Genomic DNA, 72,089 nt, shown 5'->3' on the forward strand with positions numbered 1-72,089 from the left:
AATCTAAAGTGCATTTTACCTTGTATGTAATTTGTTAAGGAAACTGTGTTATCTGAAATTATGTTTATTTTGTTCAAAACTATTTTTATTGAATGTTCAGTAGTACTAACAAAGTCTGATTGTTAGATAAAAGATAACAAAAAAAATTAAAGAGACAAGTGAAAAAAATCCTTTAAAAACATTTTCAGGGGTTTTCAGACTTATTCTTTGTGTAATACTGATTTCGGGAAGTTCAGGCTGTCCTGAACTCACTTTATAGACCAGACTGGGCTCAAACTCACAGAGGTTTACCTGCCTCTGCTTCCCATGTTCTGTGATTAAAGATGTGCGCCACCACCACAGCCGGAATACCAAACATTCTTTAAGAAACAATTCTGCAAAATGGATCCCTTCATAGGTAGAAGCCAAAAATTACCAGTGGAGGTGCAGATTTGGAAGAAGGCGGTGAGTTTTACAATCCTCTTATCCTGAGAAATCCTTGTACGTTTCTACGGCTTAGAACTTGGACCCAAACACCCCATTGCACTGGCCTGGGGCACAGAATCTCATCCAATATATCTGAGTCTTGAGACTGCTTTCTTCCCTTTCTTTCTTTATTCTCGCCCTCCCCTCCCCCCCAAATGGCGAGTTGTCAGCTAGGGAAGAAAGGGACCTGATGGGTCCATAACGCTGATGTACTCTAAACTTACCTCGTAGTGAAAATAGACACTTGAAAAGCATGTATTTCTTTTTTTTTTTTATTTTTTTATTTTTTTATTAATTTATTCTTGTTACATCTCAATGTTTATCCCATCCCTTGTATCCTCCCATTCCCTCCCCCCATTTTCCCATTATTCCCCTCCCCTATGACTGTTCCTGAGGGGGATTACGTCCCCCTATATATTCTCATAGGGTATCAAGTCTCTTCTTGGCTACTTGCTGTCCTTCCTCTGAGTGCCACCAGGTCTCCCCCTCCAGGGGACATGGTCAAATGTGAGGCACCAGAGTACGTGAGAAAGTCATATCACACTCTCCACTCAACTGTGGAGAATATTCTGACCATTGGCTAGATCTGGGAAGGGGTTTAAAGTTTACCTCCTGTATTGTCCTTGGCTGGTGCCTTAGTTTGAGCGACCCCTGGGCCCAAATCTGCCTATCATATTGTTCTACTTGTAGATTTCTAGGACCCTCTGTATCCTTTTATTTTGCTATTCTCCCATGCGTCTCTCATTTAGAGTTCCAATAGGATGCCTTCCCCTCTGTCCCAGTTTCCTGGTAAGTGAAGGCTTTTGTGGGACATGCCCCTTGGGCTAGTATGCAGGTATAAGTGAGTATATACCATTTGATTCTTTCTGCTTCTGGGTTAACTCACTCATTATGATCATTTCTAGCTCAATCCATTTATCCACAAATTTCGGGAATTCCTTGTTTTTAATAACTGAGTAGTATTCCATAGTGTGTATGTTTTTCCTCCCCAGTGAATAACCTTGCAAACTCTCTTCACTGACAATAATCGTAGTTTGAATTAACATAACTTTTTTTTCCATTTAAAACTTGTGCCGTTGCTATAGCGTGGGTACGGTTGTAACTGTTGGAGGTTGTTCCCCTGCAATACAGACAGCCCTGGCAATAATCCTTTCGGTCCGGGCATGAAAACGCAGAGATGTGGAATTCAGTCAAAGTGGATCCATCTACAGTAGAACTTCTGCATATGAGGCCCAGAGATTAATGAGGAAAAAAGGTCAGACAAATTATAAGAACAAAAGGACTATGGGGTTTTCCGGAAGATTGTGTCTCCTAGGAATATCAGAACCTACATCCTGAAGTCTCACCAACCAACATGACTGTCTAAGCATGAGGTGAGTCAAGTCGATAATAATAAACACAGGATATAGAGGAGGCAGCTAGGGAATGCAGGGAGGGAGAAATAGTCTTCCTCAGGAAAGAGCATACTGACTGGCTATTTTTTTTTTCTGACTGGCTATTGAATCACAAATTTTCAGCCCGGAAAACAGATACACACACACACACACACACACACACACATACTAAGTAACTTATACTTTTATAGTTAGGAATATTTTATACCTATACAAATGTAGCAACAATTAATAAAAAAGGTTATGAATTGTGGGAAGAAGTGAAATGAGTTACATGGAGAGTAAGGAGGGATGAAAGGGAGAAATAAAATTATATAATTATAATCTCAAATGATAATACAAATGTATTTTTAAAAGCTTGTGTGATAAAGTTAGGATGGTGGCTCATACCTTTAATCTCATCACTGCGAAAGCAGTGGTAGGCAGATCTTTGAGTTCAGGGCCAGCCTATCTACAGAGTGAGTTCTAGGAGAGCCAAGGCTATATAGAGAAACTGTGTCCTGAAAAGTAGATAGATAGATAGATAGATAGATAGATAGATAGATAGATAGATAGATATTAATTTAACAGTTTTTACAAATGTTTCTATCCAGGCCTGATAATAGTAAAGGACCCTATTAGGTAAGGTCTTACACATGGTGGTTCTCTTCTGCTCTGTATTAAAAGGAATGCTGTAAATATTACTGTTTCAAATTGATTTTTGAAATCCCAACACAAAGACTTCAGATATTCTGATTTATTTTGAAGTTGTCCTTGCAAAATACAATGCTCTCCATTTGAATGTCCATCTATCACAGACACTATTGATCACTTTTGTTAACGGCTTGTTCCATAATAAATATTTGGAATCAAAACACCTCTCTAAATCACAAAACAGGAGAAAAGGATGATATATGAAATAAAAGTCAATAAACTTTAAATAAAACACGTCAAAATGAAAATAGAAGGACCTGTGATATATAGAGATAATTGCTGCCTACATTAGGTATTAGAATACCTATACCACACAGTAAGCATTTTAACACAAAATGAGCCGCCTCTGAGAATATTTCTCGTATTTCTGTACACCACAGAGAAAAGAAACGCATTCATTTTTAGTCCATTATGTTTACAGTGGGGAAACCTAATTAAACTTTTTCCAAAAAGGGAGGAGAAGGAAAGGAGAATGGGACTGGAGGAGAGGAGGGAGGGGTCTGTGACCCTGATGTAAACCAAGTAAGTAAATATTTTTTTAAAAAATCCCAGGAAGATACTATGTAATTTCAGGTTGCTTTGTGCATTTGTAAAGATACAATATTTCTGGCCACAACATATTTGCTGTTTCATCTGAATTTACTTAGTATATTAGTTAGCCTGTTACGGTATGTATAATTATTTTATATGGCTATGTATTAGGTGATTAATTATTATTTTGTATGAATAGCATATAGATTATAATAAACATGTCACATTCTCAGTCTATTTTATAACACTAATCAATATGTTCTTGAAATTTACTAATTATTTATTATTATAAGCATTAGAGTACTCACTAAAGCATATTTCCTATTCCATGTAAAAACAGATGCCATCATTTTCAAATCAGCTTGATTTTGGTTCATTTTCAACAGCTGTATTTCTTATTGCATTTCTGCTTGTTTAAAAGACGGTAATACTGAAACATGTAGTATTTACTTCCTGCAGTAACCCATTATTTTCTACCAGACATGATGGATAATAAAGATGTTTATTAGTGAGATGATTTCCTAATGGGTAATGTAAATTGTGAAGAGATTCAACATTCTTCTGTGGTTAAAACCACAAAGTTATGACAGTGAAGCAATGGTCAATATTGCACAAGATGTGTGTCTCAGTAACTTGGCAGTGTTGTAGTTGTGCAGGAAAATCCTCAAATTTTTTTCCACAACAAACATGTTCTTCATGATATAAGTCATTGGCTTCATCTGCACAGGAAGTGTCTGAACCAGTGCATGCTGAGGTGCAGGAAAGATTCCCCCACAGGGCAGAGTTGACAATGACACTCTGGAGTTTTATTCAGTGAGAAGATGGCAAAGCTCAAAGAACTTGAGCAGTATCTGGGACAGCATGCCCACAAGTGGATCTTCTATGGCAACAGAGCATCCTATATAACAGCCTTGTAGGTGAAGAGACGTTTACAGCAAAGGTATGTGGATGGCCCTTTATTACCAATTTAGTTGTAGCGACAGGCAACTTCATTGTTTTTAATTTGACTTCCTGGAAGTGACGCTGAAGTGGAACATAAAAGCGGTGCACTGTATGATTTTCAGAGGTGCTATTTATCATTTCTGTCTTCATACAAACACAGAATATTGATCCTTAGAATTTTTATGTAATAATATTGTCTCCCTTATATACAAGATGAAGTTAGCTCTCCATGTTTATTTTCATACCCATTGCTTTTTCTTTCTGTATTCTACTATCACGTTCTTTTATATTATTTCTTTTTATTTTTATTTAGTTCTTATATTATTTTAGTATTTATATATTATATTGTGTAATACTTCACTATACTAATTTATATGTGCAAATATTAATAATATGTGTGATATATTGTATTTTATAATATTATTATGTCATTTATATTTGTTATCCAGCCTTAATCCACAAGCCTTAGTTCTACAAGGTGAAGAAGCTCTTGCCTCTGCTAAGCCGTATTCTCCCTACAGTACTTGCTTGCACTCTGCTGTCATCTTCCTCCATATGTGCAGTCTTGTTCAGGCCCAACGACTGATATTTCAGTCTGAGAGAAAATCAACATGGAGTCTCTTGTGATTAGCAGTTTGTGTTTGATAAATAAAGTCTGATGAAGCATACTCCTGGCAGTAATGTGGTCATTACAGACATTAGAAATTGATAGCAGAGTCTGTTAGGCACTGCTTCTTCAACAGGATAAACCACACAGGAGCCAAATCATCACAATGATTGCTTCCCCCTCTTGGCTGAGCAGTGAGATGCCTAGATAGATTTTACCTGGGTCTGATTTCCTACCTGTGTTTTTGATGATCCTGTTTGTATCACCTTCCCTCGGTTTTTTTTCACTTTCATGAAAATTTTTATGAATAAAATTATCCAGTACAGACTCTGTGTTATTGGCTATTTTCATTCAAAATAATTATTGTGAAGTTCATCTAGCTTGTTGGAGATATAAATTTCTTATCCTTGCTTTTGATGAAATTTACTACACAGTAACAACAATTCACAAATCATTTATCTGTCACCCATGCTTGGACTCTTGACACTTTTAGTTATTGCTTTATACCATTGGCTTCCTCTCCTCAGTAACCCACTGAGAAGACTGACTAGGCCCTCAATCAGATCAGTGCTTTTTAACATGGAGGCAGAAAAACTGCACTGTGCGTTCAATTTTTCTACATCTTTACACCTGATGGAATGGTTATTCTTTTCAATTTCTAATGAATCTCATATTTTAAATTTTAATAATGGTGTCCTCTCATATTACTTACCATATATTGCACAGAAAAATTTTTACTGTATTACTCCAGACTGAAGACTTTTTTTTTTAGTTCAAATGATTTTACTTTGAAATAACTTTAGAAAATGTATTTTTTTCACATCAGGAGTCATTTGTAGCTAGAGTCATGTGTTTGCAGCCATTACCAAAAGAGTTTCATCTACTTACATTTCTAATGTCATATATGTGTAGTTAATGTTTATTCCACTGGTTTGGTCCCAGTGCAATTTATATTTTCTATGATCTTTTATAAGTAGAATCACACAGTAGTTATGTCAAATTCTAGCAACATATAAAGTATAGGAATTTGTCTGGTAGTAAATTTCATTACTTTTAGAAGCATAATCCACAATAGATTAAAACACCATGTAGTGTTTTAAAACTGGAAATTATTTCCTCAATAAATGGTATTTTATGGAGGAAACTACCATTTTCTGGTAGATGTTTCCCACCAGGAAGTACATGAAAATTATAACTTCTGAACAGTGCCAGCAGTCATTTCCATGAGGAGGGGGGCCAGTATTAGGGACTTTTATGCCTTTGTGAATTGTTTTGCTTTTCATTGTCTGGTCATTTGTGGCTGTGCACACATATGTTGTTGAGGACATCTTTGCCTGGAAGTGAATCTGACACGATACATGCAGAATGAGTGTAAGTGTAGAAGGGTTGACCTGGGTTTAGAGTTCAAGCATATAATCTGTCATTGTAGACAAGGCATGGCGGCCTACGTATGAGGTGGCTTCTCACAGTGTATCTACCATTGGGAAGCAAAGAGTGAGGAATAGTGGTGCTTAGCTCACTTTCCCATTTTTATTTAGTCTAGAGTCTAGCTCTTTGGAATTTGTGCTGGCTATATTTTGGGTGCATCTTCCAATCGTAATTAAACCAATCTAAATACAGTACCAATATTCAAAATTCCAAAGTCCAAATTTCCTTGGACCCAAGACAATCACTTAACTATGAACTTCTATAATATCGAAGAAGCAAAATGCTTCTAATATACAATGGACAGAGTAAGCTCTTCAATTCAAAAGGAAGAATGTGGACACAGCAAGGAGAGGTTGGAACAAAAGCAAACAGCAGGGAAAATACAGTAAAAACTACAGAGTTCTGGAACTCTTGTGTGAATTGTTCGGGGAACTAAGGACTTTGATGGCTCTACTATTCCAGATCTTCCATCTGTAACACACATAGTCTCTTTCTAGGTGCAGCACAACTTTTTGAGTTCAGTTTTCTAGACAGATGTCCTGTAGTTATTCAGTATCCTAGAGTCTCTATTTCAATGTAGGAATTAATTTCACAGCTTCAATGTACTGTCTCTTAGGATCTCCTTGCATAGAATTCAATTCCGGAACGCCTAGTTTGAGCACCTCTCTGGAACAATGATACAAGACTGAGTGACCCTCTCAATCTTATATATTTCATACCTGAAAATAAGAACCATTTGGATGACATTGCTAAGTTAAATGGCAACTTGTGATGGAGCCTAGTCTCCTTGCATTAAAGATCTACCTGCTTTTGTGTGCTGACCCTAGGAAACTATTATGGGTTGAAATAATTTTTTTAGTATAGAACCCATACTAGAACCCTTATCAGTTTAATTTCCCTCCTTTCAAATGACAGCATTTTCTTGAGATGGAATTTTATTTGGATGAGGTCTTGCCTGAGGACCATCTTTTTCATTCATCTCATGAAGAACATGAATTATCTCTTTATTTTTTTTTTATTTTCTCTTTAATGGAGCTTAGCGTTTTTACAATCATAGCTAATTTCAATACCACCATGTTTGTGAGATCAAATTCAATCACGTCCCTTTCCTTATCAAATTTCCTCTGTGTTTCTCATTAAAGAACTGAATGAGAGCGATAAGGAATTGCCATGCCACACAGCCTGAGTGCTATCCTATCTTTAATTTTTTCCACAGACAAATTAGTCTATTGCCTCACTTATATTCTCAGGACATGAAAATAATTCAGCCAAAATCTTTGCTACAATGTCTCACAAATATCTATAGTCCAGTCTTTATAATCCTGTTCCTCTTTGAATATTTATCACCAGGTCCCTAATGCCTATATTTCTTCACCAGAATGATACATCAAGCTCTTGTGACGACATCCTAGGGATTTTTCCAGTTCAAAGTTCCAAATTCTTCCTTGCTCTCTACATGAACCAATTCTAAAATTCTAAATGTACACAATCAGGCTTACCAACAGAAATGGGCACAAGGCTTAATACCAGTTTTCTGAATTAGTCGCTTTTCTGGTTGCTGCAATCAAATGTCTGACAACAGCAGCTTAGGAAGAAAGAATTTATTTGGCTTACAGTCATACATGGAGAAATCTGTTTTCCACTTGTGACCCCTGATCATCATCATCATTGTACACTGATGGGAGTTAAAAGCACCATGGAAATACGCATCTGAGTGTTTCTGTAAAAGAATTTCTAGATAGAGGGAACATTAGAACTTGGATTTAATGTGTTGTGTTTTGTATTATTAGGTGATTATATGTGCATAACAAGAAGGACTGGATGGTTGTCTTAAAATAGATATTTTGGAGCATCAAGTTCCTAATGGGTTAAATTTGTAATGTGTTTACTGATTGTCACCTTGATGGGATTTAGAATCCTCTTCTATATAAACTTCTGGCCTTGCCTATGAGGATTCCTTTGAACTATCTTTCAGAATAAGAGCTGAGACAATAATCCTCCAGGCCACATCTTCCCTAGTGTTTTATTATGTATATTATTTCAGCTTGCCCAATTCTACTTTTTTGAACCTAGAGTTGTTATCACAGTTTTAGAGTCTGAGCCTAGGCCTTGATATCCTGACATGCTAGCTCAGTAATTCATTCCCTAAAGTTCCACTAAACGTCAAATAAAACTGCAAAGCAGAGAAAGTTGTCTGATTCAGTGTGGTCATATTGAGGATACAGTGATCATAAAGTCTGTCTTTAGGGTATTAATATAAACTGTTACTTTAAAAGGAGGGTAAGAGGTATACATAATAAAGCAATACTGGGCAAGGTGTGGTCCAGCCCATCATTGAGTAGTCTCCATTTTCTCTTCAAGATAGTTTGATAAGGCAAACAAATACCTGAGACACAAACTCTCCTTTGATACAATGGAACTTCCACCTTTCCCTTCTCTAAGTATGGATTCTTGGTCAACTTACAACTCCTTGGAGACAATTATTTAAAGGGTCTTATTGCCAAAGAGAAGGATGCAAGCATTTCTCTTTTTTTTTTTCTTTTTTTCTTTTTTCTTTTTTTTTTATTAATTTATTCTTGTTACATCTCAATGTTTATCCCATTCCTTGTATTCTCCCATTCCTCCCCCGCCCCCATTTTCCCATTATTCCCCTCCCCTATGACTGTTCCTGAGGGGGATTACCTCCCCCTGTATATTCTCATAGGGTATCAAGTCTCTTCTTGGCTACCTGCTGTCCTTCCTCTGAGTGCCACCAGGTCTCCCCCTCCAGGGGACGTGGTCAAATGTGAGGCACCAGAGTACGTGAGAAAGTCATATCACACTCTCCACTCAACTGTGGAGAATATTCTGACCATTGGCTAGATCTGGGAGTTACCCTAACTAAGCAAGTAAAGGACTTGTATGAAAAAAATTTCAAAACTCTGAAGAAAGAGATTGAAGATGACCTGAGAAGATGGCGTGATCTTCCTTGCTCATGGATCGGGAGAATTAACATAGTAAAAATGGCCATCCTGCCAAAAGCAATCTACAGATTCAATGCAATCCCTATCAAAATACCTACACAATTTTTTAAAGACATTGAAAGTTCAATTCTGAACTTCATATGGAAAAGCATTTCTCTTTAGAATATCTTTACTTTTACTAGGATGGTTGAAATATTACTGTCCCAAAGCACGTTTAGAGTCATTGGCCCCCTTTCTATGTTCATCCCAGGGCTTCATATTAGTTAAAATGTCTATCTATGCCTTTCAACAACTGTCACAATCTAATGAGCAGATTAGGATAGACTATGAAGCCTATTCTGTTGGGCCTCACAGGGCTAAGGCTTATGCCCTCAAACTCTTAAAATATGAGATCTAGAGCTGTGAGAAAACAAACTTCCTCTGAGCCAAAAAGTTTCTAGTGTCAACAACAATAAAAAGAAATACAGACTCCCAAGGGAACCAAATCTCCACTGTTTTATCCTGAAAAGTCATACCAGCTTTCCAAGTTATAATGATGCACATATTTTTATGTCTGCTGAAAAATTACTCTATATAAAGTATTTAGAAAACTGGCATAGAGAAAGATCTCTATGGATCATCAAAAAATTACATAAAAACTTCCTGAAACTTTGGAGCACTCTGTGGTTTTGTAATAGGTAGTCAAGGACTCAGATAAGAGGTAATCAAGAAGAATTATAGCCTGAACTTGGTTGCTGCCCATACTGGTTAGGCAGGGAGTTATATGCAAGGGACCAGGAAAATGTAGCTGTGTCTTAGTAGCTGTGTGTTCGCATGGTTGAGTGGTTTGTGTTTTTGTCCTGAAGTTGCCATAAAATTCTCCCTATTCTACCAGACATGGAGGCTCTAACAACTTCCAATTTGCCCAACATTCACAATAACCTAGGTTCTCCATCCTCAAAAGATGCTGCATTCACTAAGATATCATTTATATTGTGGATGTGATCCCTGTTGTGAGCTATTCTAGAAGATCATGGAAAGAATTACCCTAAAAAAAGGGTGCGACCATCCACAATTTAGGGGGAAAGAGGGGTAATTTTGCTCTAATGAATATTAATCTATCTCATAAATATATATGCAGATGTCGTTAAAACTCATAATGTGGAAGTGGTTGATATTATCCACTCCAAGGTTAGTTTGTCCACTGTTTTTATGGACTACAATATGTTTTGCTAAAAAAACAAAAACAAAAACAAAAACAAAAAAAAAACAACAACAACAACAACAACAAAAAACTTAAGTATGTTTCTTGACTAAATTCTTCTCTTAGAAGTTCTGAAGCAATGGTACAGGTACCTTGACTAGAAAGAGACTGGTCATGATAATTAAGATTCCTGAAGCTCTCTCATCATGGAAACTGGCTTCATTTTGGATTTCCATTGCTCAGCACCAAAATCTATGTTGTTGTTGTTGTTTTTTCTAGCATAGTCATAGATTGAAGGTCTGTTTATTATATCCAAAATGAAGTCAGTTCGCAAGATGAGAACTCCAGAAGTCTAATTATCATGACACGTCTCTTTCTGGACAAGGTACCTCTACGATTGCTTTAGAACTAATATTAAGTGCAAACAGTCACACACTTCTTTGCAGTGTCACTGCATTATAAGGAGACACTGTGTACAAAACCCTTCAATACAAGCAGCTTTCAGTGGCTGTGTGGACTACATTTTTACATTTCAGTTTTCAAATTTTGCCTGTTGTTTATTTGCTCTTTCCCTTATAGGAGCAGAGCCCCTTCCTATTGGTGAAAAGCTGTTAAGTCAGATATCAGGAACTACCTCACAGTTGTGTAGATTTCTAAGTTAATACTGATTTTTATGGAATCAGTGCTGATTATGAATGATATTAATGCTGAATAACTAAGCTTGAAGAAAACTAAAAAAAGAATGTGTCAAGCAGGAGGTAATATTCAATAAGAATTTGTCTAAATTCTGGAGAACTTTTACATCTCTAAACTAATTTGCAACCTTAATGTACTCACAAAACAAACATACCAAAGAGAAAACAAACTCTTGAGAACTAGATCTTAATATTTTGAAAACTTTTATTCTCTTTGCTATTTTTCTCTTTATTAATTTCTTTTTCATATGTGCATTGTGAAAATGTAATATTCCCATTTCCTCTGACCTACTAAATGAGCCTTGTGTATACTGTGTTGCATCGTGTTGGCTGCCTACTATGTTCTGTAAAATGCAAACTTTCTTAAGTTTGTTTTAAAGGAAGGGTATTTTTAAAATGCCCCATAGTCTCTTGAATAGCATGTTTTGAGTAGGTCAACCATTTTTCAGACTTTGCTCATTGCTGGTGTTTTTTTCTCAATGGATTGCAAATAACACTTCACTTTTCCCATGAGGCTTATGTGACGGTTTTGTTCTTTCTTTAACCTTCCTCAAGAGCATTTCTTCATTGGCAAAGTGCATGATGGAAATATTTCTATACTCTCTCCTAAAGACACTGTATGTAGTCTGTAATATATGAAGATGACATTATTTCATCAATTTGCTCTCTAAGTAGAAATAAATAAAAGGTTGATGTTCCAATATGACTTAATCAATTGCTTACAGGAAAGGCTTTTCTTCAAAGTGTTTTGAAATAAAATTTATAAGCATGTTGAAAGCTTCAAAATACTAAATAAATTATAAACTTTCATTTAAAGTCAATCTACGGCCTAGAAGTGTTCAGTTGTTGGATTGATTGCCTACCTTTCTATAAAATCGTGCTCTTCTATTGACAGCAACAGATAACAGCTACCTAGGCTACACAAGACCCCCACCCCATCTCAAAATACTCTCTGTCTCTCTCACATACCATATATTTTATATAAATATTAAATGTATGCATTAAGATCTTTGAATATTCTTAAAATATTCATGAGCAAAAATTAGTTTTCTAGAACTTTGAGGGTAGGTGAAGTAATTTTGTACTCATTGTGTTATTAAACTGGGATGTAGAAAATCCATTCAGATAGTCATCAGATTTCTAGTAGTGTAAGGGCAAATTGAAAGGAAAAGGAGAGGAAGAAATACAAAGTGCTCTGTGAATTCAGCTATACTGTGATTTGACTTATTAAGAGTAGCAATGTATCAGTGTTCTGTATCCTCAAAATCCATTAATTGGCAGGAAATCCCAAAGTGTTTTTATGTAATAATAAATATTGGTGACATATTTCATCAAGAGAGTGATGAGTCAAACATTTTTATTTATGTTATTTTAATATATTTCTGAGTGTTACCTAAAGTACAATTTATACTGTCAGTGATGTAGGCATGTATGAGGGCCATATAAAGTACTCTTCATCGATGTGTCTTATGGTCACTCAGTATAACCAAGCATTGCTCTTTGATGTCCCTTACATCTTTCTAGGCAAATGTTTAACATTTTGAATGAAATTAAGATAATAAAGATATATACTTAGAAATTTCAGCTAGAGCTAGGAGATAAAAATTTACATGAGATGTCAGCTCAAAAGTAAGATCTTAAACAAGAGAGAGATATGTACAGTTCTGAAATTCAGTCTACACATTAAATTGATTCTTGTATCAATCAGAGGTGGAAAAATGGATCGACAAGATTCAACATGAAAATAAATCATGTTAGTCCATATTCTTAGGTGAAGTCATGGGTTGAATGTCAAAATAATAAACATAAATCCACTCAATTTTGTGTTCTTCTTCCTTTGTTTTGTTTTAAACCTATCAAGTCCAATTCCTGTTAGCCTTATACTCTTTGATGTCTGAGAGTTCACTGGAGTGTGGTCTACCTGACCTCCAAGGGATCACACAGTAAAAGAAAACAGAATATCCTTCTCCCTGCAGCTTCTAGCTGCCAATAGCAAGTCAGCTAGGGGTGGACCTTGCTTCTCTCTCCATACTGGAACCTTGTCCAGATTGAGTTTTCAGAAAAGTGTCATTAAAACAACAACCACAGAAATAATGACAACAACAATAAGCAAATTTAAGTTGCAACATAATAGAAGAGAAAAAATGCCACTAATTAATCATTGAGTAATATTTTCACTGGTCAGTAGCCAAATCATACTGAGAAGAAACTGAAAGGAAGATGCAGGGTTCTGGTATCACAATATTTGTACAATCTATGTTGTCCAAGTGCTATGGGAAAATCAACCATGGAATACAGTTCCCACTCCAGTTCCTGAAAGCTTTGTTCATATAAAATTAGCATTAGGCATATTGTCAGTGTCTGTGGTAAAATGATTGGGGATAAAACAGGCTCTAAAATGACAGAGTTCTTCACAATGGGAGGAGTAGGAGTGGCTTGGCAGTTAAGAGCACTGAGCGTTCTTCCAGAGGACCTGGGTTCGATTACCAGCACCCAGATGTTGGTTCACAACTGTCTCTAAGTGTAGTCCAGGGACCTGAACCCTTCTTCTATAACACAGACACACAAACATACACACAGGAACACAAGACATGGATGGAAACATACATACATACATACATACATACATACATACATACATACATACACAAAGAAAAAACATCCATACAAACAAAAATAAATATTCGTCATATCACTGAAAGAATGAGCAGCTGCATACTATAGGTATCCTAGCATCTAAGTATAAAAAAGAAGATGTGAATCTATATCTCTTTCCATGGTGACTCACATTTTATCAGGGAAATGTTAGATCTATGTATACCTCTGACATTATTCAATATCAATACAAAAATCTCACTTTATTTTAAAATAAATAAAAAATTTAAATGTTAGAACTCTTTAATAACTTTTATTGTGTACTTTTTTTTCTTTGTTTTTGTTAAATAGTTGGAAGCCAAACAAATATGTACACATAGAAGCAAAACAATTTTAGGTTGATAGAATGGTTTCTTAAACATTGCCTCACATTTTACGCTAATAATATATAAAAATAAACCAAGTTAATATATCTCTCTCTCTTGGACAATTGCCTCCTCAGGACTGGAAAAGTGACTCAGTGGGAAAGAGCACTTGCTGCACAAGCAAGAGGGCCCCCTAGAGCCCACATAAAAAGCCAAGCATGATTGCACATGTATCTGTAACCTAAGCTGTGTGCACACACAGACAGGAAACAGACCCAGAATCTCTATGTCTTTCTGGCCTCCAGCTTAGCTCCAGGTTCAGTTAAGGTATCATTTCTAGGGAACTGATAGAGGGTGAAACAGTATGACATCTTTCCTCTGCTAGTCTCTGTGCATGTGTGCAAGTGCATGCACACTCACTCTCACGTACACACATTTATCACTTCCCATACACACAAAATAAAGGAAGAAACTGACTTATCAGCTAAAGTACACTAGATGTGATACTTGTTTTGCATTATAAATTTAGCTATATTGGAATTTGATTATTATTTCATTTCATGAGAAATATTATTTGAAGAGATGGTCCATTCCAACTAGTGTGAGTCAAATATAGAAGACTCAAGTAGAGGCTACAGAATCATTACTGAACTACTGAACAAAGTTTTGAAGAGATTTCTTCATGAACTAATAAATTCTAAGAGCACTTCAGTATTCATTTAATGCTCATTCAGCTTTTATACTCACATAATTTCTACTATAATTATAATAATGCATATGTATGAATTATGGATTTATTCATATTTATGATGATTTTAAATCTATACCACCAGCACACATCTAAAATCTCAATTATGCTATGTTGGGAGATTATGGAATCTTGAGGAAGTAAGACTAAGCTAGAAGAAGAAGGTCCCTTTGGTAGGTTCATGGTAGCATCTTGTCTTTAATACTGTTCTTGCTCTCTGTCTTCATTTGTGTCCACCTACAGGGCCACTGCTGTACATGATGAGGTCCTCTTAAGGCATGCAAGAACTAGTGATCACGCACTGACCTCCTGGAGCTACACAAATCCTTCTACACTTCAAGTTGTTTCTGCCTTCTATTTTGTTGCAGTACTGAGAGAAGTTAATGGATACTCCATCTGTTTGCACTTTTATCAATAAGCTTTGCCTCTCAACTACAGAAAGATTTGCAACTAGTTGGGGAACAAAACATAATTTTTAGTATTTGTTGTATTATCTTGTTCTATTCGATCTCTTACATAAAAGCAAAAGATTACTTTTTGGACATGAGTACTATATAAGGAAATGTTTTGTTTTGTATTGTACAATTACAGAAATAATAGCAATGTGACTGAGCAATGTGCTTTCCATGAGTGAAGGCAAAGATAATACAAAAAGACTTTGTAAAAAGTTTGATTACTGTTTTGAAATCTAAAAATTATGAAATTTACTGATAATTAGTTTTACAAATGAGAGGCAATTTCTTTCACTAATAAAAATACCAATTCTGATATATTTTATATTGTTTTAATTTATACCTAAGAAATATAAAGATACCTACTTTCTGCTAAAACTTTATTTCATTTTTTTAACATGGAAAGTTAAAGGGAAGTTCACCCAACACTAATTTTCATTTACAAACGTTTCAAATAATCTGTGAAGAAGTAAAAGTGAAAATTTGATCAAGTTGTATTCATTTGACTTGCAAAGAAAGTCTCTTGTTTTTATGTATTGTGACTCCTGACTGTAAACTATTGGTTATCACCTTAGAAGGACTGTCTTGATGCAATATTAGGTGTAAAAATTAGGAAGACATCTATGTTTTTTAAAAAGTCCCTTTAAGATGTTGCTTCTTGCAGTACACAGCAATGTGCACAAAGACCCACAATAGGACAATGCGTGCAGAATGTGAGAGGTTTTAGAGCACTTAGCCCTAAATGGAGAGTTTTATCATGCACCTCCTTTCAAGTCTCAGGAATTTAAGCAGAATTGGAAGTGGAAAGATTTTAAGAGCCAGCGCCTGGGGAAACTGTTATCTGCACTCAAAGGGCTAAGGTACATATAAATTCACAGAGGCTATGGCAGCATACACAAAATAAACACAATTCCAATCCCACAAAATCTCAGGGTGGAAAAGAGGAAGTCAACCACAAAATTCCACTTCTTACCAAAAATCTCGTTGCAATCAGCCTTAGGTACTGTTGTATTGCTGTGAAGGAACACCATAACTAGGACAAGTCTTATAAAAGAAAGCATTTAATTGGGGGCTGGTTTGCTTTAATTTTTACAGGTTCCATTATCATCATAGGAGAAGGCAGACAGGCGTGGTACTGGAGGAGGAGCTGAGGGCTTTACATCCTGACCATAGGTAGCAGACACGTGGGCTTTTAAAACCTCAAAGCCTTCCCCTAGTGGCACTTTTTCCCCCCATCAAGGTCACACCTCCTCCAACAAGGTCACACTCCTAAAACTTCTAATCTTTCTCAGTTGGATATTATCAGTCATACCACCATACAATTGGTACCTGGGAAATAGCAAATAATTTTCTTCAATAGGATGTGTATCAATCACACACCAGGGAAGGTCCTGTGCCCAAGGATAGTTAGCCAGAAAAAGAAGAAAAGAACCCTGAGCTTTTATTGTTGTTGTTGAAGTATCCTTTTTTATTTGTCAGGCTTTTTTTTTTTTAATGGGGAAAAAAACATGAAATTAGGTGAGTAGGGAGGGGGTAATCTGGGAGGAGACAGGAGAGGAAAATTATGATCAAATAAATTATATAAAATTTGGGAATCAAATTAAATTGATATAAAATTGTAGACACTAATCCCTTTTCTTCTCAGTAACTAATAATTATATTACTAAAGTAATTGAAATAATTTGCTAGTAATCAAGAATGTAATTAAGAATAAGTAATACAATACTTAATATAAAAAATATTTATAGGTATTTATTGATGTACTTATCTTCAAAAAAGTAAAATGATAATTAAAGCAAAAAAGCAAACAAACAAAAGTCTTTTATCAATAATATTCTACTGTATCAGACTGAGAAAACAAGCTATGAACTATGAGAATTTATTATTCAAAAAGCACATTATTTTCAAAGTAACATCAGATAATCTATCCATAGCTCTGTAGAGGAATTTTACTTTCAGAAACATTGCTGGTCCGACAGGGATCACATCCAAAGACCTGTGTCTGTGTGATCCAGCTGGAATACAGACATGCCCTTACTATTACACCCTTAATCCCTCTGGCTGGCTTTTAGCACACACCTTTATTCTCAACCAATGGCATCTATTTGAAGGACAGATGAGGTGATGAATCAGAGAATGATTTGTCATAATAAGTCAGAGGAAGGATACTCCAACTCTTATAAGAACAGACAGGAAAGAGAAAGAAGTTATTTAAGAGCCGTGCAGAGAGCAAGGCAATGAAGTAGAGTAGTGCCCAGGAATACAGTAGGGTCCATGCAGTCAGGTACACTGTGGTGGAGTTTCATGTAGGAAGTTCAGCTAGTTCAGTTTATGGAGTTCAAAGACAGTTTTTCCAAGCAAAGCAATTCAGTCAAAAGCCAAGAGAAGCCATTTTGAATCAGTTAGTTTGAAGAGGACTTTTAGCCAGAACAGCTGAGTTTGCCAGCCAGCCAGAGTTCAGAAAGAACTGGAAACATTAAGTATATTTAGCAGTAAGTCTTGAAGGCTGAAAACATTCTACGCCTAGGTTAACAGACAGAGTTTAGAATCTGAAGCCTTCACTGTCTGGGTTTGCAGAAGATTAGATTGTATGGAGGCTGAAAGCCTCCAACCTAGGCTTAGGGATAATTAGATAGAAAACATTCTGTACTCAACCCAAGCCATGTATTGGTAAAGCTTGGGTATGACTCTCAGCCTCAGCTCTTCATATGAGGAAATAAAAACTTTTACACAGTTTCAAGGTAAAAATATACAGAGTGAAGAATAAATTCATTAGGTAGATAATATACTTCAAGCTTGCAATGCCTTTTCATCCCAAGTACTAGAAAGGACAATAAGGATAAATGTTATCAATTAAGGTCAAATTATTCATTATATCTGTTGTGAGATTTTTACTTCATTGTATGAATACTATCCATTGAATTTTACTTACTATGTAGTAATTTGTATATATACATATATAGATTTATACTATGAATAAATATTATGATAACACAGACAAATACAACTTTCTAAAACATGTCTATAATATGTTTTATAGGGTATCTAGAAATCATGACTCATATGTAAATGTACCTTTGTTACACAAGAAGAAGACAAGGGTTAATGCAGTGAGAAGTTGTAGGAAAATTCAAATTAGTGATTAGGATGAAAACAAAGTAGAAATCTTGGAAATACTTCTTAGCCTCATGTGGATCTGTCGAGGATATAACTGCTGAGATTCCTTCTCCCTACTCAATGACTAAAGCCTAGTAATGATCTTCCACACCAGAGTAACAAAAAAACTATGATAGAGAAAGTGAACTGTACATTATGTATCCCCTGAAGAGAAAATGACAGTTGATATGGGACTCAAAGGAAAGTGAATTCCTGGAACAGAAAGTAGAGATAGAGTAGGAGGAGGAGCCATAGCACTGACTCCTTACCCGCTGGACAAGCAGCAACTCCTCCACACAGTTGGAAGAGAGCAGTACCTCTTTCTGTGCAGAGACAGATTTACAAGATCAGCCAACTTCCTGTTAGGTTCTCTTGAAAATCTTTTCTAAGGCCTCTGAGACAGTCCACTTCAATACTATTTAGTCCACTATAAACAGCTAAAAGAGGTTTAAGACAGAGAAGTTTTACAGTTGATACTGAAGAAAAAATTTGAGTAAGAGCATTTCTGGAAAAATCATTAGATGAAAATAATTTATAATTTTGTAACTTCTGTTGTAATATATTACAATATGCCTTGGAATATACCCAGAAGATGCTCCAGCACACAACAAGAAACTTTGCTCAACCATGTTCATAGCAGCCTTATTCATAATAGCCAGAACATGGAAACAGCCTAAGTGTCCCTCAGTAGAAGAGTGGATAAAGAAACTGTGGTACATATACACTATGGAATACTACTCAGCTATTAAAAACAAGGAATTCTCAAAATTTGTGAACAAATGGATTGAGCTAGAAATGGTCATAATGAATGAGTCAACCCAGAAGCAGAAAGACTCAAATGGTATATACTCACTTATATCTGCATACTAGCCCAAGGGGCATGTCCCATGAAAGCCTTCACTTACCAGGAAACTGGGACAGAGGGGAGGGCATCCTACTGGGACTCTAGATGAGAGACGCATGGGAGAATAGCAAAGTAGAAGGATCCAGAGGGTCCTAGAAACCTACAAGTAGAACATTATGATAGGCAGATTTGGGCCCAGGAGTCCCGCTCAAACTAAGGCACCAGCCAAGGACAATACAGGTGGTAAACTTTAAGCCCCTACCCAGATCTAGCCAATAGTTCTCTCCAGTTGAGTGGAGAGTGGGATATGACTTTCTCACATACTCTGGTGCCTCACATTTGATCATGTCCCCTGGAGGGGGAGACCCGGTGGCACTCAGAGGAAGGACAGCAGGTTACCAAGAAGAGACTTGATACCCTCTGAGCAATTAACAGGGGGAGGTAATCCCCCTCAGGAACGGTCATAGGGGAGGGGAATAAGGGGAAAATGGGAGAGAGGGAAGAATGGGAGGATACAAGGGATGGGATAACCATTGAGATGTAACAAGAATACATTAATAAAAAATTTAAAAAACCTTTCTCTCCCCCCCCCAAAATAGAGTTATGTCGTTATAAAGATAAGATCTGTACCACATCTTTTCCATACTGTTCGTTTGTCTCTTACATGCTTATTGCACTTATATTCACAAGCATGCACACAGCAGACACATATATTTACTTGTGAAATCAGTATAAGAGTGATATAACTAACTAAAGTGCATGTACTACATCCTCAGAATCGGAAGATGGCTGAGTAATATTCAAATCATGAAGCTCATTAACCTTTACTCAAATACAGCAGCATAAAGACTTGTTTGACACATGTCTGCAAGATGATATTTTTTTCCATAGCTGTAAAAGGTCGCCTAACTACATGTCATTAATGTTGCTTCAAATTATTTTATTTTTATGCTTCTATATCAATTCAACGAAGAGACTATTGGCATTTCTATTAGTTGAGCTTAGAGTATATTGGCATCAGTGTGAGCTCTGAATGAACACTAGTAGCTCATGTGCAGATGGAGGCATGGGCTTATTGCAATAATAAAGTTTTTACTTAGTGGAGGGGGTTGCCCTTGGCAACTAATGAGTACATTTATAAAAATTTTGTGGTGAATCATAACTTTTCAAAATGCTCTGCATTCATAAACTTACCACCAAAATGCTTACAAGAAACAATTCTCATCTTTATGTTCAGAGAAGGGTATGTGATTATGGCCACATTTTGAAGAATGGATTTTCAAAACATGCCTTTTGATACCAGGCACAGCTTTGGATAGAAACATCATGACGACACATTTTTTTTTTTTTTATTTCAAGCATTAATAATAGTGGAGATCCTATTCATAAAAGTTTGCCTGATGTGTTTCCCTGTGTTTTCTTTCAGCACTTTGATAATTTATACTTTTACGCTTGATTGTGTGTGTGTGTGTGTGTGTGTGTGTGTGTGTGTGTGTGTGTGTACATTCATTCTTCTGCAGGTGGATTTCCTGTTTGCCAGTGTCGCTCTATGTCCTCCACTGTTAGTTCTCATATTTGTTTTGTTCCAAGTACATATTCTTCCTAGTAGTGGCCTTGGAGTATAATTTAAGGTCAGATAATATGTTATCTTTGGCTGCTGCATTTTTGCTGTGTAAAATTGCTTTGTCCATTCACGGTCTATTGGACTTCAGTGTGAATGTTGGGCTTGTTTTTGATGGTTCTGTGAAGAAGCATGTTAGAATTTTTATTTGGATTGTATGGACTTTGTTGATTACTTCTGGTTGCATGAACATCTTCATAAAGTCCGCACATCACTCTAGGAATCCCTAGCACCTAGCATATTCTTCTTTTTGCATATTTTAAAAACATTCTTCATACAGATTTTTCACCTTATTTGGCTGGCTTTGTTTTCATAAGTTTTATTTTTATCTTTTGGACATGTCACAAATGGAGTACTTTTCCAATTTCTTTTTCAGCAAGTTTGTTATTGGTGCATATAAAAGCATTAACTTTTGTATGTTGGCTTTGAATCCTATTATTTCCACTGGAATATTATGGGTAGACCCTCTTTGAACTTCTGGTACGATTGAAGAGTAAATATGTGTGAAGGTTAAATTTCTGTAGTGAAGTGGAAATAAATGTGTAGTGAAGCCAAGAGACCAGAAAGGGGCCAAGAAACAGAGTAAGAGACAGCTTAAGGGAGGAGGTACAAAGAAGGTAGCCGAACACTTGTGATATAAAAAAGGCAAAGAATAATGGAAGGAGGAAAGATGCCATAAGGAAAGGGATGAGTGGGAGAGGAAGGTAGAATGAGATGGCATCTGTACTGTATACAGACCTTTTTTTCTGTCACTATTTCCTCAATACAGCAATTAAATTGTATTAGATATTGTCAGTTAAAAAATTAGTATGATGAAAGCATGGACATTAAACATACCAATGAAACAATGTACCCTTATATATGTAGTTTCCAAGGATAATTTATACAAATTAAAGATTAATCTGAGGGCACATGTGCACATGCACTTGCATACATATCTGCCAGTGGGATGAGACACTGCTCAGTCATAGCAGAATGGAAGCAACCTGAAGAGTGTAACACATCACTAGAGAAATAGCTTATGGAGGGGTAGCACAGACTCAGAAAACACGACCCCTCTTTGTTGCGTACTCTTGTGTTAAAAATTAGCCCAAAGCTTACAGGTGTAAAACCAAGGCACTGTTTTATGGTTCCTTCTGGCTTATATGGGATTTTGGCTCAGCTATATAATCTCTTCTTTCATGTGATATTGTCTGGGATGTGTGGAACTGTAGGCTTCACTGGGGCTAGCACACTCTGGAAGCCTGGCTAACAAGGCTTAGTGGTTGCTGGCTGTGAGGAGGGGTGAGATAGGAACAGGAAGCTCAGCTTTTCTGCTTTTATGTGACTTTTTCTCTGGCTCATGAGGATTTCCAAAGGATAGCAGTCCAGAAAGCTAAATTCTATGAAATGTTAAGAATAACATATATATTTATTAAGAACTTGAGTCACAAATTATACAGCATGACTTAAGCTGTGCTTTATTGTTAATTACAGGGTGAGCCAAACACACACACACACACACAGAGAGAGAGAGAGAGAGAGAAAGAGAGAGAGAGGAGAGAGAGAGAGAGAGAGAGAGAGAGAGAGAGAGAGAGAGAGAGAGAGAGAGAGAGAGAGAGAGAGAGAGACACCAGCAACTTTCTGCATTTAACAATAGAGAAAATCAAGGAACGTTTCAAATTTTCTTGGGTCTGCAATAGGAATAATCGCAGGATATTATTTATAGACATTATTAGAAGTAAATAAAGAGAAAACAAAGTATAAAAGCAATTAGTGGAAAAAAGAGATAAAAATAGATATAAAAGTTTCATTTATAAGTTTGACTATTTCCTGACCATTTGTCAAATTACTAATTTTTGGCGTCTTTTCAGGATACTTATATGATGTTAAATATTAAAGAAATCTAAAACGGTTAACATATTTCTGGATTGATCTGTTTTCAGTACTGGTTTTATTTAGAATGTTAGGAAGACAAATGAGCCTGTGTTTAGGATGAAAACGGGATTTATGGGTTGGCATGAGTTTGCAAAATTTCAACTTGAGAGAATAATGATTTATGGTTTTTTAAAAAAAAGGCAGAAGGTAAAAAACTTGATAATGCTTTTTAGGTTGTTTAGATTGACTTTTCCCTTGTGGGCCCAGAGATTTCACCTCACTTCACCAGCCATGTTCCAAGTTGAGCAGTTGAATCAAATATAAATCTGTTCAGCATATTCTTGAAGTGAGTAACATTCAGCTTTACCAGTGAGGAGTTCTCCGTGCATAGCTTACCATGGCTTTTGCTGTACTGTGCTGTAATTGCTGCATAGACTTTCTATGACTCTAGACCGAGAGGTTTCTTACTCTCAGAAATGATCCTGAATTAGGACGCTGTGAGGTTATCTGTATTAAGTGAGATGAAACAATATTTTTTATAAATATGAGCTGCTTCTGTCTCAGAGTAAATATTTTGTTTTATGTTTAATACATCTTTTCTGACTATTTTGTTTATAAAGAATTATGTGACAGTAGAATTAACAGACACATCCACATTTTTTTTTTTTTTAGAGAAATATCATCTTGCATACTTCAGTTTAGAGTTGAGTTATAAATAATTATACTTTTGATTTTCTTAACATCAGATGTAGGGTAACAAAATGCTTTTACTTAATATTGTATTTACCCCATATAACATGCTCAAAATATTAATATTTAGGAAGACAAGCATCATTTCTACTTCTTCAATGCTAAATTAGCTTTAGTGTTTAATTGCCTTGAGCATCAGCATCAAAAATTTGGTATCATATCCTCCAGATGCATCTAAACTCCATCCAAGCCTAGTGGGCCTGCCCTCTTCACCCTATCTCATCTGGACCCACCGAAGTCCTCCGATGGAGACTTACTGTTAGTACTTTGCCAAATGAACACAGTGTTAAACAGACTCGTAATGACTTATCATGACGTACATTAGTCAATACAGCTCTCGACCCTCATCCAGGAAGCTTGTTCTTGCAACAGACACCATTAAACATAAAGCTCCACATCTGGCCAGCATGAGACTTCAGAGTTCCCACTCTTCTGGTGGAAGAATGGAGACAGAGACTGAATTCCTTGTGTCTATAGCAGTAAATAGCAAACGTACTTTGTCTCAAGAAAGTTAGCAAGATGAGGACTGGTATTCAAGATTGTCCTTTGTTCATCACACATGGCCATGGCATACATGCACGCACAATTATTATATATACATACAGAAGGTAAATAAGAATAACAGAATTTTTGTGATATCTTTAGCCACAATAAAAGTATATTAAGTGGCTACTTAGGCCTGTATTATAGGTTTGATTTGATTGAAAAAAAAAATAGACTTGGAATATGCAATACGGGACGGGACCTTTGTGGTGAGCTATAATGTTAGTAAATTGTCCAGTGAAATATAAGCTAAATCAGCCACATGGAAATTATTTCAATTTCTTATGTTAATTTATGGACGCTAATATTATTAAAACATATGTAATAAAAATCTCAAATTTTATTAAGCTATTTGTTTAGATATAAACTTCTATAAAAGTATTAGAGTTAGTGTTGTATTATTTATAACATACCAAACTATAAAGGCCCAACTACCTATCAACAGGAACACCAACAAGACATTCAGGTAAATTCACGTCATGGAATACTGTCCCTCAGTATACAGGCCAACTAAAACAAATATGACAATGTAGCTGCTCTTCCCATACAGTCTTGTAAATGATATGAGTCAATATTGTGTCATCTAATCATTATAGAGTCCAAATATGGATGCAATTAAGCAATTAGTCTATAGTATTGGTGAGCATCTAAAGGGGGAAGAGGTTCCCCTGATTCACAGTCATAGGGGAGGGGCCTGAGGGGAAATGGGAGGGAGGGAGGAATGGGAGGATACAAGGGATGGGATAACAACTGAGATGTAATATGAATAAATTAATGAAATATATTTAAAAAAAGAATTCATAAAGTTGTTGTCCCTAGACATTACGGAAATTAGGTAAAAATTCTTAAAAGGAGACTTTGTGGGAGAAATGGATTTATGATATACAAATAGTTTGTATACACACAGAGAGGTAGATGATAGATAGATGATAGACGATAGATAGATAAATAGGTACAGACTTATTCAACTAATTGTCAAATCTCATTGAACTGAACAGTCATGGTATTTTTAATTGATGTTTTCATTTAAAAATGCCTATCTCTTACAATTTCTCCTACTTTTAGATTTTATTGTGAACACCCTGCTTTCAGACAATGAAGTTTAAGCATTCAACTTTATGTTTAGGGTGAATTTTAGAACAGAGTATTTTAAAAAAAATCAATTGTTTATATAACATAATTTATATATTCAGAAATAAGCATTCATTATATATAAAAACAAAGAAAGAATAATATCATAGTGCTACCAAAACCAGACCTAATACAGATATAAATGTGAGGCAGCATAAATAGCTGTGTAAGAGGGAATACAGGCATGTGTACAGAGATGCAAACATATATATCTTATCATAATATATATACATATATAGTAAACATATAGATGTCTTCTCCTGTCTATCTTTATGCCATATGGCCTTCTAATTCTCTGTTAGGTGAACATATTAACATTTGTTATGTTGCTCTCCATGTTTACAATGGCTTTGCTTTGAGTGCTATTTCAACACAGTTCGCCTCCCACAGGGCCACAGCACTTACATCCATCATGAAGTAGAGATGTTTCTGGTACAATATGATGCTTCCTGCCTTGCTGAGTGATTTCTCAGATACTCAAGGGACAATGATGCTAAACAATGTCAGATCCTCTACTAACTAAGACACTTGGCTCCATTTTGACTAATTATTTGGCTGACAAATATTGACTGAATACTAATAAGCCTTACAAGAAAAGGTTATGATTCTATCCACTTGGCTATTTCAACTGAGGGAATAACTTTTATGTCTCTCTCTTAATTTAAATTAGGGATGTGGAAAATTCAAGCTTTTCAGTATTTGAAGCCATATCAAGTCATCAGTAACATAATACTTAGCTGTAGAAGTGTCCTCCTATCTGAAGTCTCATATGGTGTCATATATTTATTTATACTGCTCTGATGGCCACGGAGATACTAATTATATCAGTCAGTCAGTCCATACTGCATACCAGGAGTTCCATTGGTGACTAATGAAATGAACATTGCCAAAATCTGTACGTAAAATGCATTCATCTGTGGGCGTGATGTGTACAGTGAGTTTATCTACAGGTGTCATATATGAACAGAGGGGCATTATGAAGGTAGGAACATGGCTCACTGGATGGATGAGGATCTGAGTTTGGATTCCCAGAATTCAGTGAAAAGCTTGGTGGGTCATTGTTCCTGTAATGTTTGTGCTGGGATGTGGAGACAAAAGGAATTGTTGAGGGCTTCACTGGCTAGCCACTCAGTGAACTCCATGTTCAATGACTTTGTCTCAAAAATAAAGTGAAGAGCACTTAAGAGAGATATCTGATATAAAATTCTTATATCTATCAGTGCACACATGGAAGCACACACATGCACATAGCATTCGTGTATGCACAATGCATGTGAAACAAGCACCTTAAGGAAATATGTATTGCCTAGAATTAAGTTCAAATTCAGTTCTAACATTCACTAATTTCTTACTAACTTTTCTTTAAAAAACCAATAAAATAATTCCTAATGATATTTTGCTATATTCATAGATCACTGCTTTATTCAACCACTATTAAAGGCTTCCTCCTATTGCACATGTGGACAATTTCAGAGACCCACAGCCAGACATTATTCAGAGAAAGTCCTTGCAATACACAGTTATACATGGGATGTCTTCATCAAATCCTCCTCTCAGAGCTCAGGGAACACTGCAGAAAAGGAGACAGAAGGAGTGTGGGAACCAGAGGGGATGGAGGATGCCAGAAAAAAAAGCCACTTTAAGTCAACTATATGAAATTCATATGAACTCAAAGAGACATGAGTGAAAAGCACAGGAGCTGCAAGGGCCTGCAGCAGGTCTTCTACATATATTCTATAGCTTTCAGGTTAGTATTTTTATGGGCCTCCTGAGTGTGATGATGAGTGGGTCTCTGATTCTAATGCCTTCTTTGGGGCTCTTTTCTTCTTGTTTATTTTTCACTCATTCAACTTCAATGCAATTCTTTTTGTTTTATCTTCTTATACTTACTTTGTTATGTTTTGTAAAGGATTTTTCTTTACTGTATATACATGTGAAGTTTGCTAAAACACTGTATCTGAATATTATTTTATTTCAACTCTTCTGTGTTTTAAAATATAACTGCATTTAGCTATTATCTCAAGAATATGGATTGTATATTAATGTTCTTAAGAACATTTAGGTTTGAGGGAAAAAATTAATATGAAATTCTGATAAACTACTCTAAGTCTTTCAAAAGCTAATATTCAGGGTCCTCTTCAAGTCCTATTATTATACCTCCTCTCTGATATTACCACAGGCATCAACCTTTATCATCATGAGATTGAAGCATCATACTGACAAAAAAGCATGCAGCACATTATTGTTCCTTATGTACAAAAAATTCTGCTCACTTTACATTTAGCATGTTAGAATATTTTCATCCAAGTCTCATGTGTTAATTTATTGTACTGATACATGATGTAAAAGAACCATGTTGATTATCTCAGGAGAAAAAAACCTCCTATGTCATCAGTATTATGCAACAAGATGGTTAAAGGATTCCCAGCATCGTACAGAAGACAGAACAGAACACAGGGATAAGAGCCTGCGCCCTGAGGTTCCCTGGGCAGACCCTTACTCTGTTGATAGTAATGGAAGTTGTGATGGTTTTGTACAAAATGAGAACTGATACATAGAAAGTTTCTCTACATGAGAAATTATTCATTTCTTCTCCTCACCCTGAGCATCTCATACTTTAATGTGGCATATATGTGATAATAAGCAGAGCAGCAAGGCATCATGTTGTAAAGAGGTACAGCTCAAAGAGAAGGTGAGTTTCTGCATTAGTCAAGTATAAGTGAATATTAAAGAGTGACTAGCAGTGCCATTAAATAAGGAAAGCAGAAGCACCAAAACCTGTCATGGTGAACAAATCCAGTTAGACGAACTCCAAGGTAAGACTCGTCCCTCCCTCCCTCTCTCTCTCTCCCACTCCCTTTCCCTTTCTCCCTCTCCCTCCTCCTCTATCTCCCCCTCCCTCCCCCTCTTTCTCACAAACACACACTGAAATGTTACATGTCATAAACAGCTTCATTAATTAGTGAAAATACAGAGCAATGTGAATGTGCTTGAATCCTCATTTTCACAGCAATTTTAATCAAGATAACTCGCAAATGGAGGCAGTAAAAACATCTATTAGTGGATCAGTGGATTAATGAAATACATTACATACATGAATGGAATATTATCCACATTTAGAAAAAGAGAACTCTTACACATGTTATGTCTATCAGCTTCTTGGTGTCTTAATAAAATAGCAGTCTGGGAGATGACTCAGTGGGTAGCAGTAATTGCGACAGAAGTATAAAAACTTGAGATTAGATCCTCGGCTCTCATGTGAAAAGTTGTATATGGCCATATGAATCCCTGTGTGGAGAGGAGAGGACAAAGAGCAATGAATCCTTGAGGCTTATTAACTGCCAGTTTAGCATCATTAAAAAATAGTGAATTTCAAATTCAGTGATTTAGAGACCTTGTGTTAAGAGAATAAACGGTAGAGTAGATGAAGATGATACATATCTTCCTTCTCTGGACCCTAAAAAGAGATCATGGGCATAAGCGCTTGCACACAGATGGGTACACACACTCATGTATACACAAAGAAAGAAATGATGGAAATAACTGATAAATATATCTATGTTGTGATTGGGAAGTTCTGACCCAGTCTGTTAGAGTTGATTAGGGAATTAGACAGGTAGTACATGGTGGTCTGGACATTTAAAAAGTTTACCAATTACCTCTTGATTAGAAATCAAAGAAAAAGCATAAAAACTAGGATCCTGCCATTATTTCCCCTTGGGGTATGGCCCTGTTATCCTCAAACCTTCTCACAGAGAATTTTAATCTTATTTTGTCCTGAAGGCTTGACTGCCACCTAGGCTGCTATTGGCCACTGGTAGAATTTGAGAAAGTGGACCACAGTGTAATCATGTGGGGTGAGGGTTGGGAGTGAGGGTGAGGGGATAGTGGAGGAGGGTAGTAGGCTGGGGAATGGTGTCAGCATGAACCTGATCCTGATTTGCCAAGGAAGTTGCCCCTGCTGGAGCTGGAGCCACCAAAGAAAGGCACAGGAATCAGAAGTTGGGCCGAGTAGAAGATGGTGAGCTTGGCACCCATCAAGAGGGCTCTTAGAAGCATCAGGGATTGACAGGGGGTAGTCCTGCTGTGCACACCCCCTACAGGCTACCCAGCCGCCACATCCGGTTCCCGCCAGCCACTGTCACTTCAAGGTATCACATCTTAAAGATTTCCACTGTCTTCCTAAAGCACCACTTTGGGACTATAACACATGTGCAAGAAATCCAACATACAAATCATATCATGCTACAAACACAGAGGAACTTCAGTAAAATTTGTTAGGTGAAACCAACACAAGGGCATCTGATGTGGATCTGGAGTAGTTAGCATCATGAAGAAAGAAGTAGAGTAAATGTTGCCTAAGGCTGGAAGGACAGAATCATGAACATGTAGTATTTCAGTTCTAAACAAACATGAAACAATTCTGTCAATATTTAACCACCCTACTGGCACATCATTGAGAACATCTTATTGGAGCTGAAATGAACTGTGGATGTTAAGAAGATTATTTTCCCCCTTTGGCCACCTTCTGCAACAAAGCAAGAATCCCAAGAGAGGGATAGCGACAACCACCCATCCACAAAACCTTCTACCCAAAATTTGCCCTGCCTAAAAGATGTGCAGCGATAAAGAGGAAACAGAAATAGAGGAAATGGCTAACCAATGACATGGCCGTTCCATTAGATAGAGCCAACACGGACACTATTAATGACATCCTGCTATACTTGCAGTCAGGGGGCATAGTATAACTGTCCTCTGAGAGGATTCACCCAGCAGCTGATGGAAACAGATGTAGAGACCTAAATCCAAATGTTAGGTGACGCTTGGAGAATCTTGTGGAGGAGGAGGATGAAAGATTTACGGAGCCAGAGAAGTCAAGGACACCACAAGAAAACATACTGAATCAACTAACCTAGGGCCCATTGGGGCTCACTGATACTGAACCATCAACCAAGAAGTATGCATGAGAGACCTAGGAACTGCCTCTCACTGTGTTGCTTGCCTTTGCATCCCTTTCTCCTAAATGGGCTGCCTTGTCTAGCCTCAATAAGAGAAAATGTGCTAGTTCTACTGTAATGACAGGCCAAAGTGGGTTGATATCCATGGGAGGCCTCCACTTTTCTGAAGAGAAAGTGATTGCAGTAAGGGGTAAAGAGATGGGAGGGGAAGGGAAGGGCTGGGAGGAAAGAAGAAAGGAGAAGCTTTAATCAGAATGTGGAATGTAAAGTAAGTAAGTAAGTAAATAAATAAATAAATGTTAGGAAGACCTATTTTCATTTAAGGATTTTCCTACAATCTTTAAAAGGTAGCAGATTTCATGTTTTAAGGCTGTTTATTTATAAGCCATATTAGCACTTTTCCATAATGATTTCTTTAGGGGGTAGTAATTAAAAGTAGCCATTAAAGTAGCCAATAAAATATAAATACAATTTTAGATGCATAATTGGATATATAATTAGTCATGTCAGCTTACTAATGTTGCAATTAAAGAAGAGATACTTCAAATAAAGACATTTTTGCACCAAACTGAACTCCAAATAAAATGAATACTTCCAGTTGACACTTTAGACTACAGAAATCCCCGTAAAGCCTGTGTAGACTCTGTGCCCATTGATATCTCAGACAGGGGTTCCCTTTAAATAGATTCATATTATTAAAGAAAGGCATCATTTGGGTTAGTAATCCCGTGTGGTAACAGTTGAAACTACATGTGTAGCTACTATTTTGTTGGAAGCTTAAAAATCAAAGAAACTATAAAGTCATGTTAGTAGGTGCCATGGTGATCAATTTTCTTTGTCTTTGTTGTCCTGATGAGTTCATTTTTCCAGGTAAATAGCTGATAAATGCCTTTGTAAAACACGACTTCATTATAATTTTCATCTTTAGAATTATAATCATGCCACTTTATTCAGCATTCCTTAAAATGTTGGCATTTACACTATGCTTCTGGTTTCTCTATTTTTAAATTTGTAGTAACTTTGTTTTTCAGGCAAGACAGTTTCATCTCTTGTTCTTTGCTTTTAATATTATCATGTTTTCAAGAATTGTTTCATTACATTCAAAGGTAAAAGAAATGTTTAAGTGTATTTATTAGACATATTTAATTGTACAATAATCACAATTTCTTACTACTAGAATGATAACATAATATGTTTCCTCAAAAGGTAGAACAATGACAGACAAATTAATTTTCTACTCAACTGTTAGTTGTCAGAATTGGATGGTGCCTGGCAGTTATTGACAGGTCACAACATGTATAACAAACACAACCACTCATTTCTTCCTTCAAGCGCTCAATAATCTTTGGAAAGGATTCCGGAGAGTTTGCTATGACCTTCTACACAACACATGACTAAATGCTTAAATAAATAGTGGGTTTTCATTTAAAAGTATAAAAATGTTTATTTCTAATAACATGAAATAAAACAGATGGTATTTACCTAGTTTTTATAGTTTTCTTAAATGACACTTGATTGAGATTTTACAGAACACTCTGCTATTTAAGTGGGATGTTATTTTTAATGGAAAATTATTGGTCTAATAACAGCTTTATGCACTTGGTATAAATAATACAGATTAAATATTTCTTGTGAAGACTAGAAACCATTGTATTTCAGAGCTCAAATACATTTATGTCAAAATGAGGACCAAAATAGTAAAAGTCATTCTTTTTACTTTAGGGTGCACAATGACTTGGGACTTGGTATACCCCAATTCATCTATCTTTCATTTATAATAAGTACATAAGTATCTTTTATAATGTCACAAAATGCAACCAATGCACTGTAGTTGGGACTACAGCTCAATGGTAGACACTTGGCTAGTACTCCCTAGGGGCAGGTGAGGATAGGATCTGGATGGATCAAGTCAGGGAGGGAGGGGCAGAGCGAGAGAACAATAGGAGACATGATTGGAATAGACGGACATTTCAGTGGTGATATGGTGACTGATTGCAGCAGAAACTTCCTAGAACCTATGAGAATGTTCTAGTGAGGACTCCTATTAATGGAAAAAATGGAGCCTGAACTGGCCATCTGCTGTAATCAAGTTAGGCTCCCAGGGGTGGGACTAAGACACTAACCCACCTACAAAACCTTCAACCCACAACCTGTTGGCCTGCAAGATGTGCTGGGGCAGTGGTGACTCAAAGTCACCACTTTGAGTGGTGTGACCCAACTAATAACCAAATATGCCTGAAGAAAGAAAGTCAATGAAGTTATTCCTAATAATTCTGCTATACTCCTAGATTGGCACATAGCTCAATTTTCATAACAGAGGCTTCCCCTGGAAGTTGTTGGGATCAGATGAAAAGATCCTCACTCAAATATTAGTCAGAGCTTGGGGAACCACACAGAAGAGTGGGAGGAAGAATGGTAGGAGCCAGAGGAGTCCAGGACACAGGGAGAACACAGGGCCATAGAATCAACTAAGCAGGGCTCATAGGGGGTCACAAAGTCTGAAGCAGCAACCACAGGGCATGCATGAGTCTCCACTAGGTCCTATGCATACATGCTGTGGTCATCTAGCTTTAGGTTTTTGTGGGAATCCTAACAGTGAGAGTATGGGTGGTCTCTAATTCTTTTTGCCTATTCATGGTATTCTTTTTCTCCTAATGGGTTGCCTTGTCCAGCCTGATGTGAGCTTTTTTTGTTAGTTTGTATTTTGTTGTTGTTTTTTTGTTTGTTCATTTTTGTTTTTGTCTAGTCTTACTGTTGGAGGATGGTTTTAGGCACCATATATTCAAATGCTGATTTCTGGACACAGAGATCTGGTTGCAGTCTGGATATGGGCATTGTCATCATTATTGAAGAATCTCCTGTCTCAATGTATAAAATTGTTCCTCATCATGTTTGATTGGTTAATAAAAAACTGAACATCCAATACCTAGATACAAGATTTAAGGCAGAACTAGCAATCCCACTTGGAGGATCCCAAGTGAAGAAGGGAAAATATTAGAAGGTCACCATGAGGAGGTAGCCATGAGGAGGTAGCTATGAGGAGGTTAATGGGGGATTTGCCCTGAGGAGAAAGATGGAGCATGAACAGCCAGGATGAGATAAAGTTGGCAGATAACAGGGCGTAAGGCTGGGAAGCACTCAACACCTCATGTAGATGGGCGAGAATAGATGAGTATGTGACCAGCTATAGTGCTTTGCTGCTTATTAATAAATGTAATCGGTCTTTGTGGGAGAGAGGATGAGGTGGTGAGGCTACTTGAAAGGTGAGAGGGAGGGGAGGTTGCAGGCAGGATGTATTGTATGAAACAGATTTTAACACATGAGAAAAAGGCAATCAATCAGCAACTCTTTCCCCAAATAAAATATAGATAGTGAGTTTTGACACAATACTATAGGAGTTGCTACAATGAAAGTTTCACAAATTAGTTTTCCTGACATTTGCCAAAATTTAGAAGTGTTTTTATTGCCATTTTAGTGAATGAAATATATGGAGTACTGTTGTTGGCAGCCACTGGTCACTAACTGTGGTACAATGCACAAACTACACCCGGCACAACACTGTCTGGTCCCCAGATCAGTGGAGCTGAGGATGAGATAGCTACTTTGCCATAGTTTTCTCTCCAGTTGATTTTTTAGGTGTCAAAATAGTAATTAGTTTCACTTATGCCAATCCCATTTATTCAGCAAAATGATTAGGAGCCATTTGTTTGGACAGAAATGACATGGCCATGCTCTATCTGCTCAGAGGGGAAATGGCTTTACAATTCGTTGACCTTGCAATTTATTCACAGAATAGTTAATCCTTTAACAATTTGTGACATGGCTACTGTTTCATGAAGTTGATTTAATAGTTTCAGTATTTGCCAATTCTGAAATCTTATCTGTTGAATCTATATCTTAGGGAGAAGTTTTTGTTTTGCTTTATTCTCTGTCTCTCTGTCTTTCTGTCTCTCTCTTTCTTTCTCTTTCCTGCCTCCTCCCCCTTTCTCTCTCCCTCTCTCTCTCTCTCTCTCTCTCTCTCTCTCTCTCTCTCTCTCTGCCTCTCTGTCTAAACTAGAATTTGTCATGATTATATATCTTGTAGAAGGTTGATGCAGATTAGAAAAAGCACACATAAAAATTCAGAATACTTCTATCAAATTATCAATTATCAATAAAATATGACTTTTATTTTTCCCAAATGTACTTCTAAATTCTTGTGAGTCAACTATTTATAAATATCAGCATTCGGAGAAAATATTATAAAAACACATACACTAAAGTCTACATTTTAGAATTATTACTCTTAATAGAAATCAATGGAAAGATAAATAGATTTTTCATTTCTTTTAGAAGTTTTGTAGTTTTAGGATTAAACTTTAAGTATTCAATCAATTTAGAGTCGGGAAAGACAAAGTCTCTGCATATGTGATATATGTATGTATGTGTTTAAGCATATATATATTTACATATATATATATATCTTATGGGTGTATATATGGGTGTACAATATGCTTAAGAACATGGAGAGGAGGCCGGAACAAGGATTCTTGTGTCCTACTCTATCATTTTCAGCCTTGAGGGAAGCCAACAATTTCTGGTGATTCTCCCTTCTTTGCCCTGTTCAGTGTTGAGATAGCAGGATTATGCAGCAACATGCCCTTCCTGTCTTTCTAAGTATTTTATGGAATATCTTTTACTTGAAATATACTGTACGATGTCAACCATTGTAAATTCTTTTTACTGAGAACACATAGCATTTTATTGGTAAATAACTTCCCTGTCTCGCATATGGGCCTCTTTAGCATGTGGATCCTAACAACAGGCTGCATCCCTCACCTGAAGCTAGTTTCTTGGACTCTGCTGACATGTAATCAAGCACAGAGACTAAGGGTCTCAAGGAAGCCTCTGTGGAGCTTTGTGCACATTCATGTACCGTGGTGGCACAGAGGTGAGGGGACTCACCTTGTTAGCACATGGCAATGTTCACTCTCTATTCCACAAGAACAAATTGATATACTGTCTCCTCATCATGCAATTGCCTCCTCTTACGTTCCCTATTTCAAACCATGCCTGTGAACGGGTGTCTTTGTGTGTGTCAGATTATTTAACTGTAGTTATTTTACCTCCTACAGATGTCATTTCCCACATAGTATGTGTAGTCTATTTCCACCAATAATATCTGAGTGAAGAGTATGTGCCTTACCAAAATGTTCTTTATCATCCAGAGAACCCTTATTTGTTCTACCCATTTCTCTCTAACTTGCACTACATAGGGCATGAACATCTCCTATTTCTAAAGATAATTTGTGAGAAACAAACAAACATCTTCCTTATTGTATGGGTGGAAAGCATTTATCATATTTCGTAACTGGTCTTTTATTTCTTAGTATATTTTATTGGCTGGGATCTATTTTGTGGTGAAGAGTGTGTACTCTCAAGGCTTTAAAAAGTCTTCATTGTTGCCATTAACTTTTAAAATTGAGAAAAGGAACATCCATAAAATATATTGCTTAATATGTTGAGGAGTTGAACGTAAATCATGAGAGTGTTTAACCTCATTGGCTTAAAATGATGAAAGGGAAGTTCGTAAAAACATCTGTCCTAATTTCAGAAATGTAGGCATCTGCTACCTAAATTAGCAAAAATAATGTTGAAAACACAGTAAGATGGGTGGTCTTTATGTTTCAGATGCTATCCTGGATTATCCAAACAGGCATAGCATGGGTGAAAGAACCTTGTACGTGAATGAATGTGAAGGTGAGCAGCTGAAAGAACATTACAATGGAGTGGGGAGATGACTCAGTTGATCAGATGTCTGCCGTGTAATCATGAAAGCTTGAGTTTAGATTCCCAGTACCCATTAAGAATTGGGGCTACTGCCATGTGTATGTAATTCCAGCAGTGAGGAGGTAGTGGCCGATGAATTCTGAAGCTTGCTGGTTAGCTATTCCAGACAAGTTTACAAGCTCTATTGGTCAGGGGCAAATTCTTTCTCACAAAATAAGGTTGAGAGAGTGGTTGCTGAAAACAGTTGATACTGACCTATGGCTTGCACACATTGCCACATGAGCACGTGCATGAACACACTAAAAATAAGAAAGAACAGAAAATACAGAGCTATGTGAGAAAATTAGTATTGATAAGATTGCGTTTTGTGAAGATGGACAACACCATGAGTCAAAAAATTCAATCTAGAGCCTGAAAACCTAAGGAGTTTTCCACAGAGCCCAGCAATGCTATGGACCCACTGCCATGACTGACTCGAACACAATGAAACAGTTCACAGTTCCACCTCTCTCTATTATGAAGAGGATTTCCGTGTATGTCACTTGTTTTATAATTATGCTATTATGTTTTTATATTCTTGGTAATTTCTATATTTTATCATTACTGACTCAGCAGTAAATGTTAAAGTATTTAATAAATTCACCACAAGGAAATAACAAGCATATTTAATAGAAAACTAAGGTAAAAGAAATTGGGATGAAACATATACATTGTTAATAGATAGAAGCCTAATAACTCTTAAAAAATGTATTAAGAAAGAGAAAGTGGATATGTCTTCTTCCTCAGCGGTCAAATGACACTATGAGCTATGTGCATAAATAGAAATGGGTAAAAGTTTTTTTTTTTTAAGATAGAAAGAACATTAACAACTTCTCTTCAGTTAGGAAGTATAATAAGGAAAAGTCTAAAAAAGAACCCAGAAATGGGTAAAATGAAATTATGACATGTATTGCCCCTCAGAGTTCTAAGTGATTCTCAATACTTAAAACAATATAATATATTCGCTTGAAACAAAAGAAATTAAAAATATACAAGAGAGTGAAAATTCTGGTATGCTGACATTGAAACAGTTGTAACATACACTGCAATTAAAAATTTTTTGTACAATAGGCTGGAATGCCTACAAACATAAGTGGAACAAACAAAAATAAAAAAGGCTATTAATCAAAGAAGGAATATTCACATACATAGACATTCTTGAATAACTACAACTGATAAATAATGTCTGAAAAGTGACAATCCTAACTCATTCCTAGCTCTATGTCTGAACATAATTGTTTGCTTCATGTTATATTTAATATTGCCTCATGTTGAGAAAACAGTTTGTACCCGTTATAAAAAAATAAATGCCTTCACGTAGATATTAGCGATATTAAAGAATAAAACTGTAGACGCAGACATCACTGTGTGAGTTCTCGTTGCTTAGAAGTTCAGAATCTGGAAGAGCGTAAGGATAATTTAAAATTAAAGTTATCTGTTATTCAATGAATACGTTAAATACATCTGAGTTTGTAAAAGAGTTGAAAATTTTTACTTTTGTTTTTAGAAATAAATATTAAATACATATATATATATGTTTCTAAAATTAAGAGTTGAAAAAGTTTTACCCTTTTTCAGAAATGTAGAGTTAAAATTGTACATGTGGTATTTCTTAAGTCACATGTAAACTGCATGAACAAATATTTTAATTTTATAATATGTCTATAGACATTTAAAAAGATTTCATTTAGCACTGTCATATGATTTTTTTTTCTGGAACTCTGTTGTTCCCGATATCTTTTTTTCCTGTTTATGCTTTTGTGAAAGAAGTATTCTTTCAAATATAAATCAGCTCTTTTCATGGGGCTTTTTTATAACACATATAATCTCCTGCTTAATATTTTCAGAAAGATTTTAAATTATGGAATGGGTCTGAATTTTAATTACACTATTTTGTATTATTTAGAGTCTTATAAGTGTATGACTTACCCCTTAGCTGAAAATAAAAGACATAATAAAAAGCTGTAAAAATGTGGTTTAAAAGATGATTTCAGATGTAAAATATCTGAGGATGGATTTGTAATTTTCAAGCCTCTAATAATTTAGCTTTTTAAAATGAGAAATTCAGTTATCTTTCATTTAGACTCTGTTTTTTATATCCCATTTTGCAAGATAAGGTGTTTGCACTGAGGGTTAAACATATGGTGATATCATAGGATGGTAGAATTGTAATGTTGTTGTTATCAGTGATCATCAAGTATTACTAACTCCTGAAGCATTTTGCATTTCAGTCTTCGTCGGTCACCAGATACTCCTGTTACGTTATTATCTATAAGGGTCTTCAACTTGTAAGGTGTTTAATTTCATGTCAGAAACAAGCTTTATTTCTTGACCTTTGTGGTTCCTGTGTGTACAGTTCTTTTCTCAAGGTGTTCCTTGGGTCTGATGATGACAATTATTTTTTTTTCTTTTCTTTCTTTCTTTCTTTCTTTCTTTTTTTTTTCCTTTTTTTTATTAATTTATTCTTGTTACATCTCAATGTTTATCCCATCCCTTGTATCCTCCCATTCCTGCCCCCCCCCCATTTTCCCATTATTCCCCTCCCCTATGACTGTTCCAGAGGGGGATTACGTCCCCCTATATATTCTCATAGGGTATCAAGTCTCTTCTTGGCTACTTGCTGTCCTTCCTCTGAGTGCCACCAGGTCTCCCCCTCCAGGGGACATGGTCAAATGTGAGGCACCAGAGTACGTGAGAAAGTCGTATCACACTCTCCACTCAACTGTGGAGAATATTCTGACCATTGGCTAGATCTGGGAAGGGGTTTAAAGTTTACTTCCTGTATTGTCCTTGGCTGGTGCCTTAGTTTGAGCGGGACCCCTGGGCCCAAATCTGCCTATCATATTGTTCTACTTGTAGATTTCTAGGACCCTCTGTATCCTTTTATTTTGCTGTTCTCCCATGCGTCTCTCATTTAGAGTCCCAATAGGATGCCTTCCCCTCTGTCCCAGTTTCCTGGTAAGTGAAGGCTTTCGTGGGACATGCCCCTTGGGCTAGTATGCAGATATAAGTGAGTATATACCATTTGATTCTTTCTGCTTCTGGGTTAACTCACTCATTATGATCATTTCTAGCTCAATCCATTTATCCACAAATTTCGGGAATTCCTTGTTTTTAATAGTTGAGTAGTATTCCATAGTGTATATGTTCCACAGTTTCTTTATCCACTCTTCTACTGAGGGACACTTAGGCTGTTTCCATGTTCTGGCTATTATGAATAAGGCTGCTATGAACATGGTTGAGCAAATTTTCTTGTTGTGTGCTGGAGCATCTTCTGGGTATATTCCAAGGAGTGGAATAGCTGAGTCTTGAGGAGACAATTATTTTTTTACTATCACTTAATGTCCTCTTTCTTCATCCCTGCTGCAGAACTGATCAGTGTTACATCTGGGAACCCAAAGACTAACTATCTAAACTGAATTAAATGTGGTATATCATAGGACAATGAACTAAAAAGGAAGATGTTTTGAACCTACAGTGAAAAACTTAATACAGGAAGATCCAATTTTGTAAGTTCAAATGTAAAATGTGGCATAGAAATGCAGGTATCCACTACTCAGTAGTAAGGTTGCTGCGTGATTCTGATTAGCAGTTTTGTGCTGCAAAACAAGAATAGGTTCTTAATTTATGCAGACTTTTAGAATATATATATATATATATATATATATATCATCTCTCCTAACACATGCAAAACAATGTATACAGATATTTGTAAGGAGAGCAATCTAAGTGTTATTTGACCTTAAGCATTTGAGAAAGCTATGATCCCAACCACTCCACTTACATGGCCCACATAGAAAGTATCAGCCACTTTGTGACTTATGAAGGTCTTACACAGAGTGGCCTGCTGAATTTTACCACATTTAGCCATCTGATTTTAATAGCCTAGCCTCCTTCCAACCACTCCAGTTCAGCAGACTGTGGAAGAGAGCTTGAGAATCTCCAACCTAAGGAATCGCAGAGTATTTCTCTTGTATATCAAGGTTGGACAGTCCTTTAGTATTTAAATTCTTAAGGACGTAAAAGACTTGCTGCCAAACGATAAAAGCACAATTGGATTAAAAAATTTGGTCTTCAGTTAGGCTTTTTGTTTGTTTGATTTTTTTTTTTTTTTAAATGAAAGGTGAGCCAAACTTAATTCTTTCTTATTACTCAACAAATGTACTAGTGTTCAAAAGGCTTGGTAGGATATGGTGCTGACCTGAAGAAGCTCTGTGTATCAGGCAATGCTCTTTGAGGATGATCTTCCCTCATTTCACCTAACATATTATGAGGACTCATGCAGATTTGCAGACTCTGCATTCTAGCCGTGAGTGTTTTAAAAATATAAAACTAGTGGCACTGCTTTATATGAACTGGTCATAAAAAGGAAGGATGAACATTCAGAAGATACTATTTATAGACAGAAGTGGCAAAGTCAATGTTTCTTACGTGACACCTTCAGTGAAGTGTAAATAAAAAGCTAATTGTATATTTCAGAAAATAACTGCGGCGGGCATCAGTTCTATGAGCTCTGAAGCAGACAGAGAGGAAAGGAGTGGGGTTGGGAGTCTTTGAGCACAAAAGAAGCTTTCTTATCTTAAAAAAAAAAAAAACTTTTATTGATTCTTTGTAAATTTCACACAATATACCCCAATTATACTCATTTCCTAGTCCCTCCGTATCCACCCTATGCCCTTGTAACCTCTCACCAAGAAGAAAGCAAAGAAATTAAAATTTAAAAAATATCAAAATATCAAAAGAACTCAATGTGGAAGCTGAGTTGAGAAATGGTATGCCACACAATATGCTCTTCCCTCCCGCCCCCAGTTTTACTTGCAAATGTTCATTGCAATGAGTCATTGGCCTAGTTCAGTTTCTGTCTTCTGCTACATTATCAATACCCTCAGTGGGACTCCTCTCTGATATCCTGTTGTTATTCTGTGTCATAGAGATCCCTTAGCTTTGGTTCTGGAGGACCTGTTCCTTCAAGCACTCCAGCAGTTTATAGATGCGGTAGATGTTGGATTGTGCCCAGTCAAAGCCCTGTTCCTGGACCTAGGTGGGATCTGAGTTGGTCAGCTTGCCAACTCTCTCACACCAAACCTACAGGGGCCAGCTTTCCTAGGCTGCTTGGGTGAAGGACAGGGACAGTTCTCCTGCATGTCGTAGTCAGGGAAGAATAGGGCAAACCCAGCTTAGCTCATGGATATCAACATGGGTATCAGGAGGCAGCTCAGACCATGGTCTTCGGTTGTAACATGGGTCATAGACATCAACACAGACTCTAGCTATGGGATGGCCATACCACAGGCATAGACATCACCATGGCCCTAGGTGGCAGTACAGGCTACTCACAGCATGCTATTCCTTACCACTGTCATGTCTCCTGATGTTCTTGGCCAAACTCTTTGTTCCAGGACACAGGAACCTGGAAATATAGGCAAATGCCCACCATTTCATCCCTATAACAATTTGCTAGCTATTACCTAAGAGTTAAGATTAACGTCTCTAATCTCCTAAAATCATTTAACTCAAAAGACCCAAGATGCTTTTTCTTCCTTCTTCCTCTGCTTCCAACTGTGCCTCCAACCTCAGAGGGTTGAGGCTATTAAATAGAGATGATATGCTAGGAACTCTGATAAAACCATGGCCTTTGAAAAGAGTCACAAAGGTGTTCTCTTCTTTCTTAACCAGGACATTCATGTCACTAGCCAAACGGTTTCTTTTTTCTTTCCCTTCATTCCTCTACTTTCCCCAGTGTTCTTGGAAAGGGGGTGCAAGTACCCATGGGAATAATGACAATGACCTGACAGCATACAGTCTCATTATTTCCAGAATTGTCTTAGCATGCCTCAGATAGTAGAGGCTCAACATTTGGACTTTGCTTTCCCAGGGTTAACCACTAAGATCTGAAAGAAGATACAAAGGTCAGATAATTAGGAAGAAAGAGACCAATATCCCTTGTAGCCACCAACAGCCACCTCATTAGCCTTTCTAAAGCATCTCAGATATCAAAGTTTCTACTGTAAATGTAAATACCCAGGTGTTTGAACAAGTGAATGCAACAGATACCCCTGTATCCATGCTCTCTCTCTCTCTCTCTCTCTCTCTCTCTCTCTCTCTCTCTCTCTCTCTCTCTCTCTCTCCATTTGTTACTGCACATACTTGTACTTAGACTTTTCAAATAAGTATTTCAGTTCCCAATCTTTCAACTTTTTTAATACCCTTCTGTCAGCTTAGAATAGTCTCTTGTTGTCCTCAAAAATACCTTCTAAGTCCTAAGTCCATTTTAATTATCTCTATGAAATGTTCTCAGACTTGTGTTAATAACCAAATCTTCTTTTATTACTGAAATAATCCTTTATACATTATATGTAATTCAACATCTCTGCCCCTTTATTTTGTATACTTTCACTAGTCTGACATTCATTATTTATTGACTAAATAGTAAATTTCATAATATACAAGCCAAAAGTCCATGCACAGTGGATTTAAACACACGCCTTCTAGTTTTGACTTCTTTATTTAAAATATTTTTGTTTTTTTTACATACAGATTTGTATTATTACACATATATACCACAAACTACCTACAACAGGAAGAACCACAAAACAATCAGGAATTACATAAATGTTACATTCATAGTGTTTTGAGTATTTGTATTTGGCAGCCTTGTAGAAAACATTTTTCTTATCTTGGTATGTCTAAAATTCTGACTGTAAATCAATATCTATCATATCTTGTCATTATCGACTTAAAATAGGACCTAGGGAGAGGATCCAAGATGGCGGCGAGCAGTGTGGACCGCGTTTGGAGGCTCCAGTGAACAATTCAGGGAATTGCACAGATTTCTGAGCCAGGAACACCGAGGTCCGAACATCACGGCAGCGGGAGTGCTCCACGGTTCGGAGGGACCAGGGTGCGGAGGACCTGCGTGCCCCTGCACACGGGAGGAGCGTGGTTTTTCTCTGATCGGAGCGGCAGCGGCAGAGGCGGCAGCACCAGCGGCACCAGCAGCGGCGGCTGAGGTTTGCAGCTCATAGCCTTCCGGTGGAGGCGATTGGTGTGGTGGCTGGTGGGAATTGCTGCGGGAGAGGGGACTCGGGGCAGGATTTGGGTCGCGTGGAGCCTTTGGACCCAGATTGGACTCGGCGGACAGTTCGGCCCCAGAGTCCCGGGTTTTGGCCCGGCCCAGCAAACAATTCTGCCTGAGGCACTAACTCAGCGTGGCCATAGCTCCCCTGCTGTGGCGCAGGCGTAGTTGAGCACGCTGCTCCACACTAGGCACTACCTCAGCTCAGCGGCAGCTCCCCTGCGGTGACACAGTCTGGGCAGAGCACTTGGTTTCACCACAGGCGCTAACTCAGAGCAGCAGCAGTTCTCCTGCTGTGGCGCAGGCTTGGTGACGTGCTCGGTTCCATCCTAGGCACCACCTCAGCTCAGCGGCAGCTCCCCTGCGGGGACACAGTCTGGGCGGAGCACTTGTCCCACCACTGGCGCTAACTCAGAGCAGCCGCAGTTCTCCTGCTGTGGCGCAGGCTTGGTGACGTGCTCGGTTCCATCCTAGGCACCACCTCAGCTCAGCGGCAGCTCCCCTGCGGGGACACAGTCCGGGCGGAGCACTTGTTCCACCACTGGCGCTAACTCAGAGTGGCCGCAGTTCTCCTGCTGTGGCGCAGGCTTGGTGACGTGCTCGGTTCCATCCTAGGCACCACCTCAGCTCAGCGGCAGCTCCCCTGCGGGGACACAGTCCGGGCGGAGCACTTGTTCCAACACTGGCGCTAACTCAGAGCAGCCACAGTTCTCCTGCTGTGGCGCAGGCTTGGTGACGTGCTCGGTTCCAGCCTAGGCACCACCTCAGCTCAGCGGCAGCTCCCCTGCGGGGACACAGTCTGGGCGGAGCACTTGTCCCACCACTGGCGCTAACTCAGAGCAGCCGCAGTTCTCCTGCTGTGGCGCAGGCTTGGTGACGTGCGCGGTTCCATCCTAGGCACCACCTCAGCTCAGCGGCAGCTCCCCTGCGGTGACACAGTCCGGGTGGAGCACTTGTTCCACTACTGGCGCTAACTCAGAGCAGCCGCAGTTCTCCTGCTGTGGCACAGGCTGGACAGAGCTCTCGGTTCCACCAACTCTAAGACTCTGGTTGGACACAGTGTACAGTTTGAATCCAGAATTCCTGGCTGAGATTGGTGGTCAGTTCGGGCCCTGAGTCAATAACTGACCACAGCACGCACTTTGGGCCAAAAGGCCCTAGTGGAGCTTGGTGCGTAGTCCCAGCCCAAAAATTCTGGCTGGGCCCTGTGTGCATTTTGGGCCCAAAATCCCTAGCTGAGCTTGGCAGACGGTTCAGGCCCTGAGAATCTAGCTGAGTTCTGCCCGTGGTTCGGTCCCAGTGCTCCTGGCTGGACTTGGCAGGGAACACAGAAGGCTGTGGATACCTTGGCCTGACCCAACGCTCATTCAGAGACCCAGAACAATTGCAGGATCCACAGCAGAGAGGGACTGAGGATCACTGGCTGTGAGAGACCAGAACAACAGGGCTAACCTCCTAACATCCACACCAGTGAAGCTTTGAGCTCGCAGCCTAGGGAAATCGTAAGAAAACAAGTGAATCTATCATCAGACACCCTCCATTCAACTCTGGAAGCTACCCAACAAAAACAAAGACGCAAGATGTCTAAAGGACAACGAAAAAAGCATACGCAAAAAACCCCAAAACAACATGGCGTCTCCAGTTTCCAGCTATCCCAAAGAAAACCACCCAGAGAACTCAATACAACGGAAATACAAGAAAATGACCTCAAATCCTTAGTAATGAGGATGATAATGGAGGAAACAAATAAAATTCGTAATCAAATGCAGGAAGACGCAGACAAACAGGTGAGAGACATAAAAGAAGCACATAGAGTGGAACTGGAAAAATTGCAGGAAAATGCAAACAACCAGATGAAAGAAATAGCTAAAACGGTTCAAGCTCTGAAGACCTATAAAGAGGCAATGAAGAAACTCAGGAATATACAAAAAATCAGATGAAAGAAATCAAAAAATCAGTTCAAGATCTGAAAATGAAAATGGATTCAATGATAAACACACAGACAGAAGAAAAACGAGAACGTGAGACCTCAGAGAAGAAGGCGAGCAACACAGAGGTGAGCTTTTCTAACAGAATCCAAGAGATGGAAGAACGAATCTCAGGGCTAGAAGATACAATCACAGATATTGAATCAACCATTAAAGAAAATGCCAAATCTGGAAAACTCCTGACACAAAACATCCAAGAAATTAAGGACACCATGAAAAGAAGAAATTTGCGGATAATAGGCATTGAAGAAAGAGAAGACATCAGACTCCAGGGCCCAGAAAACTATTCTCAACAAAATCATAGAAGAAAATTTCCCCAATCTAAAGAAAGAGATGCCTATAAACATACAAGAGGCCTACAGAACACCAAATAGAATTGACCAGAAAAGAAAAACTGCCCGCCACATAATAATCAAAACACAAAACATGCAGAACAAAGAAAAAATATTAAAGCTGCAAGGGAAAAGGGCCAAAGAACATTTAATGGTAAACCTATCAGAATTACACCTGACTTCTCAGCAGAGACCATAAAAGCCAGAAGGTCCTGGACAGAGATCCTGCAAACCCTAAGAGAACACAGATGCCAGGCCAGACTACTTTACCCAGCAAAATTATCAATAACCATTGATGGAGAAAACAAAATATTCCATGACAAAAACAAATTCAAAACAGTACCTATCCACAAACCCAGCTTTACAGAAGGTACTAGAAGGAAAACTCCATCCCAAAGGGTCAAGCTACAACCAAAACTACCCAGGAAATAGATAACTATCCCATGGCAAAAAACACAACTACACAAACGCTCGACTGGAAACAACATCAAAATTAAGACTCTTAACAGTCACTGGTCATTAATATCTCTCAACATCAATGGCCTCAATTCTCCAATAAAAAGACACAGACTAACCGAATGGGTACATAAACAAGACCCAACATTCTTCTGCATCCAAGAAACACATCTCACCCATAATGAAAGGCATTACCACCTCAGGGTAAAAGGTTGGAAAAAAATATTCCAAGCAAATGGTCACAAGAAGCAAGCAGGTGTAGCCATTTTAGTATCGAACAAAATAGACTTTCAACCAAAATTAATCAAAAGGGATGAGGAAGGACACTTCATACTTATCAAAGGTAAAGTCAACCAAGATGACATCACAATTCTGAACATCTATGCTCCCAATACAAGGGCACCCACATATGTAAAAGATCTCCTAAAAAAGCTTAAACCCACATCGATCCCCACACAATAATAGTGGGAGACTTCAACACCCCACTCTCACTGAAGGATAAGTCATTGAAACAGAAACTAAGCCGAGAAATAACATCATTAACCAATGCCATGGGTCAAATGGATCTAACAGATATCTATAGAACCTTTCACCCAAACAAGAAAGAATACACCTCTCTCTGCACCCCATGGAACCTTCTCCAAAATTGATCACATCGTAGGTCACAAAGCAAGCCTCAACAGATACAAGAGGATTTGAAATAATACCTTGTATCCTATCAGATCACCATGCTCTTAGGCTGCAATTCAACAACAACAGAAATAACAAAAAGCCTACACGTTTGTGGAAACTAAACAACTCTCTTGCTAAATGACACCTGGTCAGGGAAGAAATAAAGAAAGAAATCAAGGAGTTTCTGAAATTCAATGAAAATGAAGAAACAACATACCCAAATTTGTGGGATACATTGAAAGCAGTGCTAAGAGGAAAATTCATAGCACTAAGTGCCTTTAAAAAGAAATTGGAAACATCGCACATAAGCATCTTAACAACACAACTGGAAGCCCTAGAAAGAAAAGAAGCAGAAACACCCAAGAGGAGTAGACGCCTGGAAATTATCAAACTCAGGGCTGAAATTAACAAATTAGAAACTAAGAAAACAGTCCAAAGAATCAACAAAACCAAAAGCTGGTTCTTTGAGAAAATCAACAAGATAGACAGACCATTAGCCAAACTAACTAAAAGGCAGAGAGACAGTATTGAAATCAACAAAATCAGAAATGAAAAGGGAGACATAACAACAGACACTGAAGAAATTCAAAGAATCATAAGATCCTACTTTGAAGGCATATACGCCACAAAATTTGAAAATCTAAGGGAAATGGACGATTTTCTTGATCAAGTTCACTTGCCAAAGTTGAGTGAAGAACAGATAAACAAGTTAAATAGTCCCATTTCCCCGACAGAAATAGAAGCAATCATCGATGGTCTCCCAACCAAAAAAAGCCCAGGGCCAGATGGTTTCAGTGCAGAATTCTACCAGACCTTTAAGGGCGAGCTAATACCGATACTCTTCAAGCTACTCCAAAAGATAGAAATGGATGGAAAATTACCAAATTCATTCTATGAGGCCATAGTCTCATTGATACCTAAACCTCACAAAGACTCAACAAAGAAAGAGAATTTCAGACCAATTTCTCTTATGAACATAGATGCAAAAATACTAAATAAAATACTTGCAAAACGAATACAGGAGCACATCAAAGATATCATTCATCATGACCAAGTAGGCTTCATTCCAGGCATGCAGGGATGGTTTAATATACGGAAATCCATCAATGTAATCCATCATATAAACAAACTGAAAATAAAAAACCACATGATTATCTCCTTGGATGCAGAGAAAGCATTTGATAAAATTCAACACCCATTCATGTTTAAAGTTTTAGAGAGATCGGGGATACAAGGCACTTTCCTCAACATAATAAAGGCTATATACAGCAAGCCAATAGCCAAAATCAAAGTAAATGGTGAGATACTCAAGGAAATTCCTCTCAAATCGGGAACAAGGCAAGGCTGCCCACTCTCTCCATATCTCTTCAATATAGTACTCGAAGTTCTAGCCAGAGCAATAAGACAACAAAAGGAGATCAAGGGGATCCAAATGGGAAAGGAGGAAGTCAAATTATCCCTCTTTGCAGATGATATGATAGTGTACATAAGTGACCCTCAAAACTCCACCAGAGAACTCCTAAAGCTGATAAACACCTTCAGCAAATTGGCTGGATACAAAATTAACTCAAAAAAGTCTGTAGCCTTCCTATACACAAATGACAAGCTTGCAGAGGAAGAAATTAGGAAAACCACACCCTTCACATTAGCCACAAGCAATATAAAATATCTAGGAGTTACCCTAACTAAGCAAGTGAAGGACTTGTATGAAAAAAATTTCAAAACTCTGAAGAAAGAGATTGAAGATGACCTGAGAAGATGGCGTGATCTTCCTTGCTCATGGATCGGGAGAATTAACATAGTAAAAATGGCCATCCTACCAAAAGCAATCTATAGATTCAATGCAATCCCTATCAAAATAACTACACAATTTTTTAAAGACATTGAAAGTTCAATTCTGAACTTCATATGGAAAAACAAAAAACCCAGAATAGCTAAAACAATCTTGTACAATAAAAGATGCTCCGGAGGAATCTCCATACCTGATCTCAAACTGTACTATAAAGCAATAGTACTTAAAACAGCATGGTACTGGCACAGCAACAGGCTGGTTGATCAGTGGAATCGAATCGAAGACCCAGATATGAATCCACACACATATGGTCACTTGATTTTTGACAAAGAAGCCAAATCCATTCAATGGAAAAAGGATAGCATCTTCAACAAATGGTGCTGGTCTAACTGGAGGTCTATGTGTAAAAAAATGAAACTGGACCCATATTTGTCACCTTGCACAAAACTCAAATCCAAGTGGATTAAAGACCTCAACATAAAACCAGAGACACTAACTCACTTAGAAGAAAAAGTGGGAAAGAGCCTGGAACATATTGGCACAGGAGACAACTTCCTGAACAGAACACCAATGGCCCAGGCCTTAATGTCAACCATTAATAAATGGGACCTCATGAGGCTGAGAAGCTTCTGTAAGGCAGGAGACACTGTCAAGAGAACAAAGCGACAGCCTACAGACTGGGAAAAAATCTTCACCAACCCTACATCTGACAAAGGTCTAATATCCAAAATATATAAAGAACTCAAGAAATTAAACACCACCAAACCGAATAACCCAATTGAGAAATGGGGCTTGGAACTAAACAGAGAATTCTCAACAGAGGAGTATCAAATGGCTGAGAAACACTTAAAGAAATGCTCAACCTCCTTAGTCATCAGGGAAATGCAAATCAAAACAACTCTGAGATTCCATCTTACACCCATCAGAATGGCTAAGATCAAAAATTCAAGCGACACCACATGCTGGCGAGGATGTGGGGAGAGAGGAACACTCCTTCATTGCTGGTGGGAATGCAAACTAGTACAGCCACTTTGGAAATCTATCTGGTGCTATCTCAGAAAAATGGGAATAGGGCTTCCTCAAGACCCAGCTATTCCACTCCTTGGAATATACCCAGAAGATGCTCCAGCACACAACAAGAAACTTTGCTCAACCATGTTCATAGCAGCCTTATTCATAATAGCCAGAACATGGAAACAGCCTAAGTGTCCCTCAGTAGAAGAGTGGATAAAGAAACTGTGGTACATATACACTATGGAATACTACTCAGCTATTAAAAACAAGGAATTCCCGAAATTTGTGGATAAATGGATTGAGCTAGAAATGATCATAATGAGTGAGTTAACCCAGAAGCAGAAAGAATCAAATGGTATATACTCACTTATATCTGCATACTAGCCCAAGGGGCATGTCCCACGAAAGCCTTCACTTACCAGGAAACTGGGACAGAGGGGAAGGCATCCTGTTGGGACTCTAAATGAGAGACGCATGGGAGAACAGCAAAATAAAAGGATCCAGAGGGTCCTAGAAATCTACAAGTAGAACAATATGATAGGCAGATTTGGGCCCAGGGGTCCCGCTCAAACTAAGGCACCAGCCAAGGACAATACAGGAGGTAAACTTTAAACCCCTTCCCAGATCTAGCCAATGGTCAGAATATTCTCCACAGTTGAGTGGAGAGTGTGATACGACTTTCTCACATACTCTGGTGCCTCACATTTGACCATGTCCCCTGGAGGGGGAGACCTGGTGGCACTCAGAGGAAGGACAGCAAGTAGCCAAGAAGAGACTTGATACCCTATGAGAATATATAGGGGGACGTAATCCCCCTCAGGAACAGTCATAGGGGAGGGGAATAATGGGAAAATGGGGGGGGGGGAGGAATGGGAGGATACAAGGGATGGGATAAACATTGAGATGTAACAAGAATAAATTAATAAAATAAAAAAAAAAAAAAAAAAAAAAAATAGGACCTAGGTCATTACCTAGACCTAAAAACCTCTTAACCCCTAAACAACTAAACTTAATTATAAAACTAAACTATCTGGTCGGGCACTGTTCAGGCAGCAAACTGTCTCTGTCATCTCATTTTGGAAGCTGATAACCTGCACTTCTTGTGTATTCAGGTAGTTTATTTTATTCCTAATTTTGACTTCTTAAGAGTTTACAGATTAGTGGAGGATAAGAATACTGCAACAACTACAATAAACTGGGTTTCACAAAAATAATTTTAATTTATAAATCAAAACTATATATAATTTTCCAATATCATGTTTAGATATATGAGCAAATTATTAATTTCCTTAAGTTCATAACTTACTGCTTTATACACTTTTTAAAAATTGTTATATTTATTTATTTGTTTATTTATACATTTAGAGAGTGTGCATGTGTGTGCATGGTTGAGTTCACAATACAAATAATAGTATTCAATTCTCTCTTTTCAAAATATGGATTTCAAGAATCAAATTAAAACACCATTTCATACACTTATTTAATGTGAAGACACTTCAAATCTGCTCTCCCCAATTTTAAAATTATGAATTACGTAATTCCCTATTCTTTTATTCTATACAGAGGGTTTTGTGAACCTGTTTTCCTGTCCAACTAAAATTATGCTTTCTTTAATCTCTAAATTGTAGTAACTTACTTTTGTATCCACACTGATTTTAGATTCCAGATATAAGTTAGATCATGGTACCTTTTGGTGGTTGATTTGTTCCATTGAAATGTACCTGAGATTTTCTCCATTGCAAGTAAAAGGATTTCAGGCTACCAAGAAGAGACTTGATACCCTATGAGCATACATAGGGGGAGGAACTCCCACTGAGTCACAGTCATAGGGGAGGGGAGTAAGGGGAAAATGGGAGGGAGGGAGGAATGGGAGAATACAAGGGAAGGGATACCCATTGAGATGTAATATGAATAAATTAATAAAATAAAATTTGAAAAAGGATTTCCATCTTTCTAAAAGTCAAATGAATTTTTTCATGAATAAAGACTAGATTTGGGTTTGTCTTTTCTCTTTCATCCCTCACAGGGAACAGGTTGATTCCTTATTTTGGCTGCTGTGAACGGAAGCTGTAATGACCATTTGAAGATAGCTATCTCTCTTGCATATTGATCTAAATTCCTTTGGATGTGCTTGGCTGTAGGATTTCTGCCCCATACAGTAGCTGCTACGATGTTTTGAAGACCTTCTCTTCCATGATGGCTCCCACAAAGGACAGAGTATGTAATGTACACATTTTCCTCACCGCTCTCAACGCTGGCCATCTTTTCAGTTTTATTCTCAATGGAAAGAATTTAAATTTCAAAGATGTGAAGTTACATTTTCTCACATTAGTGGCTTCCTCATTTTTGTGTACCTTTTAGATATATGTGCTTTATTTCAACATTTCCTTTCCATATAAATACCTATTTTGAATCACACTGTTTTATGGATAGTGAATCATTTGTGTTATTTATGTAACTTATTTTTAATCCTTCATTAGATAAATGTTTGCAACTTTTCCAATAATTCTTGGTTTGACAGAATCTCATGTGTCTACTTTTGATTTTCACCCATGTTTTGGGGTTCATACTTAAAAACGTCATTATTTAGACAGATTCATCACAATTCCTGCTTTCACAGTTTCAGCTCTTACACAACAGGATTTAATACATTTTCTCTTGCTGTTCATAAATAGTGACCCAAGGATTAATTTTTATTCTATGTAAGGGTCATTAACTTTATACAAATTCATTAAAGATACTATTTTCCCCATCTTGTGCTCCTGGTACCTTTAGGGAAATTTATTTGACCATAAAAGGGTCAAACAAATTGATATTTGATTTAAAAAATTATATCATTGGTCTATATGGTTGCTTTAATGTTTATATTTTGACATTTTGATTATTGGAACTCTGTCATGTGATGTCTCAAATTTTTTATGGAGATTGCTCTGTTTGGAGTTGTGGTGGTTTGGATAAGAATGTCCCACCAGAAGCATGTATATTTCAATGTTTAGTCATCAGGAAATGTAACCATTTGAAAAGTTTAGAAGGATTAGAATGTGTGGCCTGTTTGAGTGTGTCACTGGCCCTGGGAGGAGGGGCTTGGAGGTTTACAAAGCCCACACTAAGCACAGGAATCTCTGCCTATGGATTAGAATGCAGCTTTTTAACTACTTAACCAGCACCATGTCAGCCATAGTTATAATGGAGTAAGCTAAGCCCTCAATTAATTTTTTTATGAGTTGCTTTGGTTATGATGCCTCTTCACAGCAATAGAGCACTGACTAAAACAGAAGTTTTCTACAGCTCTTAATAAACTTTAGAAATTTTTTTCTCTAAAAACTTCCATGAAATTTTTGAGACAATTTTTATCTGTAGCTTAGAGTATAATTAATATTTTAAAGTATTATTTATAATAATTCATAATACAATATGTTATATCATTTATTTATAAAATTGTAGCCTTCTTTTGTCAATGTTTCTATGATTTTCAGAATTTAATTCTATTTTGAATAATTTGGGCACCTCTAAGTTATTTCAAAAATAAATTTCCTCTAAGTGATTTCAAATAATAAATTACTGGAAATATACTCAATATAGAGTTTTGGAGATCATGTGAAGGAAAACGTGTAATCATATGAATTATATGACTAATTGACTTAGCCCGTTCTGTATTTAGCTAGTGGAATTGACATTTTCAGGAGACTGAAATGAGGAGGGCCTTTCCATAGGCTATTCAGAAACATCACACCATTGTTTTAAACTTTATTTTTGAGAATTCATGAGTACTGTGATTACATCATTTCTGTCCCACACTCCATCCTTCAACAAAAGGGCCATTATTGCATCATTGGGGATATCTTGTCTATCTGGACACTGCTGTTATTTGTAGATTTTTATTAAGGGGGATTTTTTGGATATATAATAAAGCGGGATATTGGGAAGTGACTCTCATTAAATATAAGAGCAAAATAAATTAACAAAAGAAGTAATACTCTTTATTTTGGAGTATGAAAAAGTTTAGAAATTCAATGATTTGTTTTAGAAAGTATCACCAATTTTTTTTTAGGTTTCTAATATAATTGAATATATGTCTTTAAGTCAGGGCTTCACAATCTCCGTGACTCAGAAGTGGTATCTTCAGCCAGTCCGTTTTCAGGCCAATATCAAACCTATATCATATTCTCCAGGGAAGTATATGAAAGTGAGCTTCATTAAGTTCTGTACTGAGTGAAGGGTAGTCATTTCTTTTCTAAGAATTGATGAATCAAAGACGTTCCCAAAAGGTTTGACAGAATCCATTCCGTGAATGATGGATTAAAGTAAAGCAGAATGGGTTTCAAGAATAATTTTGCTATATGTCAAGAAATAATTGTGTGAGTGACTGCAGTTATTTGAAGTGAATTTACAATGATAGAAAGACGTACATACAGATCATACATAAAATCATACTTTATATGACTTTGACACTTAGTTTGTTATTTTATTGAGGTAGCAAAAGATATTAGTCCGATACTTATTTCATTTATACAACAGAGATTAGCAAATAGTAATTTTTGAATATTAAAGACATTCCTTTTCCTTTTTATTCTGATATAAGAAGTGTGTTCTCTGTTGGAGATTGTGGGATGGCTACTGAGATTGGCTAGAATGGAATCAGAAAGCTACACCTTGTCCATTTCTGCACATCTTGGCCTTTTCTATTGTCTTATTAGCATCAGCCATAATCACTTGTTTTAGGCAAATTTTCAAAAAAAAATAAGATATATTTCATGTTCTAGGTCTGTATAAACTTAAGAATAATCTTCCATAAGCACTCATTGTTGATATATCATACTTGTTACTAATGTATACATAGTTCTGTAATTTTAGATATTATCAGCTTGTTTCCACAGAGACCTTGCAAAGCACACTTGAAGAGGCAATCAAAGTTTGCATCCTGTTCCTCTTCCAAAGAACATTGTATCGTGGGGCTTGATAGTCACAAATAAGGCAAACAGGAAGCATCTAGCACTTGTCTGAGTTTAAGTCTCCATTGAATTTGAGGGCTATATTACAAAAAAGCAAACTGGCAGCTAGTTGGCCTGGATGTGTTCCAATTCTTCAGCAACGATAAGCAAATGAGAATTGTCATTCCATCCTGCCTGAATGGCATTGTGGTACTGGCACAACCTTGGGGGAAGACTTCTGCTTCAGTACTTAGAATTTACTGACACATCCACAAGCTGTAAGGAACATTTAAATAGCTGCCTAACTTAATAATATGACATCTGAAAAAGTCTAAGCAAGGGTATTTTATTTCTTCTTCAGTGCTATTGAAAAATACATAAGAACTTACAAAAACCCAGTATTATAACTATAGAGGCTAAAGTAGTTCTTTGCATTAGACAATAAGACATGACTCATAAATATCCCTGACTTCCTTTAACAAATACCTACCACTATTGTGAGCCCATGAACTGCATTGACATTTGGGGGAAATGTTTTTTCTAACAATTGCTTCAGTCTCTAGATTTTCATTTATTGTAGTTATAATTTATTGGTAACAAAGTTATTGATCTCATATTTATTTCTTTTCTATTGATTGTCTGTCATTTAATATTCTAAGCTATTTTAATACTATAAGAAAAAATACTATGCTTTGAAGATTTGCGTCATACATCCTTGAATTCTTCTTGCTTCACAGTCCCCGCCCCCCAACAGGAATAAGGGATGATGCAGAAAACATCTATGGATTTTCATTAGATATTGCATCCTTATTCATGTCTCAGTTGTGTTTTCACCCAAATCTTCTTTGCTAAAAAAGTCCAGTAAGACAAATTTTATCGTTGTTATTTTTTTTAGATTTACTGCAATTGTGATTGTTGCAGTTTAAATAAGTTCATTAGCAGTAACAGTGAATAATGAAAATCTTTGAGTTTTCCATCTAATGATTTTACGTTTCACTTCCATATGCTGTCCCTAGTTTACAGTAATAGTCTAAGGGATGCAGTTGATTACCAAAACAAAATCCTATCCATTGTTAATTCACCTTTTAAAGGGCAGAAAGGAAAGACACTCTATGTGCCGTTTAAAACTACATTATTGGGCCAGTAAAATGGCTCGTCAGGTGAAAGTATGTGCTGCCAGCCCTAACCATCCAAGTTTGAATCCCAGAAGCCACATCCACATGTGTCCTCTGACCTTTACATATAGAACATGACATGTGTGCCCACAATAAATAATTAAGTTTTTAAAAATTAAAACTGAATCATCAAATAAGTAAAATAAAATTAAACTGCTCTCAAATGAAAGCAATACATACTGTCATATATTGCATTATATGCTTATGTTTAATATTTGTCTATGTGTACATAAATATGCTTATTGAAAATATTTAACTTTTATCATTCAGATGTTCTAAAGTGCACATAAGACATACCATTATGGAACCATGTCTCAAAGATGTATTGTTGAAACTTGTTTCTGATATCAAGAAACATTCCCTGAACACTATTGACATTGTTTTATATACATTACTGTTCCAATTAATGTACAACTGACACAGCATTTTTTACACATTTTTTTTGAAAAATAAAATAATTCATATTACATCTCATTTTCTATCCCATCCCATACCTCCTCCCATTCCTCCCTCCCTCCCACTTTCACCCCAATCCCCCTTCCCTATGACTGTGACCAAGGGGGACCTCCTCCCCCTGAATATGGTGCTAGGGTATCAAGTCCCTTCTTGGTAGTCTGCTATCCTTCCTCCGAGTGCCATTGGGCCTCCCCATCAAAGGGACATGGCCAAATATGGGGCACCAGAGATCCGACACAGCATTTTTATGTAAAGCTATAGGGAACATTTAGGAGGACCACTTTAAGGAAAAAAGGTACCTATAGAATACAGTGGTCTTCTCGGAGGTCAGAGATATCAAACCTGTCCCTTTTGTTTTGGATTTAGTTTTTAAATTTTACAATAAATATCTATCACATCATCATAATAAAAACAAATTTTGTTAATGTATATATTAGAAATAGTTTAAAAAATAATGTAATTTTGAAAGACTTTATATTTTTGATCATATAGAGGTGACTTTTTTTTTTTTTTACATTTACAGATTCTTATGTGAAAATTCCCTTATTCACATATGTGTTTCCTGTCACCGAATAATCAGAGAAAGTGGCTATAGCAAGATTTGGGATGGGAATGATAGCATTGCAAGAGCAGGTGTTTATGGAAACACATCTGTGTTTTTATCAAACCAGGGTCATTGAAATAATCACAATTAGGTCTCTGCAACATTACCTAGATCCTGTTGACCTCCCAGCGTTGCTAACATGGCCACTTGTGCAGTCTCAGTGTTTAGAGCATCCCGAAGCAAACAAGGCAAAGCTCTATTATGCAGGAAGTGTGGAAGGAATGTGGCTGGGTCCCAGGTGAAAGCAATCTTGACTGGCTTGACCCCATTGGGGCACCGCTGATACTCCACTGAGAGAAGCATCTGTGATAGCGGGAGAGGAGCTATTTGGGCCTGGGGGTTAAGGACTAGGACGGGGAATCTGAGTGAGCCATTGTATCTGGCGGGTGAAGGATCTGTGAGCTTGCCTGGAGAATTACACCAAGGGATTTGCCCAGCGGAAATGATACCCAGAGGTTCATTCTTGTTCTCTTTAAGCTCTTTTCCCTCCTGTGTAGGATAGACGGGTTGTAAGGAAGATACCTTTGTTTAATAAACTCATAATAAAGTCTAATTGTTAAGGAACCAGAGCCAACAAGGAAGTGCCTCAGTATATGGCGAAAACGCAGCTTCTCACTTCAAGCCTGTGCATCCTAGGCACACTATCATCTACTACTTGTTTGGTCTGACATTTTTATTCCAGACTGATAAATACATACCTTTCAAACACAGATAAACTGCATTTTTAAGGGACAGACTGTACCCCTCCTCTGATCTTAGAGCAGGGTTTATAGTTCATTTACAGCCTACACTGCTGTGTTCATGATTTCCAGAGGAAAGTAGACTACAACCCAGGCTTTTGAAAATGTCGGCATGTGACATACTTCAGATATTTCATATAAAACCTCACTGTGTGCTGACTTAAGGAATCATTAAAAGGTCCTAATCATCCTGACAACTGTACTGTAACACTTAGAAACTTGCTAATTAACAATCTCAACCCTGACTTGTTCCCTGTACGCTTCTACTAATTAGAGTGAAAAGGAGACCCAGACATGGATTGTACTTATCCATCATGGAAACTAGAAAAAAATTTAAAAAGATACATGGAAGAAGATAATAAGAACTAAACTCCTCCTAGCCAAGGCAAAGATCTTATGTCTTGCTGATTAACTTATAAATAACTCACAGGAATTATAAAGGCAGACTGTATCCTGTGTCATCTGACAGCAGTGGGTCCTTCCTGGAGCAGACACTTCCCCCTTAAAAGATTCACAGGTAAAAACATGAGTCCTCTGTCAACCTCTCAGTGACCTGGTATCACTGCACAGAAACCCCTGAGGATGCTCAGGTCTATGGCTTGCCAACTTGATTTAAATATTATAAGTCAGGCTGATTCCATGCATAGAACAAGCTTCCCCCTGCCCCCGCAGGTGTTGGAAGTAGAAATGCCTTTGCAGCCACACTGTGTTTTACAGGTGAGTCTGCTGATTGGTGCCGTTGCCACTGTGGAAACCTCAAGAATTAGTTTATGCTGTCTCCTTTTGACCATTGCAGAGATCAGCCTTTGAGTACAATGAGTTTGGGGCGTTTCCTTATATTTATTCATAGTCAGCCCATAGGCAAATTCTCCAGCTCTCAGAGTGATGCATTAGAGACAGCAAGCATTTGGTAAATCCTGACAGTTTCCTCAGAAGTCTTGAAGTATCCCAGAGTCACCCCAAAGGTGGGCTTCCTGCATTGAGGAATAGCCGGGAAGCAAGTTGCGTTTGCACATACAGAGAAAAATCACTGGAGGGTAAGTACTTTCCAGACAAGGCAATTCATAAGTTGGTGCATTAGGAGTCCACACTTTTACCAACTGCACTCCAGTAGCCTCCCCATGGGTTTCACTATTGGTGATTACCAAAGTCCTTTGGCTAGGATTTTTCTTCTCTTGTTTTTTATTGGAAGCTGTTAACCCAAAAAACAACTCTCACCTCCAAGGGGACACGAGATAGTTTATTCTAGAGCCAAATACGAGTGACCTTGTCCTAGGAATTCAGACTTGAGCTGCTCCAAATTCCTTGTTCCAAAGAGGTAGCAGTGTCAGGAGTACTCATAGTAACAGGACAAAAAGGAGTTTAAAATCAAGGTGTTTTTCCAATACGTTAGGAGAAACCGCTGTTAATCAATTTCCAGAAAACCATAGAGATCTCAGCTGTAGGTCTCAAGTGCAATTTGCTTGCATTCTTAGCTCTTTGATGAATGGATGCTGATTCTCCATACTTTCAGAAGGATTTTCCTAACAGGCCCAACCATGTTGTTAGGTCACATACAGAGGAGGACAATGCATGGCTATGAAGGAGCTAACAATAGTTTGCCTCTTGACTTGAAACTTCTAAGTTCTCCACAAACATCAAAGTTCTAGCCAGTTAATCGGCCTTTTATTCACAGAACAAAGGCTTCCAATAAGGTTTGCTCAGTATGGAATCACTGGCTTTGAAGAAGCATAAAGATTATAATAAGTATAATTTCTCATTTTAATTAGGTTCAATCTGACTTCTTTTTCTTTCCCAGCGATGGTCTCTGTATGCACTCAAATGGGCTGCCGCATCTTACCATGTCAGTAACTACATTTCTTTGGAAAGCCTGCACCCTGCAGCTCCTGTGCAGAAGGCAAATTGCTTTTAATCTTGGGTGATTTTTCCAGAAATCTTTAAAATAGTTGAAATAAACAAGATTTTCACATATTAAAGCAGATATTCCACTCAGCATCCACTTTCTTATGAACTTGAAAATTCGTATTGCAATTGTTAGAGCCTCTTCCAAGAAGCTCTGTTATATTAAAGCTATTGTCTATGAAATACCACTCTCTCTCTCACCTTCAATCCTCTCTATCATCAAATAAGCTGACTGAATTCAAAATTAAATACTTAAAACGTTCTACCAGGCATCACAGTTTAAAAAGAATGAAACAAGAAAGGAATGAGTTCTGGCTACTGGTATATCTCAGTCAATTTTAAAATTTATTCATCCATCCATACATCTTAGTCTCATGTCACGAGCATGTCTCAGACATGTAACATTGATTTAAGTTTCCCTTCCTCTTTTATGCACACAAGTGTATAGTTTGGGATCACAAAGAGCAGGGATGTTAAAAATTCAATGACTCCTTGGTGATCCCCCCAGGAGGATTTTTATTCAGTATTACGATTAACACCTCTGATGCAAGTAGCACACATTATCAATTTTGGAACAGGAACTTTACAAGGAAATAGACATGTTTCTTCAGATAATATGATATGCTATTCCTTGTAAGAGGAACACACTTCCCGGAAAGGCAACTCTGCTTAAACTCCCATTAGGCTCTATTGTACTAGGTGCAGTGTAATCTATGCATAGGTCAATGGAAGTGTAACAAACAAACGAATAACGACGTATGTTCTAAATATAAGCCTTCTTACTAGAGGAATATTGATGTTAACTTATGAAAAATGGTACATGTCATCTGCTTCCTCTCATTTCCAGGTAAATTCATAATCTGAGTAACTTGATACATCCTCATTTATAAAAAAAAAGGGGGGGGGAAGCAAAACATTTTTGTTTTGTTACAAAATTTTTCCTTTCAGTTTTAAAATGTATGTAGAAGTAAATGTAAGTGGGAGAAGATACCACAGAATAATCTTCACACTACTGTCAGAGAGAAGATAGTTTTTTTTTTATGTTTATGAGAGATACTCATATTTTTTTAATTAATTTATTCTTGTTACATCTCAATGTTTATCCCATCCCTTGTATCCTCCCATTCCCCCCCCCCCATTTTCCCATTATTCCCCTCCCCTATGACTGTTCCTGAGGGGGATTACGTCCCCCTATATATTCTCATAGGGTATCAAGTCTCTTCTTGGCTACATGCTGTCCTTCCTCTGAGTGCCACCAGGTCTCCCCCTCCAGGGGACATGGTCAAATGTGAGGCACCAGAGTATGTGAGAAAGTCGTATCACACTCTCCACTCAACTGTGGAGAATATTCTGACCATTGAAGGCATCCTATTGGGACTCTAAATGAGAGACGCATGGGAGAACAGCAAAATAAAAGGATACAGAGGGTCCTAGAAATCTACAAGTAGAACAATATGATAGGCAGATTTGGGCCCAGGGGTCCCGCTCAAACTAAGGCACCAGCCAAGGACAATACAGGAGGTAAACTTTAAACCCCTTCCCAGAGAAGATAGTTTTGAAGGAATATAATTAAGCCAAAATCATAATACAATTCATTTGAAATGATGTAGATGGGACTAGAGATTATTATGTTAAGTAATAAGAAATAAACCAGACAGGAAAAATATCATCTTATTCAGGTACAGAATAGAAGTAAAACGTGATCTTCTGGCAGTTGAGGTAGTTATAAGGGCTGGGCAAGGTTGGCATTGAGGGACAGAGGAGAATTTGAAAGGCAGATACTGTTTAATATGTATAGGAAGTAATCCTGGTGTGTGCTGTGCAGTGCCATGGTTACTAGCCTCGATAATGTATTATACATTTCAAATAGTAAAAATGAAGACATCTGAATGTTGCTGCCTTGAAACTGTGAGACATTCCTGGAAGAGATTTTAAACTTTATGCTATGTCTGTAGTGGTCAAAATTTCACAAAAAAAATCCTTAAATATGTGGAAGATTAATTTCCACATAGCAGGAAATGTACACTTAACTTTAAAATCTGGAGAAACAGAACCAAACTAAAGAAACCCATATTTTAATTGTTTCTCTCAGTTCTTTAAATGCCATGGGCACACTAAACAGGACATGCTCAAATTCTGAGTGAATATGGTTCAATATGATAATGACAGTTTTAGAAAAATTAAAGTTGTGTGACTATGAAAATAATCCTATACCGTCAATAGTGGTCATGTCATAAAATACTGTATATTTTAAGGGTTAAAGATACAATCTTAGTCACTCACAATTGTATCCTGCTATTTAACCTCTTCCTACTGTCAGGAGCTTTTTTTTTTTTTTTTTTTTTTTTTTTTGACTGTTTCAGATAAATTGTTCCCATCCCATTAGCATAATAGTTAAAACAAGGTCTATTGGCCTATTAAGGGAAAAATTAACTTCTGATCTACTGAACAGAATCTGCAGCCTGAGTGAGACATAAAATTTTAGTTAGTGGGTGAATCATCTGACCTGCTCTACTGGTTAGTTTTATGTTTGAGTAATTAGAGGAAGGAGCTTCAATTTTAAAAATGCTACCATAAGATCCAGCTCTAAGATATTTTCTAAATTAATGATCAATGAGAGAGGTACTAGTCCTCTGTTGGTGGTGCCATCCCTAGGCTGGTGGTCCTGTGCCTTTTAAGAAAGCAGGCTGAGCAAGCTAGTAAGCAGCACTCCTCCATGACCTCTGCATTAACCTCTGCTTCCAGGTTCCTGTCCTGCTTGAATCCCCTCAGTTCCTGAGGATGGGATTCAATATGCAAGTGTAAGCCAAATAGACCCTTTTCTCCTAAAGTTGCTTCGGACATGGAGTTTCATCACAGCAATAGTAAACCTAAGATGCCTAGGCACCAGGACTCAGGAAGACAGGGTCATCTTAGGTTGTGTGAAAAGGAGCGGCAAAATTGTTCTTCCTATAATGGGGTCCTATACTCTCCCTTCTCAGAAGTTCTGAGTCTGACCACCTTTCTGAGTCAGAAAGGCAAATCTATCTATCTTTCTTTCTTTCTTTCTTTCTTTCTTTCTTTCTTTCTTTCTTTCTTTCTTTTTCTTTTGTAGTCTGGTCAGAACTTGAACATAAATCTTTACACTTTATAGCTCCTTTCTCCATGCTGTGTCTGCTTCTCTGACCCCCATGTTGGCTTAAACGTCGTGGTTTTTTTTTTCCTGCTTCCCCTGTATTCTCCTTCTCTGAGCATCGTCTGAGATCTATAACATGTTTTTCTGGTGTGGGAGGCTTCCTAAAACCCTCTAATAAGATGGTCCTCAAGCTCAGTTTCTGTTTGAATCCATTCTCAACTTCTTTCATGAGACTAAGAACCCCAAATATATCCTGATTTCCCTGGAAGCAACTGGGAACCATAAAGGTCAACCATAAAGACAAGTTACAGTGAATACTAATTGTGTATTCTGTCACAATTACTATATAACATTATACCACCTAAAATCCCTGACAAACATTTGTCTAGATTAGCACACAAGGTTAACTCAAATGCTAGGATAAGTTTATGTATTTTTCTTTCATAAATGTTTCTCTTATAAATGCTTAAAATTCTTTCCCCCATGGTTATACTAATCCAACTCCATGAATTCTTTCATCCTGGCAGCTATTTACCAACATTCAGTGTAAAACTGTGTTGATGTAGCTTACATAAGAAACTTAAAACATATAGATGGGAAAAAAAACAGTACATTTTAATTGACACTAATCCTTCAGGGAAGGCGTTGTCTTCAAGCTACTTTAAATATGGACTTGGACTAAGCTAGCATGAACTATCAACATCCTAGAAAATATATATACAAGGAGTAGTCAGAGCCTATCTTATTCTTAGAGCAAATAAAGGACGAACACCGTAGAATAATAAAGTGCAGCTGTTCTTCACTGTCCTCCTGTTTCCTTCCCTTTGTCACTGTCACGTTGGTACTCCTCTTTTTAGCCTGCTGTTTCTCTAAAATGGAATCACAATAGGTGCAATCAAGAGTGTAAAGGGGTTCCAGGAGAGAGAAAACAGTGGTGAGATGAGATGGCAAAATTGATGAAAACTCTCGATTGTTGCAGTTTTCTCTTTAAGTAGTAGAAAGTAAAAATTAAAACCAATGGTTTAAGGTGGATTTAAAGCCTGTAATATTTCAGGCTCATGCTGAGTCACATGCTTGTATCATCAATGGTAATCAGGCTGTATCCAGTGGTGAGTCCCTCCTGGGAAGTTATGATATCAAATTCTTACTGAAAGCAGAAAGGAAAGAGATGTGAGGACCACTCCAGCATTAATTGAAAGTAATGACTAAGGGCAAAGCAATCAGCCAGAACAAAATTAACAAATATTCCTTTTAAATGGACACTGATGCTTACAAACTCCATTCATGTGGGTGTTATTAGGACATGGAAAGGCCACAAATGTAAGTGAAACACCAGTGAAAATGTCTGTCCTGATGTGTCCCTGGAACCTTGCCTAATGTCATCATCTCCAATCATCAAGCTTTGCTATACAGCCTGTATGTTGGCCTAGCCTGTGGCAACCAAAGTCATTATATGACACACACAACAAATGAAAATATGACCACAGACACACAACCCATGAAGGATGTCCACATGTCCAGTCCTCATCATAAAAAACACAAATTATATAAAAGGCCAAGATAGTATATCTTCCCTCAAATCAATCAGCCCTATAGAAATGTTCTCCTAGGAAATTACCTCTATAAACCTTAGAACACAGAACTAAAAACAAAACAACAACAACAAAAACAAATAACAAAACAAAAACAAAAAAGGAAGGAAAAATGAAAGTTCATCAATGAATCCAAGGAGTTAAAAAGTACTTGAAGAAGCAATTCAATGAACATAAAGAAAATAGTAATGGGTGTCTGAGTGATGTCCAAGAAAACAAAAGCATAAAGCTGAATGAAATGACTAAGAAAACACAGGATTTGAAACTGGGCTTCAATAAAGAGATTTAAATATTGCAAAGAAATCAAGATAAACTGAAGATAGAACCGAAAAACTCAACTACCCACTCAAAAAAGTCAAAGGAAGGGCTTCCAAGTAGAATAAATCAACTAGAATATAGAATATTAGTATCGGAAGAAAGAGTAAAGGAATTAGGTCACAGAACAAAATTATAATTAAAAAAAAAACAGTAAAAAACTTGCAGAAATGTGGGACGTCATGAAAAAACAAAATTGTCTAACTATAGGCATAGGTAAAGGAGCAAACCCAGTACAATAGCATAGACCAGATATGCAATAAGACCATAGAAGGAAACTTGTGTATATTAAGTGAAGACATTCACACATAAGTAGAAGAAATAAGTACACAGAAATAAGGAAGCTAAGTAACAAGGAGGACCCTAGGGAGGATGCTTAGTTCCCATTTAAAAGGGCAAATTGAATAGACACCAGACGCTAAGGCACAGGAGAGGAATCTACCATACAGGTCCTCTGAAACACTCTATCCAGTCTTTCAGTCGTGAAAGACTCCATCTAGGGATCAAATCCGATGTTGAGACTCACATCTAAACTTCAGGTGGCACACAGGAAGTCTTATGGAAGAGTTGGGGGATAGAAGGACCTGGAGGGGACAGAAGTTTCATAAGGAAACCCTCAAGGGGGAATAGCATGGGGGAGGGCTATAGAGACTGATGAACCAACCAAGGACCATGTATAGTGAGGAACTAGCCCTCTTGCTCAGATGTAGTTAATACGCATCACGGTCTCCTTGTGGGTCCCGTAATATAGGGACTAGAGGCTACCTCTGACATGGACTCTGGTGCCCACTCCTTGATCACCTCCCCTAGTGGGGTGGCCATGCCAGGTCACAGTGGAAGAGGATGTAGACAGTACAGATGAGACTTAAAAGGCTGGAGTCAGGTGATAGGGAAAGAGGGCTTCCCCTTTCTGAGGGCTAGGGAAGTGCGGGGAGGGGGAATGAGGGTCTTCAATTCAATTCCATTGACCAGCCAGTCTGTTTCTATGCCAGTACCATGCAGTTTTTATTACTATTGCTTTGTAGGATACCTTGAAGTCAGGGATAGAGGTAATGATGCAAAGCAGGATCTATAATAACTGTTTTTATTTAGCCATTGAGTCTCTGGCATAACCGTAAGTACCACAGAATCCAAGATCTAACAACATGAAAATGCTAAAATTATAATGATATGGACAATTAGGCATTCCAAAAAGGCTTTGTAATTTTTATACCTAATAAAGATCAACCTTATTTTGTTTATATTACCTAAAATAAGTTGGTATATATAAAAAAATCACAACTTTAGCTTTAACAAGAGTAATAGACTGTGTATAGTTTGGAGAAAAGTCTATTTTTAGTTTTAATTTATTATAATTTATTCAGATTATATCCTGATTGTTATGTTCTCACTTGTTTCTTCCCAGTCCCACCCTTTCTCCCTCTTCTGCCCTATTTCCCTCCCCTAAACCTCTGACAAAAGGGGGCCTCCTCCCTTACCATAAGACCACAGTCTATCATGTCTCATCAGGATAACCTGCTTAGTTTTCCTTTGTGTGCCTGCGGGACCTCCCCAGGAAGGGGAAGTGATCAAATTGAGTGCACCAGACTTCATGTCAGAGACAGTTCCCGCCGCCCTCTCCACCAACCATGGAAAATGAACTGTCTATTGGCTATGTCTAAACATGGTGTCTAGGTCCACTGCATGCATTGTCTCTAGTTGGTTCATTTGTGCAGACACCCTGGGTCCAGATCCACTGGCCTTGATGGTCTTCTTGTGGGGCTCCTGAGCCATCTGGGTCCTTCCATGCCCCCATTCTTCCATATCACCCTCAGCAATCTGCCCAGTGTCCAGCAGTGAGTGCTAGCATCTGTCCTGATTTCCCACTGGGTGGAGTCTCTCAGAGGACATCTATGTTGGGCTAATATTCACTTATATGTGAATATATAGCATGCATGTCTTTCTGGGTCTGGGTTATCTCAATCACGGTGGTTGTTTCTAGTTCCAACCATTTGCCTCCAAATTTAAAGATTTTCTTGTTTTTAATAGCTGAGTAGTATTCCATTGTGTAAATGTACCACAGTTTCTTTATCCATTCTTTGACTGATGGACATCTAGGCTGTTTCCAGATTCTGCCTATGATGAGTCAAGTGTCTACGGACATAGTTGAGCAAATGTCCTTTTATTGGCAGCATCTTTTGTGTATATGCCCAGGAGTGGTGTAACTGGTTGCAGTAGTAGTATTCTCAATTTTCTGAGAAAGCACCAGATTGATTTCCAAAGTGGTCTTACAAGTTTCACTCCCACCAGCAATGGAGGAGTGTTCCTCTTTCTCCACATCCTTGCCAGTATGTGCTATCACTTGAATTTTTATATTAGTCATTCTGGTAAGTAAAAAAATGAAATCACAGGGTCATTTTGATTCAGGACACAACCTCCTGAACAGAACATCAGGCTCTAAGAATAACAACTAATATATGAGACCTCATGAAACTGAAAAACTTCTATAAGGAAAGGACACTGTCAACAGAGCAAAATGACAGCCTACAGACTGGGAAAGATCTTCATCAAGCCTACATCAGAAAAAATATACAAAGAACTCAAGAAATTAAAGACCATTAAACTAAATTATCCAATTAAAAAATGTGGTACAGAGCTAAACAGAGGAAGATCAAATGACTGAGAAACACCTAAAGAAATGCTCAATGTCCTTAGTCACCAGAGAAAAGTATTTTTATGTTAAACTTTTGTATTGTATCAATAATTTTCTCATCTTCCATATAAAATGAACTTAATCATTGTCAGTTAGGAATTTAGGCTTTGTAACATACTCACTTATTCAGTTAAATAAATAAGAGGTAAAGCAAAACCTTTCAATTTTTATTAGCTAAAAGTCATTTTATTAATGTAAAATTAAAGTGGTTCAATTATGGAAAATGTATGAGAAACTTAAGGTTACAGATTTAGCTTCAGGAAATAATGACTGTTAAAACTTTCATTGTTTTTACAAATTGCACTGAACATACTCTTTCCTGGTTATGTTAAAAATATGTTGAAAAACTAAAGACAGTACACTCTCTATCGTACAACTACAAGAAAGAAATAGGCATAGACTGCATTTCATTCTCCAACTAACATGAGATAGAGTCCTACCACTTATGCCCATGAGAATTTTTTGAGTGCACTTGAATCTATCTAAGCTTTGGACCCCACAGTTCCAAACATGGATGGAGTGGTGCAGTGACTATTGCTGTACATTTCTTTTAATGTCAGCTAGTTTAATCTGATTATTTTTGTTTTGCATGATTTCCTTGTTTTTCTTGTTGCTACTTTTGAATTTTTATTTTACATTTGTTATTATTTATAACTTTCTAGTTAGTGTGCAAATTAGTGATTTTCATTAAGATATTTTCATGCAAACACATAATTGTACCAGGCTAATACTTACTCCCTCACTGCCTTCCCTTGTCCTTTCCCACCCTGTCTGGTCTTTTCCTTCTCTCAGCACACACTCTTCTGGTATCTGTATGTGTATATAATTACATATATTATATACACTTTTATATTGGTTCTGTTTATTAAAGGAAGCAAGTCATGCTTTACCCCTTTGTACTCTTGTTCTCTTCTTCACCTCACCCTCCTTTTAGACCCTATTTATCCATTATAACTTCAGATAATTTAAGATAATTAATCATGTGCCATGTATGGTGAGTTCTTTATAGGTAAATGTTGCAGATAAATAGTTCAGCATTATTACAGACTAACCATATAAGTACTATTAAGTTGAGTATTCATTTATGGACTGCTAGAATGTTGAAAACTGAAAGTGTTAAAGCAGGGCTTGGTTCATCTAAAATTCTTCTTTACTTTCGTTATACTGTAATCCAAAGCCACGTGACAGGAGCTACATGTTGACCTTAGGGGTCTGTGTGTGTGTGTGTGTGTGTGTGTGTGTGTGTGTGTGTGTGTGTGTGTGTGTGTGCATGTAGGACATGGGGGTAAGTACAGGCATACGTGTGTGTGTGTGTGTGTGTGTGTGTGTGTGTGTGTGTGTGTGTGTGTGTGTCTGAGAAAGAATTCCAGGGAGAAAAACCCAAGTATTAGAAGTTAAATACAGAAAAAAAAAATCATTGTATGAATATTGATACACACTAGGCATTAAAACATAAAGTCATCTAGGTAAATAACACCAGGGTATGAAGAGACTTGGAACAAGCAGTGTAACATTTGAATGTCATTGTATAGATACTTTATACTATAATAATTTAAATAGATACCTCCCAGTGATGATCTGTGCTTTAAAAATGTTAGACACAATTACAAAACAGGCTACCAGGATGGAGAATTTAGGATTCTGCAGTAACACTTCAGAAGAAAATGTTGGTTGTTACATACAGATTTAAGACTGGAACCGAGTGAGCAATAAGATGAAGGGGTCGGAAATGGTTGTGATGAAGTTACTGTGAGGATAGTGATTTCCCTGTTTTGAAGAGATGAAAGAAGGAAATGTTTTCTGCTTGATGCCCTGGGAAGGTCCCGGTAGTAATCAAGTCACCTCTGTCTATTCAGAAGTCCAGACAGTAAACGTATATATTTCTTCTTTTATACATTACATCTTCTTTTATACATTACATTACATTACATTCTGACTACTCTTTTTCCCACCCTCCACTTCTCCCAGTCCCCAGCTTTCTTCCCCAGACCCACTCCTCCACAATTCCCCTTTGTAAAAATGTTGTTGCTTTAGAGAATAGTCTCTTTAGATTTGATGAAATAAAGAAATACGGATCATTGTAAGATTCACAAGTACTGTTTTCATTTTTAATGCCAAATGAAGACATATTGACAAGCAATGTACTACATAAAAATCACAATCTCCCAAAGGAACAATTTCACAAAAAACTCTCAGGGTTATCTTTTAAATAGTTATCTGGGTGCTCCCACTGACCAGTACTCAGAGAAATTTAATTACCCTTTTCATTGCTTTGTGGTTACAGATGAAGTGAATTATTTTCTGTTTGTTTCTCATGTCTGCTATTCACCATTCAAATAAAGCCACAGTAGATTTTCTAATGATTTGTAGTATTTTTAAACATTTATGTAGGTTATTTTTTTCTCCTGCTGGATATGAATTAGTGCTTTGTTTTAATACAAAGATACAATTTTTATGTCTCCTTGTCCATACAGTGCACATATACGAAATGTATTTATAAAGAGTATGCACACACATGCATTTGGTACAAAAACTAATTTAAAATATCTAAAACATAGTTTTTCTCTGTGCCCTATGGGTTCTTTTCTGTAGTGGGAATACATTTTATAAAACCAGAAATGCAGTGAACTGTTAGACACACCAGGTATGTCCAGTCTGCACAGCACAAATATAAACTTTTCATTAAAAAGAAAATCATTATTCAGGCCAGAAAAGTGGACAGAAAGTTACTGGGAAGGTTACTGGTTATCCCACAAAGGAACACTCTTTTCTTATTTTACTTACCTGAATCATCTGAATAAGATATTATACTTAAAAAGTTTTGTGAGGCTTTGTCAAAGAAGACATACTGAAAGATGTTCTTTTTTCTTTATGCTAGTGAGTGATTCTTGTCCCTTTAAAACTTACATTGGCATTTATATTTATTTTATCCTTAATTTTTTCAAAGAAATATTTTTAGCAGTAAGCAATTAATTGTTAAAGTTAAACACTCATTATATTTTTTATTTCTACAGCACTAAATATGAAGAGCAGTAGAAATTTGGACGTGTCTAGGTGATTTTCTTCTTTGTTGGTTCAAACTCAATTAAAAGTGCTCGAAGCTTCCTAAGGCCTCCTGGAGCTTTAATCTAGTCCTTACTTTAATCCAATTTCAATGACTTTCCCAGCAGTTGACAGTAATATAGCTCTCATGATGACCAATTAGGTATTCCACATAAAAATCACAGCTGCTTCAGTGAAGAAAATGATTACTGTAGCATCTGGTATTGAACAGATAAGTTTATCAAATAGGAAACTAAGTCTTGACTATCAACTGTTCTTTATTCCAGCATCTTTTAACTCCTGTAGAATTCATAATCTAGGACACATGCAGGAAAAGTCAGCAAAGGAGGAGTATCAAAGGGCACAATAGTAATTCTTTATGAGCATAGCTGCAAGTCAGGCAAAATCATGATTCTTAGGTTGAGTTAAGCATTCAGACATCTCATCCAATATTTTCTTAATCAAAAACGTATAGGAAAATGATGCCGCAACTTCCTTGGAGTAAGGCATACAACATTTCATGTAATAGTATATACAAATACATACATTGTACCAATAAAGAAATCATGAAAATAAATGACTATAAATAGGAAGTAAATATTCTGCATCTTCATCTTTTTTTTTATTATTTCTGAGAAAGATGTGAAGCAATTTTAAGAGAAAAAATTAGTTACAATATTCCATGATAGAAAAGACATGTCAAGGTGATAATTCTACTAAATGTTAAATACTTTCAGAAAACATATAATGAAATATTTATATTTCTGGACAAGAGAAGTTTTCTTTAATTAAAGTAAATAATTATGTAATAAAAATTATCTGTTAGGATATTGGTAGTAGAAAAATAATTCTCTAGCATGTATTAATCTCTAGATTATATATTGAACATTGAAAAATAAAAGGAAATATTTTATGGTTATTTCAAATGTAAAGTCTGAGATATTGACAAAAGTTAACCTATTCTTGAAAACACAAGTGTGTGCAATATTCTAAGAGCTAGCGACAATTCAGTCTTAATTGATATAAATCATCCAAAATACCAATCCATGATGGAAGAAGATCTCCATCTCCTTCTATAAGAAACAAATAGCAAATCCAAATAATCAATAGCATCTTAGGTAGATATATAGGTTAAACAGATGATGGTGATAGATAGATAGATAGATAGATACATACATACATACATACATACATACATACATACATACATAGATGACAGATGAATAGATGCTAGGTAGATAGACACATAGATAGATACATAGATGATAGATAGTAGGTAAAAAGCAATATATAAATAAAATATTGACAGAGAGTTTTTTATATTTCACTTGAATTAAAAATTTTCTTTTTTTTTTGTTAATTTTCTTTTTCATTTTTTAGGAGAAGGAGAGAAAAAGAACTTGATGTTGGATGTGTAGGGAGAATCTGTCAGGAGCTGGGAAAGGATAAAAATATGATCAAAATATATAATATTTAAAATACTTAAATAAATGTTTTAAAGTAAAATTCCATTGGATGGTAATGAACTATTATTCTGAGTTTGTAATATTGTAATTCTTCCACACTTTATAGCATATTTTCAAACGTTATAGCACGGAATCATAATTAAAATATGGTAATCTAGTAACCAATGCATTATATTCCTTAGTGCCTCCCTTAGTTAAAATTTATAGCTCTGTTCACGAAGGAATTCTTAATTGAAAACAGCTTGAATATTTGTGTGTGTGAGACTGTGTGCCTGGGACATTTGTGTGTAATTCGATATACTGACAGCTTTACAGTATATTTTATGTCAATATCCTCCAGGTCTCTAGTTGAGCTTTCAAAGAAAAACACAGGGATATGTATATATGTATATGTATATATATATATGTGCATTTACAACTAAATCCACACAAAATCTGATACATCTTTATTAACTGATACATATGTATTCAAAAGCATGATGTATAAAATGGAATGATAAACAGTATCCTGAAGATGAGGGAATGAGAAGTATGTAGGAGTTAAGACCTTAGTGTAGGCCAATCATGACAATTTATTTCAAATAAAGAGAAAAAATCCTTATATATTATCAAAAATGTTTATGTACTATTCTATATGTTGTTTGTGATCTTTCAAACTGTATATTAAAGTGGACCAAACCATGGAAAGAGCAGAGGAAAGAGCAGTGAAGTGAGAGAGGGAGCGAGGAAGCTATGTAGCTATTAGACAGTAGTGACATGGTGTTGGCATCTGCCAATAATTTCAGTACCTGGCTGTAGGAGGCAGAATTGCTGTGCATCGAGGCCCATCCATGGCTCCAGATCCAGCGTTCCATAGCCAGACTTTCCAGACTTTGTCTTTAAAACAGAAGTCCAGCAGCAAATATATTTAAATTTTAATGTCATTACACACACACACACACACACACACACACACACACACACACACACACACACACACACCCATACACACATATATGCAC

This window comes from Acomys russatus, chromosome 32, assembly GCF_903995435.1.
Source record: "Acomys russatus chromosome 32, mAcoRus1.1, whole genome shotgun sequence".
Classification (NCBI taxonomy): domain Eukaryota; kingdom Metazoa; phylum Chordata; class Mammalia; order Rodentia; family Muridae; genus Acomys; species Acomys russatus.